Source organism: Eschrichtius robustus, chromosome 3 (assembly GCF_028021215.1).
Source record: "Eschrichtius robustus isolate mEscRob2 chromosome 3, mEscRob2.pri, whole genome shotgun sequence".
In the NCBI taxonomy this organism is placed as follows: domain Eukaryota; kingdom Metazoa; phylum Chordata; class Mammalia; order Artiodactyla; family Eschrichtiidae; genus Eschrichtius; species Eschrichtius robustus.
The window spans coordinates 89,112,482-89,184,570 of record NC_090826.1 but is presented as its reverse complement, the minus strand read 5'-3'; the positions used below and the strand labels follow the sequence as shown (position 1 = coordinate 89,184,570).

Below are 72,089 nucleotides of genomic sequence, written 5' to 3'. Positions count from 1 at the left end.
CAGAGTTTAGAAGGAAGTGAGAAAACAAACTATGGCATGATCCAAAAGACGAGTGTTCCAGGCAGAGGGAAGAGGATGTACGAAGATCCAAGGCAGAAACAAGCTTGACACAGTTTAAGGAGAGTGTGAATGACTGAAGTAGAGGGATCAGGAGAGTTAGAGATGAGGAAGCCAATGAGGAGCCAGATCATTTGGAGCCTTAACAGCATAATTAGGATTTTATTCCAAATGCACTGGAAGCAATTGGAAGGCTTTAAGAGAGAGTGTGATGTGAACCAGTTTACTCTGAGTTTTGACTGCTGTGAGGGAAATAGATTTTTCAGGGAAATAAATGCGGAAATAGGGCAACTATCTAAGAAGGTATTATTGCAGTAGTTCAGGTGGGAGAGGACAGTGGCTTGGACTAGAGTGATAGAGATGAAGGTGGTAATGAATGATCAGATTGAAGATATGGAGAAAAGAGCCAACAGAATGTGCTAATGGACCAGATTTATCATACGCGATATGGAGAAAAGTCAATGATGATTTCCAAGGTTGATGATGGAATTTCACTAAGTTGTGAGCTAAGGGAGAAGGAGGTTTAGGGGTATCAGGGAGGAGGAAGATTGGGAGTCAGTCAGGAAATTACTATGTTTTGGATATGTCAAATTTAAGGTGGTTGTTAAATATCCAAGTGAACATAGCAACTAGGTAGTTGTTTACTAGAGTCTGGAGCTCAGGAAAGAGGTTTGGACAATAGATATAATAGTTCTAAATTAGAGGGTCATTAGACTATAGATGGGATTTAAAGCCATAGTAATTGAGATTACTTAGGAAGTAAGGGTATCAAGAGAAGCTAAGGATGGAGTAGTACTGGACCACTTCAATAATTAGAAGTTGGATAGATAATGAGGAGCCATCAAAGACATGGAGAGGGAGTGTCCAGTGAGGCAGGAGGAAAACTAATAGTGTGGTATCTGGAATTTTAAGGGGAGAGAGTGTTTCTAAAAGAAGGGAGGTGCCAAAAAGCCAAGTAGGACAAGAATTGACCTTTGTATGTGGCAGCTTGGAGGTCACTGTTGACCGCAAGGAGAGCGCTATGTGGGAGGTGGATACCAAGGCCTCAATGGAGTGAGTTAAAAGACAATAAGAGGCGAGGAAGTAGAGATAGCAGAAATGGACTACTCTTTCAGGGAATTTTGCTGTGAAGAAAGCAGAGAAATGGAGACATTATTGTATGGGGAAGTGCTGGCAGGGAGGATTTTAAAATATATACATATATGTATACATTCCTTTTTAATACTGAAAGATACTAAAGCATGTGTGCATGCTGGATGATTGGAATATCTCAGTAGAGAGTAAAGATTCTCTATGTCTAATAACAAACAATGCTAAAGTTTAAAATTTTCAAATAATGAAAAATCTGTCAAAAATTTAATATTCAGAGAAAAGAGGTGGGTTTTTTTTCCATCTTTTGTGGGGCAGAAGCCTGAAAATTTGAGAAACTACTTGAGCACTTGGACTGTTGATGAAAAGAAGGAGGGGGATTATAAATAACACATTGATACATTTGGCTAAATGATTTACTGATTTTCTGAACCACTCTTTGAATAGGTAATGTTATCATTTTCATTTTATATTAAGAAAAGTAAGCTGAGAAATACTAAGTAATTTGTCTAACATTAGCAAGAGGGAGAGCCAAGATTCCAAATTAAGCCTGGTTTACTCCAGAGTCTTAATTCTTAACAATTAGAGGCAGATGTCCCAAAAAAGTCCTGGTTTGATATACTCATCAGTGACCCACATCTATTTAAGAAGAGCCTCCATTAATGTAAAAAACAAAAAACAAAAACTCTTTGGATGGAGTTTTGGTTCTGTTAATGGCAGAGTAGCTTGTATAAGATAAACATTTTTGCAAATAACACTTATACACTCTGGACAAACTATAAGAAACAACATAATGAAGGTATTGTCAAGTAACCAAAAACAGTCAGAAGTTGAGGATTTAACCCTTAAAAGAAGGGAACCAAACTGAGTGATATATATACCTGTATGGCTTTCTTCCTGGGGTCATTCCCTAGTCCATAAAATGTAGGGTGATAGAACTCAAGCAGAAAGTTGTAATTTTATTGGCCTAAAGAGTTATAGCAGGAAATTAGGACTGCCAGAGCAAATAGAGTTGAAGAGAAACTACAGAACCACAAAAGACCCAGAATAGCTAAAGCAATCTTGAGCAAGAAGAATAAAGCTGGAGACATCACACTCTCTGATTTCCAACTATATTACAAAGGTAAAGTAATCAAAACAGTATGACACTGACAGAAAACAGACACATAGACCAATAGCACAGAGTAGAAAGCCCAGAAATAGTTGCATGCCTATAGGGCCAACTAATCTTTGACAAAGGTGCCAAGAATACACAATGGGGAAATAATAGTCTCTTCAACAAATGGTGCTGGGAAGACTGGAGCTCCACATGCAAAAGAATGAAACTGAATCCTTTTCTTAGACCACATACAAAAAATCAACTCAAAATTGGATTAAAGACTTAAACATAAGACTAGAAACCATAAAATTCCAAGAAGGAAACACAGGGGGAAAATTCCATGTCATTAGTCTTGGCTATAACTTTTTTGATATTACACCAAAACACAGGTAAAAAAAACAAGAATAAATAAGTAGAACTACATTAAACTGAAAAGTTTCTGTGCACAAAAAGAACAAAATGAAAAGATGGAAATGGCAGAAAATATTTGCAAAACATATATCTGATAAGGAGTTAATATCTAAATTATACAGAGAACTCATACAACTCAAGAGCAAAATAAATAACCCAATTAAAAATGAACAAAGGACTTGAATAGATATTTTTCAATAGAAGACATACAAATGGCCAAAAAATACATAAAAGGTGATCAGGGAAGCATAAATCAAATGAGGTTATCACTCCACACCTGTCAGGATGGCTATTAGCAAAAAGTCAAAAGATAACAAGTGCTAGCAAGGATGTGAAGAAAAGGGAACCCTTATGCATTGTTGGTGGGAAAGTAAATTGCTACAGTCATATAGAAATTGTATAGAGGTCCCTCAAAAAATTAAAAATAGAACTACCACGTGACTCAGAAATCCCAATTCTGAGTATATATCCAAAGAAAATAAAAAGACTAAAGAGATATATGCACTCCCATGTTCATTGCAACATTATTCATAATAGATATGGAAACATATCTATTATCTTTCCGTAAAAGATATGGAAACAACTTAATTGTCTGTCAATGGATGAATAGATAGAGTAACTTTGGTATATGCATACAGCAGAATATTATTCAGCCTTTAAAAAGAAGGAAATCTTGCCATTTGTGACAACACAGATGAGCCTGAAGGACATTATGCTAGGTGAAATAAGCCACACACAGAAAGACAAATATTTCATGATCTTACTTACATATGGAGTCTAAAATAGTCAAAGTAACAGTAGAAGGTGGTTATCAGGGCATAGAGGTGGGGGAAGTGGGGAGATGTTGGTCAAAGGGAACAAACATAATATAAATAAGTTCTGGAGACCTAATGTAAATTATGGTGTCTATGGTTAATGTACTGTATGCTTGAAATCTGTTAAGAGAATAGATCTTAAGTATTCTCACCACACACACACTCACACACACACAAAAAAGGGAACTATATGAGGTGATGAATATGTTAATGAGCTTGATTGTGGTAATCATTTTACAATGCATATGTACATTAAGACATCACATTGTACACCTTAAATATATACAATTTTTATTTGACAGTCATACTTCAATAAAGCTGAAAAAAGAAAATGAAAAGAAAAATAAAAGAATCGAGGGGAAATGCCAGAAATAAGGGAGTCATAGAGAGGGGAGCCTCAAAATCTACTTATAAAGTCAACTCAAAACATTGGCTAAATTCTGACTGTACAAACATAGGCAATACTCTAATAATAGCAAGAAGGCTGAGACAGCTGAAGAGATATTTTAATTGTTGCCCTTCTAAGCAACATTTGGTGGTCAAATTCCACCAAATTACAAGATCTTGGTAACCATTTTGAGCTCTCTATTGAAACCCCAGAAGGGCCATGTCTTAGGAATAAGACTACACTTCCAGACAAAGGGATTCACTGAAAACTAAAGGCAAAACTGAAATAGATTCTCTCCAAAAAAGTGTACAATAAATCTTCTATGAGTTCAAACAATTAACTGCCTGTTAGAACAAACAAAACACTCTTTAGAGGAAGATAATAGAATCCAGAATGTTTACACTGTATTATTCACAGTGTCCAATAAACAAGCAAAATTAGTAGACATACCAAAAAAATCAAGAAAGATAAAACTCAATAGAAATGAACCAAATGTTGAAATTAGAAGAAAAACTGTTTAAAATAACTATAATAAATGTATTAGAGTCTACAGGAAAAGATGGACATAGTGGATGAAGAAATGGGGAATTTCAGGAGGGATTTAGAAACTGCATAAAGAGCATAATGGAAATCCTAAAGATAAGAAACACACCTAAAATCAGAAATTTTGGAAAGTATTAATAATAGATTGAATACAATAGAAGAAAGATCAGTGAATTTGAATAAAGGACAATAGAAGTCATGTAAGCTGATGCACACCGAGAAAACAAAATTGAAACAAAAAGAGAACAGGTACTAAAGGACTTGTTGGAAGTAACAAGTAGTAAAATATATGTGTAATAGGAAATACAGAAGGACTGGAGAGAGGATGTGGGGTAGACAAAACATGAAGAAATATAAGCTGAACATTTTCCAGATTTTCTCAGAGTAACCCACATATCCAATAATGTCTGCAAACCTCAAGCAGAATAAAAACAAAGAAAACTGCATCTAAGCATGTCAAAGCCAAATTGCTGAAAACTAAAAGTTAAAAACAAAAACAAACTTAAAAGTAGCCAGGAGAATAAATGCATATTAAATATAAGTAAATAACAGTAAGAAAATTGATGCAGACCTTGAAGGATAGAAGTCAATTGAATAACATCTTTAAAATGCTAAAGGAAAAAAAAAATAAATTGTCAATTAAGAATTCTATATTCAGGAAGTTATTCCAAATAGCAAAAATGAAAACAATAGATTCAACATAATTCCTATCAAAATTCCAACAGGTTTCTTTTACAGAAATGTAAAAGTTGATTGCCAAATTCATATAGAATTGCAAGGGGCCCTGAAGAGCCAAAATAATCTTGAAAAAAAGAACAAAGTCAGATGCTTCACATTTTCCAATTTCAAAACTTACTACAAAGCTACAGTAATTGTAACAGAATGATACTGGCATAAGGATACACTCATAGACAAATAGAATAGAATTGAGAGTCCATAAATACACCAATACATCTATGGTCAATTGGTTTTTGACAAGGGTGCCAGGTCTGTTCAATAGAGAAACAATAGTCTCTTCAACAAATGGTATTGGGAGGGAGACCTTCAAGATGATGGAAGAGTAAGAGGTGGAGATCACCTTCCTCCCCACAAATACCTCAGAAATACATCTACATGTGGAACAACTCCTACAGAACACCTACTGAATGCTGGCAGAAGACCTCAGACTTCCCAAAAGGGAAGAAACTCCCCAGGTACCTGGGTAGGGCAAAAGAAAAAAGAAAAAAACAGAGACAAAAGAATAGGAACGGGACCTGCACCAGTGGGAGGGAGCTGTGAAGGAGGAAAGGTTTCCACACACTAGGAGCCCCTTCGCGGGCGGAGACTGCGGGTGGCAGAGGGGGGGAGCTTCAGAGCCACGGAGGAGAGCGCAGCCACAGGGGTGCGGAGGGCAAAGCGGAGAGACTCCCGCACAGAGGATCGGCGCCGAGCAGCACTCACCAGCCCGAGAGGCTTGTCTGCTCACCCGCCGGAGCGGGCGGGGCTGGGAGCTGAGGCTCGGGCTTCGGTCGGATCCCAGGGAGAGGACTGGGGTTGGCGGCGTGAACACAGCCTGAAGGGGCTAGTGCGCCACAGCTAGCCGGGAGGGAGTCCGGGGAAAAGGTCTGGAGCTGCCGAAGAGGGAAGAGACCATTGTTTAGGGGTGTGCAAAGAGAGGGGATTCAGAACACTGCCTAAACGAGCTCCAGAGACAGGCACAAGCCGCGGCTATCAGCATGAACACCAGAGACGGGCATGAAAGGCTAAGGCTGCTGCTGCAGCCACCAAGAAGCCCGTGTGCAAGCACAGGTCACTATCCACACCTCCCCTCCCGGGAGCCTGTGCAGCCCGCCACTGCCAGGGTCCTGTGATCCAGGGACAACTTCCCCGGGAGAACGCACGGCACGCCTCAGGCTGCTGCAACGTCATACTGGCCTCTGCCGCCTCAGGCTCGCCCCGCATTCTGTACCCCTCCCTCCCCCCGGCCTGAGTGAGCCACAGCCCCACAATCAGCTGCTACTTTAACCCTGTCCTGTCTGAGCAAAGAACAGATGCCCTCAGGCGACCTGCACGCAGAGGCGGGGCCAAATCCAAAGCTGAACCCCAGGAGCTGTGCGAACAAAGAAGAGAAAGGGAACCATCTCCCAGCAGCCTCAGGAGCAGCGGATTAAAGCTCCACAATCAACTTGATGTGCCTGCATCTGTGGAATACCTGAATAGACAACGAATCATCCCAAATTGAGAAGGTGGACTTTGGGAGCAGTGATATATAATTTTTTTTCCTTTTTCTCTTTTTTTGAGTGTGTATGTGTATGCTTCTTTGTCTGATTTTGTCTGTATAGCTCTGCTTTTACCATTTGTCCTAGGGTTCTGTCTGTCTGGGTTTTTTTTGTTTGTTTTTTTCTTACTTTTCTATTTTTTTATTATTAATAATTATATTTTATTTTTTATTTTAACAACTATTTTATTTGATTTTATTTTTTTCTTTCTTTCTTTTTTTCCCCTTTTCTTCTGAGCCATGTGGCTGACAGGGTCTTGGTGCTCCGGCCAGGTGTCAGGCCTGTGCCTTTGAGGTGGGAGAGGTGAGTTCAGGACAGTGATCCACCAGAGACCTCCCTGCTCCATGTAATATCAAACAGCAAAAGCTCTCCCAGAGATCTCCATCTCAATGGTGAGACCCAGCTCCACTCAATGACCAGGCAGCTACAGTGCTGGACACCCTATGCCAAACAACTAGCAACACAGGAACACAACCCCACCCATTAGCAGAGAGGCTGCCTAAAATCATAATAAGGTCACAGACACACCAAAACACACCAACGGATGCGGTCCTGCCCACCAGAAAGACAAGATCCAGCCTCATCCACCAGAACACAGGCACCAGTCCCCTCCACCAGGAAGCCTACACAACCCACTGAACCAACCTTAGCCACTTGGGGCAGACACCAAAAACAATGGGAACTACGAACCTGCACCTGAGAAAAGGAGACCACAAACACAGTAAGTTAAGCAAAATGAGAGGACAGAGAAATACACAGCAGATGAAGGAGCAAGGTTAAAACCCACCAGACCAAACAAATGAGGAGGAAGTAGGCAGTCTACCTGAAAAAGAATTCAGAGTAATGATAGTAAACATGATCCAAAATCTTGGAAATAGAAGGGAGAAAATACAAGAAACGTTTAACAAGGACCTAGAAGAACTAAAGAGCAAACAAACAATGATGAACAACACAATAAATGAAATTTAAAATTCTCCACAAGGGATCAATAGCAGAATAACTGAGGCAGAAGAACGGATAAGTGACCTGGAAGATAAAATAGTGGAAATAACTACTGCAGAGCAGAATAAAGAAAAAAGAATGAAAAGAATTGAGGACAGTCTCAGAGACCTCTGGGACAACATTAAATGCACCAACATTCGAATTGTATGGGTCCGAGAAGAAGAAGAGAAAAAGAAAGGGACTGAGAAAATATTTGAAGAGACTACAGTTGAAAACTTCCCTAGTATGGGAAAGGAAATAGTTAATCAAGCCCAGAAAGCACAGAGAGTCCCATACAGGATAAAGCCAAAGAGAAACATGCCAAGACATATATTAATCAAACTATCAAAAATTAAATACAAAGAAAAAATATTAAAAGCAGCAAGGGAAAAACAACAAATAACATACAAGGTAATCCCCAGAAAGTTAACAGCTGATCTTTCAGCAGAAACTCTGCAAGCCAGAAGAGAGTGGCAGGACATATTTTAAGTGATGAAAGGGAAAAATCTACAACCAAGATACTCTACCCAACAAGGATCTCATTGAGATTCGAAAGAAAATTAAAATCTTTACAGACAATCAAAAGCTGAGAGAATTCAGCACCACAAAACCAACTTTACAACAAATGCTAAAGGAACTTCGCTAGGCAGGAAACACAAGAGAAGGAGAAGACCTACAACAACAAACCCAAAACAATTAAGAACATGGTAATAGGAACACACATATCGATAACTACCTTAAATGTAAATGGATTAAATGCTCCCACCAAAAGACATAAACTGGCAGAATGGATACAAAAACAAGACCCATATATATGCTGTCTACAAGAGACCCACTTCAGACCAAGGGACACATACAGACTGAAAGTGAGAGGATGGAAAAAGGTATTCCATGCAAATGGAAATCGGATAAAAGCTGGAGTAGCAATACTCATATCAGACAAAATAGACTTTAAAATAAAGACTATTACAAGAGACAAAGAAGGACACTACATAATGATCAAGGGATCAATCCAAGAAGATGATATAACAATTGTAAATATTTATGCACCCAACACAGGAGCACCTGAATACATAAGGCAAATGCTCACAGCCATAAAATGGGAAATCGACAGTAACATAATCATAGTAGGGGACTTTAACAACCCATCTTCACCAATGGACAGATCATCCAAAATGAAAATAAATAAGGAAACACAAGCTTTAAATGATACATTAGACAAGATGGACTTAATTGATATTTATAGGACATTCCAGCCAAACACAACAAAATCTTTCTTCTCAAGTGCTCATGGAATATTCTCCAGGATAGACCATAACTTAGGTCACAAATCAAGCCTCAGTAAATTTAAGAAAATTGAAATGGTATCAAGTATCTTTTCCGACCACAATGCTATAAGACTAGATATCGATTACAGAAAAAAATCTGTAAAAAACACAAACACATGGAGGCTAAACAATACACTACTTAATAACCAAGAGATCACTGAAGAACTCAAAGAGGAAATCAAAATATACCTAGAAATAAATGACAATGAAAACATGACGACCCAAAACCTATGGGATGCAGCAAAAGCAGTTCTAAGAGAGAAGTTTATAGCAATACAATCCTACCTCAAGAAACAAGAAACATCTCAAATAAACAACCTAACCTTACACCTAAAGCAATTAGAGAAAGAAGAACAAAAAAATCCCAAAGTTAGCAGAAAGAAAGGAATCATAAAGAGCAGGTCAGAAATAAATGAAAAAGAAATGAAGGAAACAATAGCAAAGATCAATAAAACTAAAAGCTGGTTCTTTGAGAAGATAAACAAAGTTGATAAACCATTAGCCAGACTCATCAAGAAAAAAAGGGAGAAGACTCAAATCAATAGAATTAGAAATGAAAAAGGAGAAGTAACAACTGACACTGCAGAAATACAAAGGATCATGAGAGATTACTACAAGCAACTATATGCCAATAAAATGGACAACCTGGAAGATACGGACAAATTCTTAGAAAAACACAACCTTCCGAGACTGAACCAGGAAGAAATAGAAAATATAAACAGACCAAACACAAGCACTGAAATTGAGACTGTGATTAAAAATCTTCCAACAAACAAAAGCCCAGGACCAGATGGCCTCACAGGCGAATTCTACCAAACATTTACAGAAGACTTAACACTGATCCTTCTCAAACTCTTCCAAAATATAGCAGAGGGAGGAACACTCCCCAACTCATTCTATGAGGCTACCATCACCCTGATACCAAATCAGGCAAAGATGTCACAAAGAACGAAAACTACAGGCCAATATCACTGATGAACATAGATGCAGAAATCCTCAACAAAATACTAGCAAACAGATCCAACAGCACATTAAAAGGATCATACACCACGATCAAGTGGGGTTTATCTCAGGAATGCAAGGATTCTTCAATATACACAAATCAGTCAATGTAATACACCATATTAACAAATTGAAGGAGAAAAACCATATGATCATCTCAATAGATGCAGAAAGAGCTTTTGACAAAATTCAACACCCATTTATGATAAAAAACCCTCCAGAAAGTAGGCATAGAGGGAGCTTACCTCAACATAATAAAGGCCATATACGACAAACCTACAGCCAACATCGTTCTCAATGGTGAAAAACTGAAACCATTTCCACTAAGATCAGGAACAAGAAAAAGTTGCCCACTCTCACCACTATTGTTCAACATAGTTTTGGAAGTTTTAGCCACAGCAATCAGAGAAGAAAAAGAAATAAAAGGAATCCAAATCAGAAAAGAAGTAAAGCTGTCACTGCTTGCTGATGACATGATACTATACATAGAGAATCCTAAAGATGCCACCAGAAAACTACTAGAGCTAATCAATGAATCTGGTAAAGTTGCAGGATACAAAATTAATGCACAGAAATCTCTTGCATTCCTATACACTAATAATGAAAAATCTGAAAGAGAAATTAAGGAAACACTCCCATTTACTACTGCAACATAAAGAATAAAATACCTAGGATTAAACTTACCTAGGGAGACAAAAGACCTGTATGCAGAAAACTATAAGACACTGATGAAAGAAATGAACGATGATACAAACAGATGGAGAGATATACCATGTTCTCGGATTGGAGGAATCAATATTGTGAAGATGACTATACTACCCAAAGCAATCTACAGATTCAGTGCAATCCATATCAAATTACTAATGGCAGTTTTTACAGAACTAGAACAAAAAAATCTTAAAATTTGTATGGAGCCACAAAAGACCCCAAATAGCCAAAGCAGTCTTGAGGGAAAAAAAACGGAGCTGGAGGAATCAGACTCCCTGACTTCAGACTACAAAGCTACAGTAATCAAGGCAACATGGTACTGGCCCAAAAACAGACATATAGATCAATGGAACAGGATAGAAAGCCCAGGGATAAACCCATGCACCTATGGTCAACTAATCTGTGACAAAGGAGGCAAGGATATACAATGGAGAGAAGACACCCTCTTCAATAAGTCGTGCTGGGAAAACTAGACAGCTACATGTAAAAGAATGAAATTAGAACACTCCCTAACACCATACAAAAAAGTAAACTCAAAATGGATTAAAGACCTACATGTAAGGCCAGACACTATAAAACTCTTAGAGGAAAACATAGGCAGAACAATCTATGACATAAATCACAGCAAGATCCTTTTTGACCCACCTCCTAGAGAAATGAAAATAAAAAGAAAAATAAACAAATGGGACCTAATGAAACTTAAAAGCTTTTGCACAGCAAAGGAAACCATAAACAAGACGAAAAGACAACCCTCAGAATGGGAGAAAATATTTGCAAATGAAGCAACTGACAAAGGGTTAATCTGCAAAATTTACAAGCAGCTCATTCAACTCAATATCAAAAAAAGAAAAACCCCATCCAAAAATGGGCAGAAGACCTAAATAGACATTTCTCCAAAGAAGATATACAGATTGCCAAGAAACACATGAAAGAATGCTCAACATCACTAATCATTAGAGAAATGCAAATCAAAAGTACAATGAGGTAACACCTCACAACTGTCAGAAGGGCCATCATCAAAAAAATCCACAAACAGTAAATGGTGGAGAGGGTGTGGAGAAAAGGGAACCCTCTTGCACTATTGGTGGGAATGTAAATTGATACAGCCACTACGGAGAACAGTATGGAGGTTCCTTAAAAAACTAAAAATAGAACTACCATATGACACAGCAATCCCACTACTGGGCCTATACCCTGAGAAAACCATAATTCAAAAAGAATCATGTACCACGATGTTCATTGCAGCTCTATTTACAATAGCCAGGACATGGAAGCAACCTAAGTGTCCATCGACAGATGAATGGATAAAGAAGATGTGGCACATATATACAATGGACTATTACTCAGCCATAAAAAGAAAGGAAATTGAGTTATTTGTAGTGAGGTAGATGGACCTATTGTCTGTCATACAGAGTGAAGTAAGTCAGAAAGAGAAAAACAAATACCGTATGCCAACACATATATGTGGAATCTAAAACAAAAATGGTTCTGATGAACCTAGTGGCAGGACCGGAATAAAGACTCAGACGTAGAGAATGGAATTGAGGACACGGGAAGGGGAAAGGGAAGCTGGGACGAAGTGAGAAAGTAACATTGGCATATATACACTACCAAGTGTAAAATAGATAGCTAGTGGGAAGCAGCCGCATAGCACAGGGAGATCAGCTCGGTGCTTTGTGACCACCTAGAGGGGTGGGATAGGGAGAATGGGAGAGACATGCAAGAGGGAGGAGATATGGGGATATATGTATATGCATAGCTGATTCACTTTGTTATAAAGCAGAAAGTAGCACACCATTGTAAAGCAATTATACTCCAAAAAAGATGTTAAAAAAACCCCAGAAAAACAAAAAAAAAAACCCAAATGGTGCTGAGGCAACTGAATTACCATATGTAAAAGAATGTATTTGAACCCCTGCCTCACACCACACACAAAAATTAACTGAAAATATATCAATGACTAAGTATAAGAAGTAAAACTATAAAACTCTTAGAAGGAAATATAGAAGCAAACCTTCATGAACTTTTTTTCTTATTTACAACAACAACAACAAAATAGATAAATTGCACTTAATCAAAGTAAAAAAAAAACTTTTGTGTATCAAAGGTCACGGTCAAGAAAGTGAAAAGACAACCTATATAGTGGGAGAAAATACTTTCACATCATATATGTGATGGGGTTTAATATCCAGAATATACAAAACCTCCTACAATGCAACCAAAAAAGACAATGCAATTTTTAAATGAGCAAAGAACCTGAAAAGACATAGCCAAAAAAGATATACAAGTGGCTAATAAACACATGAAAAGATGTTCAACATCATTAGTCATTAGGGAAATGCAAATGAAAACCATGGTGAGATAGCACATCACACCTACTAAGACAGTTATAATTTTTTTTTAAAGGGAAATAACACATGATGAGAATGTAGAGACACTGAACCCCTCGTACATTGCTAGTGGGAATGCAAAATGGTGCAGCTGCTTTGAAAAATAGCTTAACCTTTCCTCAGAAAGCTAAATGTAGGCTGTTATCCAGCAATTCCATTCTTACCTCAAAGAATTGAAAACAGGGACTCAGACAGATAATTGTACACCAAAACTAATTGTAGCATTACTCATAATAACCAAAAGGTGGAAACAACCCGTGTCTATCAGCAGATGAATGGATAAACAAAGTGTAATTATATACGTACAGTGGGATATTGTTCAGCTGTAAAAAGGAATGAAATTCTGATATATGCCTCAACATGGATGAACCTTGAAAACTATCTATAATAGGCAAATTCGTAGGGATAGAAAGTAGATTAGAGGTTACCTGGGGCTAGAAGAGTAGAAGTTATTGCATAATCATTGGCTACAGAGTTTTTTGGGGTGATGAAAAAGTTTTGGAAATAGATGGCATTGATAGTTGCACATTAGGAATGCAATTAATATCATTGAACTGTACACTTAAGATGGTTAAAATGTCAAGTTTTATGTTATATACATCTTATCACAATAAAAAAATTTAAATTGTATAAAAAAGAAAGCAAATAAAGACATTTTAAATAATCGAAAACAGATTAAAAATGTTGTCAGCACCTCTGCCTTGCAAGAAATGTCAAAGCTTTTCATCCTGAAAGGAAACAATATAAAAATGGAAATCTTGATTGAAAGGAAGGAAGGGAAAGAACAAGATATTGTAAATATGTGGGTAAATATAAAGGTCTATCTTTCTCTTCTTAATTTCTTTAAAAGTAAATTGACTAAAAGCAAAAACAGTAACAATGCATTTTGGGTTTTAAACATACAGTATAAAATGTATGATAATAATAGCACAAGCCAGAGCAAGGGATATAAGTGAAACTGTGCTGTTGTAAGGGTCTTACATTGTATATCTAATAGTATAATATTAATTCTAGACAGATTGTAACAAGTTAAGTGTGCATATTATAATCCCTAGAGAAAGCACTAAATATAATAATATAAAGAGGTAGTTAAAAACATAAATAGAAGAGATAGAATGAAATTCTAAACAATACTCAACTGAAGGGAAGATAGGGGAAAAAAATCTCACAAAACAAAGCAGACAAATAGAAAACAAAGCGTGAGATGATAGATTTAAACACAACCATATCAATAATTACATCAATTGTAATGAACTAATATAATTAAAAAGCAGAGATTGAAGACTATGTAAACAAGCATGACCCAGTTATACAGTTTAGAAAGGATGCACTTTAAATATAAAGACACAGTTTGAAAATAAAAGGGTAGAAAAGTATGCAATAAAAACGTTAAGTATGATATAGTCATACCAGTCGGCTATTAACATCAAAGAAAGGAGTCTTCAAGACAGGAAAAATCATCAGGGATGAAGTTATTTGATGATAAAATGTTCAATTCATCAAAAGATGTAATGATCCTAAATGCTTATGTTCCTAATAACAGTCTCAAAATACATGAAGCAAAAATTGACAGAACTAAATGGAGAAACAGATAAATAGATTTGTTTCTACATGTTGCTAGATTTGATTTGCTAAACATTTTTCTGTCTATGGATACATGAATTGGAAGACTCAGTATTGTTAAATGTTAGTCCCCCCCCCAAATTGACATATAGATCCAAGGCAATCCCATTTAAATTCTAAGCAATCTTTTTTGGTTTTTGTAAAGACATATGCTAAATCTAAAATTTATGCAAGAATTTAAAGGACCTAGAATATAATCTTTAAAAAGTTGAATAAAATTGCAGCTGTTACACAAACTGACTCTAAAACCTATCAACTTATTAAAAAGCTACAATAATCAAAGTAGTAAGGTATTGACAGAAGTAGAGAGAAATAGACCATTAGGACTGTATAAAGAGACTAAACATAAACATTTTTTAAAGTTAAATGATTTTTTACAAAGCATCAAGATAATTCAATGGAAAAAGGAGTCTTTCAACAAATGATGCTGTAACACAGGATATTTGTGTAGAAAAAAAAAATGACTCTCAACTGCCACATCATGTGATACATAAATATTAATTTGAAATGGATGATGGGACTAAACTAAAAAACTAAAACTATAAAGCTTCTAGGAAAAAAATTAGGAAAACATCATGATTTTCCGGTACCTAGAGATTTCCTAGAACTCCAAAAGCACTAACCATAATGTAAAAGGTATATAGTGTAGTTTGTAAATATCAAGAACTTCTGTTCTCAATGAAACACTGATAATAAAACAAAAATGTAAGCCACAGACTAGGAGAAAATATTTGCAATATGTATATCTGACAAAGGACTTGTATCTAGGTCATATAAAGAACTCCCATACTACATCATCATCATCATCACCACCATCATCATCACCGAACAACCTGGTTTTTAAAATGGACAGAAGATTTGAAAAAAAAAAACAGTTCATAAAGGAGATTATATATGAACGCGGTCACGAGACATATAAAAGCCTCTTTTGACATCACTAGTCTTCAAGGAACTACAAATAAAAACCACCATGATATGCCACTCCCTATCTACCAGAATGGTTAAAATTTAAAAGACCAACAATACTAGGTGTTGACAAGGATGTGGAGCAAGAGGAGCTCTCCTACTTTGGTGGTGACTGTATGAAATGGTATGACCACTTTAAAGACAGTTTGACAGTTTCTTATAAAGTTAAATGTACACCAATCCTATGACCCAGCAATTGCACTCTTAGTTTTTTAACCCAAGAGAAATGAAAACACACTTGGTGGTGTTGGTTCTGAGCTCTTTAAAAGACATTTTCATAAACAAACTTTCTAAAAGGTATGGCATACTAGCCATCTCCACTTCCTTACCTCTCATTTACTCCTCCAATCACTGTTATCAAGCATCATGCTCTGGACTCCCCTGAAATCACTTTGGCATCTCAAGTGCTTGAAAGTTCATAGTAATTAAAGAGGTTTCCTTGGTTTGAGATCAGCTGGAGTGAATAGTGTTTAATGGGTTTGATTATTCTGAACCTGCTCTGTCATATCCTGGATTAGGGTAGCTACATTATGGTATCTTTTTGTTGATCATGTTGACTCTATACACAGCCAGCTCTGTAATTTAATTAGGCAATGGGACCTTAGATCTCTCCTCTAGGCTGTCTTATATCCCCCACTCCCGACCCACCGCCCCCCAGTTTAGGCCATCATTACTTCCTTTATATTTTTGTAAGAATTCTTACCTAATGGCTCTCCCTCCTCTCTCATAATATACGTCTACTCTTCACAGGGCTGAGTGAGTAAGATTCCTAAAGCACATCTCAGTTCAAATAACTTTGTGTTTCCTTTTGCCTGCAGGATAACATCCATACACTTAGGGTTGATGTTCAAGGCCCACCGCGATCTGGTCCTGATTTAGCATGTCCTGGTCATTTTAAATACTTGATTCCAATTCAGCTGATCAGGGTAAAATTGCAAATAGAAATACCTCATATTTACTGAGTGTTTAATCTGTGCCATTCACAGATCATCCTTAGCATGGTAGTCACAAGATTTGACCTAAAGTAATTTTTGTCCTAACCTGACTCTTGCTTTGTCATTCTGTCATCTCACCTTAACCACCAGCTCCATTACTTTACTTTCCTCATCCATTTCAGTCCCTCTGATTATGGCATCCTGATTTTTTGGCTTCTCTAGTTGCCTCTGCCATCATTTCCTTTGAGTTCTGTATTCTTATCACCATGACATTTGCCCAACTTTCCTGTTTGTTAACTAACCCTTTTTCTTGTCCTCTGGATGCCCTTCTTAGAATTACCACTACAGGAAGACTTGTTGGCACTGACCCCAGCAACTTGGGCTCTATTCTATTCTTTGGCTTTGATATCAGAGGGGTGGACCCTGGGCATTCTGAACCTAGCCTTCCTGGTTTATTATAAAATCATGCTGTAGATTTCCTAGAATGTTAGGTTTAAAAGGAATCCTAAAGTCTATAACAGTACAACCGCTAACTGAGTTAAAAACCCTATGTTCTTTCTCTAATTTTGCTCATTCCTTTGAAGAGTGCTTCAAATATTTGATGGCAGATTTCATATCCCTAAGTCTCCTGTTTCTAATCTAAATATCCCAGTTTCTTTAGTCATTGTCTCCAGCTTTACTGATTTCCTCGAAATTAGCTTCATTTTTATTACTGCCCCTTTTACAATAAATGGTGGAAATAATTTTTTTTTTAATGTCCCAATTATGTTCTGACCAGTTGGGGCTAGAATAGGGCTTTATGTTATTTACTATTAACTTTTACATAACTTTCCCCCCCCATGATGATGATTGGGATCTTTTTAAATCCTTGTTCTGGAATCAGTGTGTTAGTTACTTCCTGCTTCAGCTTCAGCCTCATCTCAGATCCGAACATGGAGCTGGGGTCAGAGTGCCATGCTTCTTCCCACAAGGGCAGCAGATTTTACTAATTTCTCTGCAGCAATGTACAGATATACAACATATTGCCGTGGGTAAGTCCAGATATGTTATGAGTGTTGGAGAGTTCTGCACAATTCTCTTCTGCTAATTGTAACTCCCACTCATCTCCCATTCACTGAAACCATCTGAATGCCAGTGAGGGAGATATTATCAGATGGAAAACTTTGAATCCATGTTGATTTACTTCTTAGCGTTAGTAACTAATTCCTCTTCACACACAACTGATTGAAACACATCCGTGTGCTTATCACAGATGAGATTCCTCCACATATGAGACTTCCTCTAGGTACTGATCAATAGTACGCCTAGTAAACATTGCGTAGCCATTTAACCAGTTATTCTAACTGTTCCACATCCTCTCCAAACAATTAAAAAAACTTTATCAAACTCTTGCCAAAATTTTGATTTCATCACATCTATTGCATTCCTCTTATTTAGAGGCTTCATGAAAAATAAAAACTAATTTAGTTTGGCTTAACTTTCTTTCCCCTTTCAAGTTCTGATTATACTGCTCCATTTTTATTTTTAAAAGCTTTAGAATCTTAACAGGGTTCATGTCAAGCTCCCCTTTCTATGCTGTTTGGCAATCTACTTCCATTCATCAGGATTAGTCAAGAATTAGCGGATTTCCTTTTCTTTGTAATTGGGATGTGATTCTCCTCTCTAATGGAATCATTCCCCATCCCCAGAACACACCCTCCCTTTTCTCTCCTCCACCACGCCCCCCCCCACCCCCGAACCCCTACCCCGCTGGCTCTCCTAGCCTTTGCTTAGGGTCTGAAATATCCTGTTCTATTATGTAACTGTGTCTGTATGTCTTGGCTCCTCCGCTACAACCAGAGGTTTCTGAAGGTGGGAGCCCTTTATTATACTTCATAGTGTCTAGTGAAGAGCAAAGCACCTAACAGTCCAGTAAAGACATACTTTCTGAATGGATGAATGAGGACACATTAATTTTTCTTACCTTTTTTCCACCGTGAATACTCCTGCAACAAATATTCCAGCATATATGCCTTCTTGTGAATGGATGCTTTTATATCTATACTAGAGAGTCCCAAGAGCGAAGTTATTTGTATTAAAAAAATAGTTGTTGCTAGATTCCTTTTCCCAAAGACTTTATCTGCATTTCTCCCAGCCATGTACGGGAGCATTGCTTTTCTCACATCTCTTTTAGCAATAAGTATTTTGTGTTGGATTTTAATCTTTGATGAGTCCATTATTACACATTTGCAATATCTTTACTATTAAGTTTGCACATATTTTCATATGTTTTTTGATCTTTTCGATTTTCACTTCTGTGAATTTGTTCTTCATGTGAATTTTCATACTCTTTGCCCATTTTCCTGTTTGGGTGCTTGTCTCTTTTTATCAGTTTATAAACTTTTTGTGTATTATTGTTATTTATTCTCTGCTCAAACTTAGCATTGCAAAAACACTTTCCAAACAAATTGTTTGTCGGGCAGTGTTGGTGGTATAGTGGTGAGCATAGCTACTTCCAAATAAATTGTCTTTAAGCTTATTATATACTTTTCAATACTTTATGTCTTTCAATAAGACTTTATAGTTTTCTTTATAAACTATATTGACAAATTTATCCCTAATTATTTTGTAGTGTTTGTCAATATTGAGAAAATTTTTTCTCATTTCTATTTCTAGGCCCTTATTATTAAAATAAAGTTATTGATATTTGAATATTTATCTTGTATCCACCTATTTTACCATTACTGCTTGTTATTGTTGTGGTTGTTACTCAGATTTATTGGGTGTTCATACCATCAGCAAAAGCAGAAAACTTGATCTCATCTTTTTGAGACTAGTTATTTTATGTTCTTGTTTTGCATTATCTAGAACTTCTAAGACAATATTTAATAATAATGGTGGCATGAACAAAAATTTGGAATTTCTTGGAAATTAAGACTGATTCTTCTAGATAATTTTTGGATCAAACAGAAATCAAAAGTGAAAAGATAACCAACTTATTTAGAGAGGAGTAAAAAAGAGACATTCTACCAAAACCTATAGAACCTAGAAAACACTGTAGTCAGAGAAAAACATATATATATTCTTAAATGACTTCATTATTAAAGAAAAGAAACATTAAAAAATCAAAGGGGAGAAAAGAATTTAATATCCATTTTAAGAATTTAGGAAAGAAACTAAGATGGAATTAATTTTAAAATTTTAATATAGTGACTCTGTCCCTCCTGTCTCCCTCTTATAAGGACCTTTCCGATTACATTGGACTCACTTCAGAAATCCAGGATAATCTCCCCACCTCAAGATTTAATCCTATCTGCAAAATGACTTTTTACCATATAGAGTACCATATTCATAGTTTCCAGGGATTAGGGCATGAACACTTTTTTGGGGGGGGAGGTTCATTATTGGGCCTATCACACAAAAATTTGGGCTAACCTTCTCTTTTCCAAAATGATCAGTTTCAGCTAAACACACATTAATTAGATTTTCGTTACTCTCTGTATCTTATTGCCTTTTTGTTTGTTTGGTGTGATAGCCCCAGTTTGGTGTCAGGCTGGGTCTTTTGGGACAGCTCTAATTCTTTCTTACTCGCACTAGTACAGAACACTATAAAGCACTCATTTTGCCTTTTAAAATTATTCCATTTTTTCCCCATTTTCCTTCTTGCTGACTTTTAACCTCTTTCTTTCAAAGTTTCCAAATTCAAAAAGTATAAATACACATAATGATCAAACATGTGCTATACTTTAAGTCCAAAGCGATTTCCTCAAGAGTTTGCTCATGATGGCAGATGGCCGCTTAAACATAGTAACCTATATGTTTCTTTTAAATTCAACAGAAAGGAGATAAGTGTCCAGTGAACAATCTTGGATATTTAGCATAAGGAATCTGGGGTTCTTATGCTCTTCAGAAAACATACCACAAAAACTTATCTGAACAATATTATCAGCCCTTCTTCCTTCCCATAACAAACTGAAGACCTAAGATATATTTCTTTTTTAAGATTACTTGCCATCTGTCCTTCAAAGATGACTAAGCCTATAGAAGTCTATTTCATGTGTATGAACTAAAAGTAACAGTATAGAGAATAACAGTGCCGATTCTGGAATCAGACAAACCGTGGTCAACCATAGCTCCATCGATTACTGAACTTAGGAAAATTACTTAAGTATTCTAGTTTAGTTTTTCTATTGGCCAGATAACATTACGTAGCTGGATTAATGTGAGTATTAAATAATTCATGCAAAGCACTTAATCCAGGATAAGCATGCAGTAAATTCTTGATAAAATTACTTATCAGTTCTTTTTACAAGGTCTCCTTAAAAATGTGCCAGACACATCACACATGGATTTGTTCCCCAGCTTTGATCAGCCTGAAAAACAGAGTCACCCTAACCCTGGAAGCAATGGGACCACAGCTGAAAGAAAACTTTCAAGGTCCTTATTCCCCTATGCATGTCATTAACGTTGACCTCATTTGTTGACGAAAAAGAAACAAGTTGCTTTATGCTATCATTATCCTAAGATCCTGAGGATATACTTCTTCAAAAGGAAATAGGAAAAAGATCCAGTCCCCTAGAATTTCTCTGTTATTACTATTAGTCATGTTTCTCTTTTCTCTTCCTGATAAAGCTATAAAAACTCTTTTTAAAAGACTCCTAAAGTTTCTTTACTTTGTTCAGACAGTTTGAAAAATTAAGACTAGTGCTACTCAGATAAATCCTAGAGGAGCCCATGTCCCCTTTGCATGGCAGAAAGAAGGGCCAAAAAGCAGACTTTGTTTAGCAAGGGTGAAACTGGAAGAGATGTAAAGTAGAATACTTTTTTTTATATCAAAGATGTAAACAAAATTGCAGAGCTACCTGGTTGAAAATTTCTGAAGAAATAAAATGAATTAGTAAATTCAGTTGCTCAAACACAGTAATTTAAAATAATAAAGTGGCAGTTTTTCTCCTTTTCCAGGATTTCCTTACATCTTTCTTTATCTGCTTAAGTATTATCAGATTCCCACAGTAGAAAATTATGCAAGACTGGAAAAGAGTGAACAAATGATTCTTGGGGCATAAAGTAACAAAATTTGTATGAGGCACCTGAGGTCGGCTGGATAGCTGGTGAAATATTGAGGTTTAAACCTCAATATTTCACTTCAATGTGGCCAAGCAATTCTGGCTGCGTCCTTCCCCAAGCCCTGTGAGAGTGTGGAGTGATGGTGTGCAGGCTCTTTATGTCACCTTCCCTCCCTCCAAGGCCTTATTTAGAAATTCCAGAGGTGGTTTAGTGGTGAAAGGTTGTTCAAGTACTTTCCTCTCCTTTTTATTCTCTTCAGAGCAAACACTCAAATACTCAGAGAGCCAAAGCAGCTGTCTCACTCTATGTCTGGATCGCAGAGCCCTAAATATTTATAGGTCTTTGAGAATTCCAAGTCTCAAGTTCAGGTGGGGTGCTATTTTTACTTGGCTGCCGTTTGAAGACTTACTTGCAGTGGTTAATACACTAGAAGATAACTTTTTTGACTATAACTCTAATACTTTCTAATTTGGAAAACTAATTAGAATTAGTCATTCTAATTTAGTCATTAGAATGACTAAAAAAATTTAGTCATTCTAATTTGGAAAAATATTCATACCAAATATTTTATTTGGTATAAGTAAAATAAAAATACCCGTAATACCACTGTCAATGTAACACTGTGATCTCCTTTCCTCTCTCTATGTGTATATGCATATAGACACACAATATTCAGATTTTTATGATGTTTTCACATTTTACATACAATTCTTATTCTGTTTTTATTAATCTATTATTTTATTATTTCTTTACTGGAACATAGGCATTTTCCCATGCCAATAAATATTTTTTGAAAATGTTATTTTAGTAGCTAAATAATATTCTGTTTTATCCACATATAACATAAGAAAAATGGTTCTCCCATTTCTCACTACTGTGGCAGCCCTGGCACTAAATAATGGAAAGGAAGTTACCACTAAAGGCAGAAAGCTGGGAGGGGAGTCTCTGGGAATAGTCAGGGGACAAAGGTATAGATAGAAAATACCAGATGAACATGAGGTGTCAACCTCCTAGAGCACTGCCCTGATCCTGTTGGTTCCTTTCAATGGCTCTTACTCCTGAACAAAGCCCAAACTTCCAAGTCAGCATTTAAGGCCTCCCACAATTTGCTACAACTCACTTTTCCAACTTCAGTTCTTACTGTACTTGTTTACGTTTTCCCATGTTTCTGCCAAATGGGCTGGTTGCCTCTTCTTTACACAGAAGGCAAAGGTCTTTGCTCCCTCCATACCCATGCTCACTCTTTCCCCTTCACTTTGAAAGTCTCTGCCCTTCCTTATAGTGACTTGTCTACATCTTATCCATTGTTTCAAGATGCAGCTTGAATAGCACCTCCTTCATGGAGCCATGCCTGAGTCCTTCTATCTCTCCTGGCCAGAGTCAGTGTTTTTCTCCTCTCAGTTTTATCTTTACCTATGCATCAATCTTTACTTGTATTATGACTATTTGGGCACACATCTTATTACTCCTTTTAGATTACGCATCAAAATTTTTGAACATTTTCATGTCACAGTATTGTCTTGAACATTGTAATTTTTATTGGCACACACTAAGGAATTAATAGCATCCACTGTTATACTGCTCACATCACTTTGTGTCCTTATTTGAGTAAAACTCACCTGACTGGTCTTTCTTACATTCATCAGAGAAATGTTTTTTGATGGTAACTGATCTCCAAAGATGGTCCCCAATATTTCCTCTTCACTCTATAAATTCCCACACACATCAAGACGTGGAGCTACCTCCTACCCCCAACCCTCAGAATCTGGGCTGGCCTTGTGAATTGGCTTTGACAAAGAGAATGCAGTGGAAATAATAGTCTTGGACTTCCAAACCCAGGACATGTTGTGAGGAACCCATACTACAAAGCAAAGAGCCAAGGTTGTCTTTGACAGCCACAGCTGAGCTCCCAGTTGACAGCCAGCAGTAATTATTGGCCATGTGGGTGGATCACATTGAACATTCCAGGCTACTCAGACCCCTAGACAACTGACCCAAACCCATGAAGAAGAAGAACACAAACCCATGCAGCCAACCCTAGTCAGCCCAAGAATCATTAAACATAATAAAATGGTTGTCATTTTAAGCCACAGAATTTTGGGGTGGTGTGTTACACAACATATAAACCTAACACTGATACACAAGTTAAACCATGTGAATTGCTGATATTGGACAGGTTTTGACTGACAACCTCATATAGTTCAACCTAATATGAATAATGCCTTGATATTGTTCTATTGCTCTTAGCTCTTATTCTAAGCAAGTTATAACGCTCTTGTCTCAGAACCCACTCAGCAAAGAGAGGTTGAAAGTGATCACCATAACAGTAAATAAAAATAAATGAATATTATGTATTGACCAAAAATTAAACAATCCAACAGAGAAGTGTGCTGTATATACTAGTGGCCCATACACAACACTAAAGAGAAAAACCCCCAAGTTCAGCTTTTCCAAACTTCAGTTCTTTATATACCACCTTCATGATTTAGGGCATGTCTTCATACTCACTATAAGTTTATCTACATTATTTTTACTCAGAAAAATCATTTTAGTGAAACATTATATCCCTCCCATCAACGGACCTATTTAAAGAGACTCAAAGTGATAGAATGTTACTGGCCCTCTTGGAAGCTTATATGTTAAGATAGACACATTTACATACCCACAGGCTCTGATTAGATCATCAGACACACAAGTAGCACAACATGTGTCTTAAAACACAAAAGATCAGAGTTCTTTCTTAGCAACATTGTGAAAAACCCAAGGCTTTCATCTCCTATTTCTCTTTTTCAGTATACTTACCACTCTCCAAACCACAACCTGAGGCATCCATTTCTTCCTAGTACCCCAAATCGCTGGTCTACACAATGACATTTGATCTAGAACCCTCCTCGGTGGACAGCACTTAAGCTCCAAAGATTTCTTGTCTTCTTTTCCAACCACTTTTATCCTGTTCACCAACTCTGTGGGTCTTGTTCTCCAATAGAGAGAGTTAATATAAAGAATTCATCTAGACTACTTTGTTCATGCTTATGCTTTCAAGGTACCACGTATACACAAACTATTTTAATTTTTGGTTTACTTCTTTGTATTCTGGCCTTTCCATTAAATATTTGAGGTAACTTATGGAAAGTGTTTAATAAAGTAATAAAATATGAATGTAAGGAAAAGGCACAAGAGCCAGAAGAAAATGCAAACTGGTACAGATGTAACCAAGGGGAAAATAGCACTCAAACAAACAAAATGGTCCATAAAATACCACACATATGCTATAGTTTATATATAAATTTGGCTAAGAATCTCCTGGTTGATCAAAGAATTAAGAAAACAGGTCTTTTATATTAATCTCCTTAATCATGATTTAGAAGAAAACTAGTTTCTTCAGGTAAATGTTGTTTCCTGCATTGTATTCTAAAATTAATCTCTTATATGGATCCTTATAATGTGGAGCAGAGAAGTGTAAAATATAAAATATAAAAACATTCCTACAACAAATAGAGAAATAGTTTCTAGAGAGTGTTTCTAGCAGTAGTCTTTGATTAAAAGTGAGTTCAGACTTCTACTTCTAGCCAAGGTAAGGGGTTGGATTTACCATTACAACTGAAACAGTGACAAAGCCAGAGAAAATATATGAAACAATGTTTTTCAGTCATTAGATAGGAGGTTGCAAAGGACAGTGATATCGGGGAGAGTGGAAACAAATGAGGTAAGTCTTCTGATTGCCCAGATTTACTGCCTGGAGAGAGTTTCCAGGCTATAACTTGAAGAGAGGGGGAACCCAGGCAGAGTCTGGTGACTTCCTGAAACTGAGAATGGTTTAGAAGTTGAGAGAGGCTAGGGTTGGTAAAGTGTGCAGGACAGAGTTCCAGAGAGGAGAGAGCTACACAGAGAGAGCTCTGGAAATCTTCAGAAAATCTCCAAGTCTTCCTCAAGCTGGGCTATGACAGTTTCCTTTGAAAGAAAACTACCCACATCTGGGGAAAGAACCACCCAATAAGAGCAAGGGGAAAAATTCTTGGGTTTCCACAGGACAAAGCATAGTTTGTGCTCCCTTCAACAAGAGTGGGAAAAACTCATAAATCATGGGATATCAGGTAGAATACTCAAGAGAGTATTGATTCAGTAATAAAAGAAAATTAGCCCTGGATTAAAGGTGGCTCCAGTCTCACAAAACAACACTTAAAAAATAAAAACCTCAAAAGGGTCAACATTTCTCCAAGTAACTTAGCTATGACCTAGAAGAAAAGCTCAGGAATATTTATAAGAATATGAAAATATCCAGCACCAAGCAAGGTAAAATTCACAATGTCTTACATCTAATAAAAAATTAAAGGTCACAAAAAAGCAGGAATGTATGACTCATATTAAGGAGATGGGTCAATCAATAGAAACAGACCCAGAAATGACACATATGATAGAATTAGCAACAAGAACATTAGAAGTTATTATAATGATATCTAACACATTCAAGAAGGTGAAGAAAACTTGAGCATGGTGAGTAAAGGCCCAACTAGAACCACTAGCCATGAAAACTACTACTGGGATTTTTTTTAAAAAACACACATTGAGTAATAACAGATTAAACAATGTAGAAGAAAAGATTAGTAAACTTGAAAACATAGCAAGTGAAACTATTCAAAATGAAACACAAATAGAAAAAAGACTAGAACAAATAAGCAGAGCATCAGTGAGCTATGGGGCAATGCCAAGCACCCTTTTGTATCTGTATTGGAGTTTACAAAAGGGAAGAGGTGGGTGGTACAGAAAAAAAATTTTTGAAGAAATAATGGTTGAAATTTTTCCAAATTTAATGAAAACTATAAAGTCACATATCTAAGAATCTTAACAAACCACAAACACACACACACACACACACACACACATCATAAAGAAAACTATATGAAGGCACATCATAATCAAGTTTCTTAAAGCCAGTGTTAAAAATATCCTAGAAACAACAAGAGATAAAAAAGATGTTACATTAAAAGAACAAAGATAAGCAGATTTAGAAGAAGATGAAACATTTCTAAAGAACAAAAGCAAAAACAAAAACAAAACCCTGTCAACCTAGAATTCTATACCAATAAAGTTCTCTGACAATTTTTCTGATTAACTTCTACATTGGAGGAAACTACTGTCCTGAAATCTCATGTGAGGCAACAGGGTGATACCTGTCTCTGAGCACATTGTAATTTAATGGAACATAATTATTGTATGTTTATAAAATAGCATAACCATTTGAATGTATAAATTTGTTAATTAAATTATTCATTTTTTTAAACTATCTTTCAAAATGAAAACTCAATAAAAAAAAAAAAAAACACCGAGACTTTCTCAGCAAAGAATTCATTACCAGCAAACATGTATGTACTATGAGAAATGTTAAAGGAAGTTTCTAAACAGAAGGAAAATGATGGCAGAGGAAAATCTGAATCTACAGAAAAGAATGATGAGTACTAGAAACAGTAAATACGTGGTTAAACATAAAAATTTTTCTTAATTTTCAAATATCTTTAAAAGATAATTGACTTTTTAAAGTGAAAAACAACAGCAATGTGTTGTGGGGTTTATTACACCTGTAAAATAAAAATATCTTAGCACGAAAGCTGTAAGGGGGAGACAAGAAAATATACTATTATAAAGTTCTCATATGTGAAGTGGTGTAATAGTTAAAGATGTACTATAAATCCTAAAGCAACTACTAAAAACAAAAAAGTAGAGTAATAACTAATAAGCCAATAAAAAGGGTAAAGTGTAATTACTAAAAATATAACAATCAATCCAAAAGAAGGCAGAAAAAAAAGGAAATATGGAGTAAAGAACAGATAGGATTATCTTACACCATACACAAAACTCAACTCAAAGTAGATTAAGACTTAACATAAGACCTAAAACTGTAAAATTCCCAGAAGAATACATAGGGGAAACCAACAAAGGACAGGTATCCAGAATATATATGTATACACATATGTATCTCCAGCTCAAATGATCCTAAACACAAAGAGTTGTTAAATGTATGAAAAGATGTTCAACCTCACTAGTAATCAGGAAAATGCAAATTTAAACCATTATGGGAAATCATTTTATACCCATAAGAAAGGCAAATTTTTAAGTCAGACAATGCCCAATTTTGGTAAGCCATTTAGTAATGTGAACTCTTATTCACTGCTGGTGGGAGTATAAATTATTTCAATCACTTCAGAAAATAGTTTGGCTTTCTTTATAAACCTGAAAGTGTACATTTCCTACAACCTAGCAATTTCATTAGACTGTATACAATTTATAGGAATTATTGCACCCTAAGTTAACTCTTACACATGTTAGTCAGGAACATGTAAAACAGTGTTTATAGATGCTTTGATCAGTATTGTAAAAATGGAAACAGCCCAAATATCCATCAACAGTAGAATGTATAAATAAGCTGTAGCAAAATCTTATAATGAATATACAAAGCTAAATACAATATGGATGAATTATTCAAAAACATAATTTTGTGTGAATAAAGTCATAGACAAATATACCGTTTGATTATTTTTATGTAAAATTCAAAAGCTGGCAAACAAAATAATGTTCTACTTAGGATTTCCTATATAGGTATAAAATCTCCAAAGAAAGGGAATGGTTAATGTATAATTCAAGATGTCACTTATGCCTCAGTAAGAGAGCTGCAATCAGTGAGTAGCATCTAAGAGGCTCTGAAGAATAGTAATGCTCTATCTCTTGGCCTTAGTGGTACATACAGGTGTTCACTTGCTGCCCTCTAATATGTGCGTGTTCATCTGCATTCACTCTTTCTGTGTATACTATATTAAAACAAATTTTTAATTGCAGATTCCAAGGTCACAAAACCAGATATTTCAGTTCAATAGGTTAGGATGGCCCCAAGAAATGTGAATGTTTGCCAAGTTCCCATGATGATTCTGATAAAAGTAATCTGAGGACCATACTTCAAGTATCTGCTTATTATTTCTATGGGTTTGAACTCTTTGGTCTTGGAAATTGACATTTCACAAAGAGCTGCAACACGAATAAAGGAGGCAATTTATAATAAATAAACACACAACTCTTTCAATTCCAGAAATTATCACTTTACTATACAAAAAAACCTAAACATTTACAAAAGAAAATCAAAAGAAGTTGCATTTTTAGACCACATTGGGAAAGTTACACAAGAGTCTGATGAACAAACAACATCATAAAACGTCTCCGTACCATATCAGTACCATCCAGAGAAATCCAATCAACCATTATACCATAGGTTGAAGTGTTTAGTACCTGAAAGTCAACCCAGTGCCCTCTTGGTTTATCGTTTGCCTATAACAATATAAAACCCTAACATCTTTACAAAACATGGAACTGTTGTCTATGAACTTTATAGGAATAAAATTTTGTTAAAGGAAATAAAATATTAAAAAGATGACATAGTTCAGCTGCCAATCAATATTAAGATGCATTAAGTTATAACAGTCAATCCAAGCAACATTTTAATAATTATAGAAATGTGACTATAGTGTGCTGATATTCCAAGCAATCTTGTTATGGCATAGTTTTATTTTACATATATACAAATCATGTTATTGCATATACACATCAAGAAACTACTCCAGTCGTCACATCTCAAAGGTAGTGCCTATTTTTTAGGCAGAAATTTTCCTTTGGCTTCTTGCTCACAACAAGGGGCATAGGCAGCCATTTCTTTCCAAGAGTTCACTACATTCATGGAAGTCTGGACTCCTAGCTTGTTGTTTTCCTCGTGGAATGATGAGCAGTACTGAGGATTTGAACTGATAAATAGTGTCTCTGATTGAACATTTCAAACATTAGCTACACTCTTGATTTCTGTGCTTCTACAAGACTGTATGACCCTTTCATGTTGGCTTTTCTAGCAAAGTAAATAATCATTCCAATGGCAGGTATTATTAAGGAGGATGCACAATAGAGCACGAGAAGTTCAGGAGAAAAATAGTGCTTGTTACTTTCTCTTCCTGGAAAATAACAAAATGGATGCAATTAATGTCTAGTATAAAAAGAAATTGTTTAATAATAATAGTTACATGTTTTATTTTAACAGTACAACTCGTTCTCTAAAGAGAAGTGAATCAAAGTAGTGATAAGAACCAACAGGACCCAAAATGCATATTTCTTTGAATTTTTCAAATAATCAGTTAGCAGTTGCTATGGTCATGATGAGTCTAAAGATGACAGTTGTTGATTTCCACAAACTTGGATTCAAATAGATTCAGGTTCAATAGCAGAATGGAAGGAAGGGCGCAACTTTTTAGGGCTCATTTAGAAGAGCAAGAATAGGAGAAGAGGGTTTGCTTTGGGAAATAGAAACATATACTAAAGAACTAGGACTCTGATCATTATGAATTAAAATAACTAAACAGTTCTCCAAGAAAAGCCTTGTAACACCTAGAGTGTAACCATTATAGTCAAACACCACATATAAGATAGTAAGGGAAAGAATTCTTATCGATGGCTTTTTAAGAGATATATAGAAAACTTTATATTTTGTATTTCTGAAGTAGGGCATCTTAATATATATTATTCCTCTTCAGCATTTATATCACTTCTTGATAATATGAAGTTTTTTGGATAGCATTATGTTTTAGCTTAAATGTGACTTACTCAGAGAGACATTCTCTGACCTGCATCTCCTCCAGCCTAAATAAGAAACCCTAATATACTTTTTTTCCTACTATAGTTTTATAACCCACTACACTTTCCCTCCATAGCTCTAATCACAGCTTATAGTTAAACATTTGTTTGTTTGATTATCTATTAATTTTGGCTTCCTCCTTCAGACTGTGAATTACGTAAGCACATGTATCTAGTTTCTTTTTGATCCACCACTGAATAGCCAGTACCTGGCTCCTTGCTTGGAGTAGCTTGCACCCAATAAATATCTTTTGAATAGTAATATATTTTTTTCTTTCTACATCCTGTCATTTTGTCATTTTGTTGTAAATTGGGTACATAAGGTAATAGTATACAAAAACTTTAAAATTAGTACTCTTTCTACTTACAAAAATCATCTGACAGCTACAATACTATTTAATATCTTAACCTTATAAGAACATCTATAGAAGATAGCATGGTATTTACTGAAGTTTCATCTCTATTTATATTTACTTTTGCACAGCACTGTATGACCTCACAAATATTGTTTCTTCAAGTGACGTATATATTGTCTCAGTCCTGGAAGAAATGAGTGATTTGACCTTGATAATCATTGCTTTACTTCTAGGAGTTTCTAATCACTGGAGATCAACCAAGAAGAAAAGAATCACTGGAGTGGGGCTTCCCTGATGGCGCAGTGGTTGAGAATCTGTCTGCCAATGCAGGGGACATGGGTTCGAGCCCTGGGCTGGGAAGATCCCACATGCCGCGGAGCAACTAGGCCCGTGAGCCACAACTACTGAGCCTGCGCGTCTGGAGCCTGTGCGCCGCAACAAGAGAGGCCACGATAGTGAGAGGCCCGCGCACCGCGATGAAGAGTGGCCCCCGCTCGCCGCAACTAGAGAAAGCCCTCGCGCAGAAACGAAGACCCAACGCAGCCATAAATAAATAAATAAATAAAATTTAAAAAGAATCACTGGAGTCAGATGACGGGAAGTCCATTTTTTTGAATATTGAGGTCAAAAACACTTCACCATAAACATAATGAAAATTGCCTTATTTTTCTACTTTCCCTTGCTAGAGTAGAGCTAGTCAGAGTACAAGGGTAATATTTTAATAGAATTTCCATTATCATAATTATGGTTAGGCATCAATATTGATAACCTGCTGAGCAATGGTATCTCTGCTTCTATTGTTTTCTTTTCAATTTAATAAATACTATCTTTTGCCTTTGGTTTTCCCCTCAGATATCTGCAGTAAAGTACAAATTCGCTGCTGAGTTGGTTACCAGGGCAACCTTCAAATACAGTTTTCTATTAGCTGTATCAACACTGAAAATCCTAAAGACTCCCAACCATTTCTATCACTGGAATACATTCAAGCAGATGTATTTGTAAAAAAAAAAAAAAAAACAAACCAAAATTAATTTTAAAACTCAGCTAACTACAAAAGATGACTAGTTGAAAATTCCCAGGAAAAATGTCAAATTTTTGTTTCCATTCATTTGTAGTTATTTTAAACCATATTTAGTTTGGGGGTTCTAACTGAGTGCCTAATGTGCTTTAATTGGTTCATTTAAATAATGAGTGAAAAATGGCAAATATGTAAGTTACTAACTTAATAAAGCAATTAGAAAAGACAGCAATGTATGAGAGATAAAAACTGGAGAAGAAGCTTTGGTATGTCTTTAAAAGAGAATCGTTAACTACAAAAAGAAATATAAAAATGTTAGGAGTCCAAGTTCCTGGGACTAGGCTTAATTAAATGTGTTCTGGAGGCATTGAGGATTAAATAGGAATAAATGAATTTCAACCTACTCATAACCAAGCTCTCAATCCATCCAGAAACATCCCCAACCTCATTGGAAGCACTGATTACATACACCCCTGTGTCACGTTGAGTAACATGATACAAGGTAAATGTTCCATTCTTTGAACACATAGTAACTTCATTGGCCAGATCAACTCTTTTCAGGATAATCACTGCAGGTGGATGACTAAAAGTTTTACATGTAATCGTGATATTTTCCCCCTTCTTTAACATTTCTACATGGATGTATTGATATTGTCATGTTCTGAGGAGGTACCATGAAGACAAGAAAACATACAGTAAGGTCTTGTAATCTTGAGAGATTTGGTCAGATGAGTAAAATTTTTACGCATTTTTTGACCCACGTTTAAACTTTCTTTACACTGATGAGTAGTTGCTAACTCTGAGAGCCCAGTGCCAGAGGCTCTTAAGAATTGGCATTTGATTGCAAGAATGTTCACTTCAATTTTGGCTTCCAACACAGTGGGAGCTCATTAGCACTCAAGGAGTGGGAGACAGAGTAGTAAAGGCTGACTTATTCTGCTTCCACTGATAAGATCAACAGATCCTACTGTGTGTTCACACGAGGAGTTAGGAGGTTAAGAGGCTTCTGAAGTTTCTCTGCTGGGGCCACTGCCCCTCCCTCCCTCTCTCCATCAGAATAGGGTAAAATGGACAAGGAGCTTGGATTTTCTAAGGAGACAGTTCTGTAGTCTAGAGTTTCCTTTATGTTGTCCAGCATTAAGATCACCATACTCAATTATTATCCTGAGGAGAGTCAATCCAGAAAATATGTAGTTACTGCGTGTTCAGAGAGTGGCACTCTCTTCTGGTAGGAAGGAAAAGGGTCTGGATAGAACCTTTCTTTTTCCACGTGCCAATTCTACTTCTCTAGTTTCCTTATAACGCCCAGGGAAAGGTTTTGAAAATACATTTCAACACTTTGGAAATGCAGGACCTCAGAGACCAGTGATGAATCGTCAACGTTTAAAAAAGCAAACGGGAACTCTGCACTGACCAATGATTGATTGATGTCAACTTCCTGGCTGAACTCCATAGGATAGAGCAGCTGTGCGTGATTATTTTAGGAAACACTAAGAAATAACCATAATCATCATGGAATTCAGTTCCATTTTGCCCACTCATTCACCTAATCCTTGAAATTCGTTACAATTCACCAAGCCTCTGACCGATTATAAAAAATAATAAAAAACAAAAACAAACAACAAACCTTTAACATCAAGTGTTATGCTTCTTAATTGCAAGCCAACTTCATTTTTAGATTCACATTCGTATACTCCCGCATCCTCCAACTGGGCCCTGTGGATGGTATATGCACCATCTGTAGACTTCAGCACTATGTAGCCTGACTCTGCTTTTTTCTTCAGGATTATCAAAGTTTGGGGAACATTTCCACATGTACAGGAGATAATGACAGTGTCTCCTTCCTTGACACTCTCAGAAGGAAAAGCTGTAAGTCGTATATCTTTTGGAGCAACTGTGGAAAGAATTTAAAGATATCTCTGACTGAATGAAATATAAACCAATCCCATATTAATTTAATGACAGTAACAATAGCTGTCAAGATGGTATTTGTGCTTACTGTTTGCATTAAATATTTAGAGGGGTAATTAAAGAAGTCAAGCATTTACTGGATTGTTGTAAATCATCACATTTTTAATAAAAGAAGACAACTCTTATGCTTCTTTCATGTCCCTTAATATAATTCTTTACCCAGCCTAGCCAACGAATAAGTGTTTTAAAAACAGCTGTAGATTTCAAATGTGAAAAAGAACTTTTTTTTTTTTGTCACACTGCTGTGCAAATATTTCTTTAAGTATAAAGGCCTTTACAGGCTTCTGAGTTCTGAGCTGGACAATCCCAGATCAAGAAATTAAGCTGTGCTTACAATCCTTAACAACACCAATTATCCTGGGCTAAGTACTTGACATACAACATCTCTGTTAATATGCAACCTGTGGAGGGAGGTACCACATCACCATTTTATAAGTGAGATCCCCATTAAGTTCATCTGTTTTGTGACTTGATTTGATACTCTTTCCCCAACCAGAGCTACATCCTAAGGGCTTTCTTTAAGGTAGTGCATTGCCCTGCCAAGGTTCTTCCTTTAAAATACAAATTATTATTGTAATGATGTAACAAGAAAGTCACTAATATCTTAGTGGAAACAATACCAAGGGGTAAGAGAGGAACTGACAGCTCTAGTGAAGAAGAGAACCTTGAACCCCCAAAGGGAAGGTATGAGGGAAATCCAAATCACTTCATGATTTTGCCCAAAACTGCCTACAGCTTCATCCTGTCAACTAGGGATTGTTTTGTTCTCAGTCTTGCCTCTCCATTCTGGCAAGAATGGGTCTGGATCTGTTAACTTCATCCACCCTAGTGATTCTATGCCATTAAACTGATAAACCAGAGGGCATGGTCACTGCTACTCAATCTCAGAGTTTATAAAATGTTTAAGTGCCTTCTTAGGCTTCTAAGCACATACTAGCAGGCATCTTGTGAGATTACCACTCAGAGTTTAATCCAGCTAGATAAGGTAGCTTTAGTCCTAAGTAATTTCAAAATACATACATACATCTTCCTATCCTTATTTCAATGCCATAATCAACACCTTGTAAGTGTAACTGGAACTCTTGGCACAGTTCCTGGATTCCACCTGCAGTTGAAAGAATTTTAGGATAAGTGACTTGGAATGGCTCATGTGGAAGTGCTATTCCAGGAGCTTTCCATGCAGAGGAAACACCATGAGCTCTTCAAAACGCTCAATGCATTCTGTTTCAGTAAAAATTTTGTTTGTTTCAAAAAGGACTTTGTTCAAAACCAGTAACACAACCAAAATAAGACAAGCAATCATAACTCATTGAATCACTTAGCTCACCTTGGATAATTAATTCGACTTCTTTTCTGCTTATTCCAACCTGGTTAATGCCTTCACAGACATAAATACCAGAATCTTCCATTTTTGTAGACGTTAAGGTAAGAGTGGTGTTCTCAGAAAGAGGCTGTAGATCCCCATTACTTAGCAGCCTGCTCCACAGGATTTTCGGAGCTGGAAGGCCATCGCTAGAGCATGTCATATTCACAGATCTACCTTCCTCCAGGATGGAGGAGGGGCTGACCAAGATGGTTGTATCCCCGGGAGCAACTGAAAAGGTAGGGACACTTGTTAGCTTGACTCTTTATACGCCGAGTTCCAAAGAGTTTTGATAATGTTGCGAAACTGGGCTATGGATTCGCGGATCAGAACAATTTATAAATCTTGATAACTTTCCAAAAGAGGTTTCTGTCCCCATTTACTTTAGCAGATACAGAACGATAGAGAGTAGAATATGGACACATCCTGGATATTTTCCAATGGAAATAAATTCTATAGAAACTCTCTTACTATCAAAGAATGGATGATCAATGATAGTATATATTGACATTTATGGTACATTAAACATGACCATGAACTATGTGAATCACCAATGAAAAGGTGGACTCTATTCTTCTACCTCTTGAATCTAGGCTGTCCTTTTTACTAACCTTGACCAATATATCCTGGAAGAAGTAACACAGTAGGACTTCCAAGCCCAGGGCCCAAGAGGCCCCTTTCATGATCACCCTCTTGAAATACTGCACTCTGGTGACTAAACCTAGGCTACCTTCCTTGAGAGACATCACATGGAGAAAGAAAGGCCAAGAAACACCAGAGAAGGCCCAGACATGTGAGTGAGGCCACCTGGGACCATCCCCCACTGACCTGCCAACTGACTGACAAGGCATGAATGAGCTCATCTAGTACCACATTGAACAAACTGCCCATCTGACCTCTTCCCAAATTGCCAGCTTAGAATCATAAGCCAATAAACAGTTGTTTTAAGCACTGGGGGTGGTTTGTTATAATAATCATTATATTGTTGTTCCTTTTCAATTATTTTTTTCCACAATGGTTTTAACTATCAACCTCATGTTAACTCTTGCCTGGCAACCATGATTTAAAAAAATTCATATTAAATTGTGGATACATCATGCATGTACTTACCATTAACATATAGCATCTGTGTACTCTGCCTTTGTTTGGGTTCAAATTCCATTTCATCAATAGGTAACTTAGCCAGACAAACAAGAACTTTTCCAGTATCTTCAGTGGTGGGGATGAAGGTCATTTCCAAACTCTTGGTCTCTAGGGATTTCTTACTTACATCTTCCAAAAAGATTTTATTCTTCATAATACTCTCCCCTTTAAGTAATTCAATTTCCAGCCGGTCAAAAGGATACACATCAGGAACCTTACAGCTTACAGTGACTGGGTTTCCACTCACTAACAGACCACTCATCTCAATTTCTGGATCTCTAAGGAAGGCTGCAAATGTCAAGCAAAAATGATGTTTATATGTGACAGTCAAGGAAAAACAGAACTAATCTCTATTAAATGCAAAAGTCTCAAAATGCAGATTTTGATTCACCTGGGATAGGATGATCACTAATATATAAATAACAACATTAAGTATAAATGTTTATGGCATTAAATATAAATAACGCTGGAAACAAAAAATACCTAGCACATCAAATCATCAGGTAATAAATATACTTCTTATTCTTCTCTAGTGATGCAATCTTGCTGACAGCTATGCCCTGGTCTTTTCAATGGACATGGCAGCTTCCACCATCCTATTTAGTAACTATATATTTTAAACATCTTAAATATTTTCCAGGATGTATTGGTTATTTACTATGTGCTAGCCCCTTAACATTCATTATCTCAGTCTTCAAAACGGCATAATCTAATGGGTATTAACTTATTTTACAGCTAGACAAACTTATAGAGAATGTATTTTACAGCTAGGGAAACATAGAGGCTAAGAGTCTGCCATTTGGCATCATATCCAGTAAGTTACTGAGCTGAGATCAGAATCTCTATTTCCTTGAGCTCAGAGCCCAGGCTTGGTTTCACAGAGCCACTCAGCCTCTCATCTCAAATAAGACCCAAGGGCACTTGTCAGTTTAGACATTTTCATTTGCAACGGCCAAGTTTAGGCAGAAAGTCTTAAATGTTCCTTGGATCATACTTGTAGTTAAGAAAAAACTATGAGATTTAGATTCTGAATAACATTTATAACACATCTTATGCAAATCAATAGAAGTGAGATCAGAGTGGTTATCAAGAGCAAGAGCCATGCTAAACTTTTTTTCTCCTTAAGCAAAATGTTGTTAAAGTGATACATTCTCTAATGTTTCTGTACGATGGGAAGGCTTCACTGCTGGGAATGTGCCTACATCAGCAGGTCCTGGACTCTTGGTAATATGATAACGCAATAAATTTACCCTTCCTCTGAGAGATTCAAATCCCTTTAAGGACATACTCTAACTCATGCTGAACAAACTCCTGAGGGGTAACACAAGTTTGGGCAGGATTTCTGGAGAAAAATCTCTACAATTGTTCTCTTGAATTCCACTGAATCAAAACAAGGCAGAATAACCTTCTCAAAAGTGTAACTTTAGGATCACTTTGCATATTTTCTCCCTCGTTCATTATAAACCGAGGAACTCCAGCAATGTCAATTCATAGAGATTTGAGGCTGTAAAGGATTTTTGTTAAGGTGACAAGAACAGCAAGAAAAAGTGTAGTGTACGTATGGGGTGTAAATCAATATTCAAATCTAGTGCAGTCTCCTGGTTCTACTTTTTATCTGCCACTGACCATCCCCAGTGACCAATCTAACTCCCTGGCTTTCTCTTGCTCCCCATTGCCTCATTTCTCCCATCCTGCCAATCGGCTTTCAAATGTGCCTTCAAAACAGTATGCTTGGGCCTCACCCCCAATTCAAATAATTGAGCAGCAGTCATCCCACCCTGTTACCTGAGTGGATACTGACTCCACTCCTTGCACACGACCACCTCTGTACACCCCACATACACCCAGAGGGGCATGGGAAGCAGGGAGCATGCAGTGTGTTCAAGTCCATGATGAGAGAGTATCGACAAGACACAACCTAAGCATTGTGGATGCTGGGTTCATATGTAATATCTACTTAAGATTTAGGCCAATTAAGTTACATCAAAAATTCTGGTTCAGAGATTTAGGAACCATTCACAATGCTAAATTCCTCTTCTAAACACAAGGATCTTGTCGTGTATCACAGATTCGCATTCTGTTTCTTCCAGTGGAACTGGGAACAACAACAACAAAACAGTAAACAATTCTGAAAACCACTTACAGTAGAGCTCCACATGGATTCCCTTTTCCAGTTTCTTATGCCCACATGTCACGGTGCACAGATAAAAATGTTCGTTCTCAAATCTCACAGGGCTCAGGGTCAACGTGGACTTGGACCCCTCACTCCTCACCTTCCCGTTCAGAGGGCTGTCTATCTGGGTTCTCCAAGAGAAAGACGGGGACTCGCAACCCATGACATCACAGGTCAACACAACTGAGTCGCCAATCTGAGCAGCAATCTGGGATCCAGGAGACATCTCTACAGTAAACATTTTCTCTGGGGGATAAAAGAACAAGATGAAAAGAAGATAAGATTCTTTTCTTCTTTCACCACAGCTCAATATATGGTCTATTTTCTTCCTGGCCTCTTTTCAGCTAACATCTATGCCAGGAATAAATTACTCCTTTCCACCTTGGGACCTTCAGAAATGAAACCACATCTTTTAAGAACAAATGCACAAGACGCTGTTGATTCATTCATTCAACAGAATGAATAAGGATAAAAATTTGTCAAGACAGAGGTTGGCATCTTTTCCACCGAAAAAATTCATTCTCCACTCAAATGTAGTTTATCAAATCCCTGTAACAGTGGAACAACAGCTCAGAAATATAAGAGGTTCCAGTGTGTCAAGCATTGTGTAAACCACTTTACATATATTATCTCATTTAATCCTCACACCTTCATGAACTGGTACTATTAATTCTGTCTCCCTCTCCTCCTCCTCTTTCTTCTTGAGGAAAACTGAGAAATAACCTCACCCAGCTTACAAGTGGCAAAATTAGGACTTGAAGCCAGGTGGGTCTGATTCAAGATCCCAGCTTTTCAATTGCTTGAACAACTAAATCAAATCATCCTCATGTGGAGATAAAACAAAATCTAAGAAAAGTACTGAAAAAAAGCTATACAAATATGTCTTCTGATTAGAAGCAATACCCATAACAGACCAGCACTTAGAGCTTCTGTATCAACAGAATAAAGCTGTACCATTGAAAGTCACACAGAATCACACTGAAAGCGAAGTCAAAATCTAAGCATTAAAGTGGTATGCAGGCCACCTCTTAAATTTGTTTGAAACAATATAAAAATACTTTACTATTGACTCAGGGGCTGAAAACTGAGATGCCAGGGCAAACTCCTAAGTCTCAGATATCCAGAAAAGCTCTTTGGCTGCCAGTGCCATCCCTGCTAGTTGTTTCTGACTAGATTGTGAAGAGTTTTATGTGACTATTTTAAGAAATGTGAATTTTAATTTACATGCAATTAGGGTTTGGTTGAAGTCATATAAAATGTGCACCTTTCTTGTTTAAGGTAGATAACTCTGGTAGCAGTGCATAGGATTATGTTGGGGGACAGAATGATAGCAGGGTGACCATTTAAAGACCATTAGCTATAGTTGAAAAACCATGGAGTTTGGGGTTTAAATGGGTCTCTGTTAAATGCCACTAATGAGCTATGTGACTCTAGGCAAATTGTCAACTATTCTGTGCCTGTGTTTTTATTCTCCTCATAAGGTTGTGGTGAAGAAAAAAGACATAACATTTATAAAGTGGAAAGAGAATTCCTGGCAAATATTAGATGTACAAGCAATAAAGGTCATTATAAATCTCTGGGAGACACTATTCTCTCTTCTGTAAAATGGATATAAAATACGTACTCGTTAGTTATTTCTTGAAGATTAGAGGAAACATATGTAAAGTGCCTGGAATATAGCTGGTGGTCAGTGGATGTTATTTATTGATAAGAACATCTTTCAAGAGTCCAAGTGAGAGATGATAAACTAAGGCAATGACAAGAGGGTTGAAGAAAAGAGGTCAGATTCTAGGGATCATATTGAGGTAGAACTGACGGGTTTTGGTGGTATGGAATAGGAACATGAATTTCAGAGTAAACAGCATATAATACATAGTTCAAATCTTGGGAGTCCAGAGTTAGAAGGGAGGAGGACCAGACGTGGGAATCTGAGAATACTAATATTCAAGGGGCAGAAGGAAGAGAGAAAGCCAAGGGATGAGGCAGTGAAAGAATGATGAGAAATGGAAAGGAACCAGAAAAGCAGGGCCATGGAAGTTCTGGCAGGGAAGATTTCCAAGAAGCATGAGTAAGATGAATATATAATTGTATTAAAGTGCATGACGATCAGATGGATCATCAATAAAAGTTAACAAAGTAATTTTGGCCTTGAAGCTATTTCACTGTTGCTTAAATCCGAATGACGGCTGCTTTATCAGTCCTTTTTTCACATTCTGCTTACCTTGAACAATTAATTTCACCTCTTTTCTGTCTTTCCCAACCAGGTTAACTCCTTCACACACATAAATTCCAGAATCTTCCATCCTCATAGCAATTAAAGTGAGAGTTGCATTCTCAGAAAGGAGCTGTAGATTCCCATTGTCTAATTTCTTGCTCCAGAAAATCTGTGGAGCTGGTAGACCTTCACTGGTACATGTCATCGTCACGGAGTCACCTTCTTGCAGGCTTGTGGAGGGATTCACAGATATAATTGTGTCCTTGGGTGAGACTGAGAAGGCAGGGCACAATAGTAGTCATTGCTAAGCATCATCTTGATCCAATAGGGCTACTGTATTTCTCTCATACACTTTATTTACATGCTTTCACAAATTTGACAAACTTTCTCTGCCAAACTAGTGTAAAGAATTGCTGAGTTGGGCTTCCCTGGTGGCGCAGTGGTTGAGAGTCTGCCTGCCAATGCAGGGGACACGGATTCGAGCCCTGGTCTGAGAAGATCCCACATGCCACGGAGCAACTAGGGCCGCGAGCCACAACTACTGAGCCTGCGCGTCTGGAGCCCGTGCTCCGCAACAAGAGAGGCCGCGATAGTGAGAGGCCCGCGCACCGCGATGAAGGGTGGCCCCCGCTCGCCGCAGCTAGAGAAAGCCCTCGCACAGAAACGAAGACCCAACACGGTCAAAAATAAATAAATAAATTTAAAAATTAATTAATTAATTAATTTAAAAAAAGAATTGCTGAGTCATAAAAATTAGTCAATCCAGTTTCTGACTAATTTGATGGAGTTACTTTTTTTGATGTTTGGTGTTTTCAGATGGCCTTAGATACTCAGAAGTGAAGAAAACCCTTAGAATAATGTGGTTCAATCTCCCAGGTAAGGTAGAAGTTCCGGCTCAGCTTCCTTGCCAAAGTTTCATTCACGTCAGCTTCAACACTTATGGTGCAAGGAAATCCACTGCCTTATAGTAAATACAGTCCATTTGCTTTTGGACAGCTCTAATTATTAGAACATTTTCCCTTTATTGAGCTGAACTCTTCCTCTTTGTAACTAACTTTTATACACTGGTCATAGTTCAGTCCTCTACTGCTAAAGAATATATCAAATCCCACTTCTACATGACTGTCTTTCAAATACTTAGTTATAGCTCTCGTTTCCAAGTTTTATATTCTCTAGGAAAAATATCTATTTTGACTATTCTTCTCAAAACATTGATAAAACCTTTCCATCTCATTCTCTTTCAGCTAAACATGTTATAGAAGGCAATACTTCTTTTAAGTATGGTGTCAAAGCAGACCAGAGCATTTTAGTCTAGAACAAAGCACAGTGAGTCCACTCCTACCAATTTTGGGATTTCAAGACTGTCTCAGCTCCCCCAGCCGTCTCAGGGAGCATGGAGACAATCAAACCTCATCTCCTCTCTCTCGCCCCACACATATGTGTCCAGGTGAGCATACATATATTCACTCACACACAGAATAAGTGCCCACCTTGTAAAATCTCTATATCTTGATATTTCAAGGCATGGTATAAGAGTTTATGAAACATGATTAAAAAACATTTTATCACTTGAGCCTATTTCCTACTACCCAATCAGGTAGTAGTAGTCCTCTTTGATAGACTGTGAAATTAAGTGGCCCAAATTCACACAGTTAGTGGAGCCAGAACTTAAGCTCAACTCTTCTCAACACAAATTTGGTGCGCTTTTTATTAAATCATGCTATTGACAAAAATTATGCTCTCAATGAATCAAAATGGTGTAAAAACTACAAACACGTTTCTTCTTGACTTTAGCTGCTAAGTTTACTGCTGTATAGATCCAAGACTAAATTCCCATAGACTTTACACAAGTACTTACTGTAGACTTGCAGTTTTTTTGTAGTCTCCCTTACTTGGGGTTGAGAATCAATTTCATTAATGTGTAATGTAGCTTGACAAACAAGAGCTTTCCCAATATCCTCATCAATAGGAGTGAAGGTTACTTCCAAACTCTTCGTTTCCTGGGACTTCATTTCTGAAACCTCCAGAAAGTTCTGTGTCTTCACGGAACGGTTGCCCTTCAGTAATTCTATCTCCAGCCTTTCAAATGGGTAAACATCAGGGACCAAACACGTGACTGTGACTGGCTTCCCAACCTCCAGGGGGCCACTCAAATGAATCTCTGGGTCCTTAGGGAAAGCTGCAACATTCAAACAAATACATGCAAATGGACTTTTTGTTCATGTTGTATGAGGTCCCTTACTGATTTAAATCAATGTAAACTAAATCTAATATGTGTGCGAATACAGTCTTAATACAGCAGAATTAATTGTTTAAATAGCCTTTCATGGTTTGGGGTAGGTTCAAGAACTGGAATCTCCTGTTAGAGAGTTCAGTTCTGACGCTGCATGTACTAAGTGTTGCATGTTATCAGAGTAAAAGGAGGGAGAAGAAATTCATGTTTATTGAATACTTATGTGTGCCCATCACTGTGCTATTCATTTAACACCAATGACTTTATTTTATCCTCACAACAACCCTAAGAAATAGATACCACAATTCATAGATATGAAAACATAAACTTAGCACATGTGCATAACTTTCCTAAGGTCACACAGCTAGTAATGGTAAAGCTGGGATTTAAACTCAGGATTTTTATTATTCTGTACTGCTATTGAAGATTTTTTTTATGTTATATCACATTCTCTTATTTTAGTGAGGGCAGATATATTTCATTTTATGGATAAGGAACCTGAGGCTTAGAATGTCATTGCAAAGAATAGTTATTGGGCAAGATATGCTAAGAAATGAAAAGAACAACTCTAAATAATTGGCTTCTGAAAAATGGTGCCTCTGACAGGCATTCATCCACCAGAAAGGTACACCTGTGCAGTCTTTAAATTCTGGAAGGCATATTTGCCTACCAAAATGCCTAACTCGAAGTCTAACTAATACTCCACTTGAACTTTTTAGTGTCAAGGGACACACTAGTTCAGTCAGCTATTGCTTTCCTTGCAAGGCTACTTTTCATTGCAAACCGCCAGGATGGTAATACATTGGCTCGATTCAAGACTGTGAAATAAGAATACAAAGTTTCCAACTCTAAAGAATATTACAATCAAATGTGGAATGGAGACAGGACTGTTAAACATAATGAAAGACAGACATTCTTGAAAAAAAAACAGAAAACTTCAGCCAAGATAATTAAAGCCAGAAGGGCCTTCATTTCTCTTTTTAAATCTTCAACTATTTGGTACTTGAGAGGAAAGGCAAAGGAACTGGAAATGTTTTGCTATGTGAAGAAACAGTATTTTTCATTTTTCCACCAATAGTCCTGTCCCTCATATTCTGAAAGAAATGCACTTATAATCCACATAGTTTGCTGTCAGGTAATACAAGAACTCACTACTTTCCCCTGTATTTACATAAGGGGGCCTTTCAAGGAGCTCAGGAGGCTGCACAGACATAAACTCTGCATGTACAACCAGCATAATTGAAAGCAGCCGGCCAGGCACGGTTTCTTGGGAAGCACTAGCAACATACTGGTTTCTTGAAGAATCAGTTAAGGTTACTGGACAAAGTTGGCTCCACTACAGCAGAAGAGAAGCAACATAAGTAGAAAAGATAATGAAATGAGGTCTTCCTGAAGAGATGACTATCAAGGATTCCAGTATTTTGGAAAGAGCAGTAACCAGAATGCAAGTGATTTATTTCAGGTTATTGTTTCACTCCTTTTGCTAACTTTCTTTGCTGGATTGAGAATGGATTGGGATACATTTTGGTAGGCTGGTAAACGAGGGGTATTCATTCACATTCACAAGGCAAATCTAGTTCATTATACAAATATCTTTGAGGTTGAGCGATTGGGCATTAAGACTTAATGGCATCAAACAAAAACAAAAACAAAACATCCTAAATTTATCTCTGCCAAAGTCAAATGAGTGAAATGTTTGCAGATATTTTTCCTCTAGCTAAAGGGGAAAATTTTGTACAGAAGTCCATTACTAAATTATAGATCACCTTCTTAATCTTTAAATTAATTTTAAGCACCAAATTGCATAAGAATAAATAAATGGGAAACCCCTGAAGTATGGAATTCATAAATCATTTAGACACATGGACAAGTAAACATATAAGCATATAATTGAATAGAAATTTTTTTAAATAAAATAAACAGAACCTTAGAGATCTTCACTTTATGGTTAAGAAAACTGAAGCCCAGAGAAGTTGAGTCTAACCCATGGTCACCATGTTTGTAGCAGAGTTGGAAATAGAAGCTAGGATTTAGGCCTCTGGTCTAGTGCTAGGTTCAGCTGTCTCTAGCTTTCTCGGTACACTAGGTCCTCTAGCCAAGAATCTGGACATGAATATACTTTTTTCTTTCTTTTCTTTTAAAAACTTATTTTAAAGCAAAATGGAGAGAAAATCAAATATTCCTTTAAGTACTCACAGTAGATCTCCACTGGGATTCCTTTTTCCAGTTTCTGAGACTCACAAATCACTGTGCACAGGTAATAGTGTTCATTCCCCAGACTAACAGGATCCATGGTCAGCGTGGATTTGGTCCCCTCATTTCTCACCTTCCCGTTCAGCGGACTGTCTATCTGAGTTCTCCAGGAGAACGATGGTGACTTGCAGCCTGTTGTGCTACAAGTCAGTGAGATGGAGTCACCAATCTGAGCAATAATTTTGGATTCAGGGAAGATGTCGATTTTAAAAGCTTGAGCTGTGAAGGCAAAAAGGAAAAAAACAAACACTGGTTTGTTGAGTATTCTAGTCCTTCTTCTCTGTTCTAGTATAACACCCAAAATACAATCTGGCTGATCTCTTTCCTAAACTGCTTCCAACTAATGCAAGGCAACATTGGAGTCACTTTCAAAAGAAGGTGTTGAAATCATCTTTGCTTAGGAGAACTCTCACTCTGACCTTGATGCCCATTTATCAGAGTTGTTTTGTCACTAGCTAAGTTTGCTCTCATTATCAAGTGCAGGAAACCAAAGAGACAGACCTTCCTAGAGATAGAATCCAATTACTCATTTGACATTGGAAAAAGGTATCCAAAAAACATCAACTTTGCAGCTCTAACTATGACAATATAATGGTGTCTAACAATACTCAATAGCACATTAAAAGTTAGGTTAAATTAAGTTTTCCCACTCTTTAAAAATCCTAGTGCCTTTCTTTATGACCATAACAAAACTGACTGAAGCCAAAATCAGGGCTAAAATGGAATGCTAGCATTTGGAACAAATCAAGGAGAAGAACTTACAAACTGCAAACACCATCCAAAGTATATTTGAGGCTCCAAAGATCACAACCATCTTCCTAGGCATTTTAAGTTGCTGTTGTTATGAGAAAATAATGGTTCCAAAACCCTTCTTTCTGTCCCCACTGCAAGTGCCTGGGAAGTCTTGAGCTCCTAAAGCCAGTGAGGTTCAGTGAGGAATGAAATAGAAAGTCTGCTCTTTATAAAGAGTCTTGTTGCAGAGACACAGAGGCGGAGGGAAATCCCTTCAAGGGGAAACCCGGAGCAGAGCCAGAAAAAAAGTTTAACTGACACCCAGCCAAGTCCAGTATTAACCCCTTCCGTTGCTCTCAGTACTGAAACTACTATCTCTGCCCTAGAAAAAGAAAACACTTCCAAGGCTATAAAATTAAAACTTTTCCTGATTTTTCATTCCAAAAGGATATCTTTGCATGAAATATATAAAGTAATGCTTATGGCAGAATGAGGCTTTCTGACTCCAATGGGGAAAAGAGAGAGAGAAAAATAGTAAATTACACTCTAGTTTTTGAAGTGGCTAAACAAGCACTGTCATGTGAACTGATTTTTCTCCATTAGGAAGATATATTTGCAATTCTAAAACAGGGACTAAATGTCCTCTTGCAAAAAAAAGGAAAAGATCCTTTCTTTTGATGAGTCATTTTTTAAAAGAGAGACAGCATAGTTTCTTAGCTTTATACTTTTTATTCACAACATAGTTTTTTTGACAACAAACATCCAGCTTCTGAAATGATTTTCTTGAGTAGAGAATAAAGGGACACTACCAGAACAAGAGAAAGAATTTTCCTCTTCTGTTTTAGAAAAGTTACCAATTCTTTGGTTCAGTTGCTGGATAATTGGGAAGTCTTTTGCAGACTTAAATGTAAATGTATGGAATTCATCTGAAGTGGTAACTCTCTTAGACTGTGAGACTTAACCACAAACACAGTTAAAACATGAAAAATAATTTATCTTTTATGGGAGGTGATGACCAAAATTTTATGCTCTTTTTCCTCGCCAGTGAAATGACTCTTTAAAAGGTATTTTTAAATGACTGTTTTTGCCTTGCACACACATACTTAAGTCTTTGCAAAATGCTTGCCCATCAAAAAGAAACCGGAATAGCCACTTCCTTGTATTAGACTTGTGCAGGTCTTCCTCCCGCACTGGATCATCAGTTCGTATCATGGTCTCAGACCAGTTCTTGTTCAGCATTGTATCTACCTCTGCCTTCCCAATATCTAATGCATGGTTTTACACTTGGTGGGTACCAAAAAAGTGCAATCATAAATATTATAAATTAAAATTTGGAAGAGAAACTTCCAAAATGCTAACAATAATATGTAAATACTGCAGGAGAAAAATGTTGGATTCTACCAAAAAAAAAAAAAAAAAAAAAAAATACCAAAGCTCACGGACTCCCAGGGATGTGTACAATAAACAGCCCTGTGCTATGTGACTGAGGAAGGCCATAACTGAGGTTTGGAACTGATAACTGTTCCTACACAGCTGGAGAGGTTCTGGACCTCCTCTTGGATGCTGATGAGGCTCCCACTCAAGGATAAGGAGAGAAAAATGTCGAAGAAGCTACTGGCTGTGATGGTATATAAGTGTGACTTCATCTGCCAAATAGCTAAGGATCAGAAAAGGGACTTCAGGCAAAATTAGCTGATGAACAAGTAATCTAGAGGCCTTTTACAATGTTCATGTCATGGAAGAAGATTATCAGAACCATATATGTTGACTGCTTAACTCAGAAGAAATCAAAAGGGAATTATGGAGTTTTATTGTACTTCTCTGGGGCGTAAAAACACAAGTGAACCATAGGATCCAAACTGGGATCGCTGAGAACAAGTCATAGCAAATAACTTCAGTTTCAAGCTTGGATATGATTCCAAGCTTGGAACATTGGAGAAATATCTAATCTATTGAATTAGTTCATAGTGGTTTCGGCAGAAGTCCCTCATGACATACTTGAGTTGGATGCCATTTGAGGTCCTACCAGCTCCTCCCAGGTTGAGTTGACTGCATTCTCTTCTGTGACCTCTTCACTAGAGCATACTAGCAGTGAAGCACTTGTCATGCTGCATTTACCTGTTAACATGTCAATCATTCCTAACTTACAAATTCAGGGGTTTTCATTTTCCATCATAGCATCTAGCCCAGAATAAAATATTCTTAAAATTTGTGGAATGAACGAGTGAACAGAATTTCAAGTATAAGGTTAACAGATTGGGACTAACCTATCTGGATATAGTGTTACTGTGTTTTTTCTTTGAAATTGTTCAGTTCAACATATTTATCAGTAACATAGGAGAGATGATTATCTAATTTATTCGTAATGCAAGATTGAGAAAGACAGTTAACCTTAGAGATGACAGAATCAAGATAAGGATGATCTCAAAAGATGTAATAATGGTCCAGATAATGAAGTGAAATTTAATGGGAATGCATTAAAGTCCAGCACTGAAATATAAAACATCAAAGTCTTGAGTAAAATACGGAAGAGTTTTGACTTGATGGTAATCCATAGGAAGACGCTCTAATGGTTTTAGTGAATCACAAAGTGAACACAAGGCAACATTGTCATGAGAAACCAACATAGATGTTGATAAGCTCAAGGTGCACTCATAGCATTCAACCTTCTCATCACCTGAGGCCATAGTCTCCAAGACCATATTGGGAGCAGAGGTGTCTGATTCAAGGTTCTAGTCCTTAATGAGAGAGACTGACAAAATAGAGGGTGTCCAGAAGAAAGTGATAAGGCTGGTAGATGGCTTTAAAATCCCTGGCCTGGTAGGAGCTGTTGAAAGAATAGGATGTTTAGTTTGGATAAGAGACACCTATGAAGTCATTTGATAAATAATGACTGATGTGTGAAGGAAGGAATATACCTGCTGCTCTGTGTTATATCAGAGGCTAAATGTAGGGCTTATTGGTAGGTAGTTACTAGATTTTTAGCTGTACGAAGGCCAGGAGTATGTGTGTCCTGTGCACCACTAGAGCCTCAGCACTTAACATAGTGACCAGTAGATAATAGGGGTTCAGTAAATCAATACTGAATGAATAAATAACAATTCGAAAGAGAGCTTGACTCAGATCCCATTAGTCCTGAATTCAAATCCACTACTCCACCTAGGAATTGCACAACTTTGCGCAAGTATAGGTAACCTCTCTACGCTTGTTTACACATGCTCAAATAGGGATAATAGTATCATTTCAAGTGATTCACATGATTTTTATGACTATCAAATCAAAAGTGATCATCTGAAATCTCTTTAAATAAAAATAACGAAGTGCTCATTGGTTCAAGATGGTGGAGTAGAAGGACGTGCGCTCACTTCCTCTTGCAAGAGAACTGGAACCACAACTAACTGCTGAACAATCATCGACAGGAAGACACTGGAACTCACCAAAAAGCATACCCCACATCCAAAGACAAAGGAGAAGCCACAATGAGATGGTAGGAGGGGCTCAATCACAATAAAATCAAATCCCAAAACTGCTGGGCAGGTGACTCACAAGCTGGAGAACACATACCACAGAGCCCACCCACTGGAGTGAAGGTTCTGAGCCCCACGTAAGGCTTCCCAACCTGGGGGTCTGGCAACAACAGGAGGAGGAATTCCTAGAGAATCAGACTTTGAAGGCTAGAGGGAGTTGATTGCAAGAATTCTACAGGACTGGGGGAAACAGAATCTCCACTCTTGGAGGGCACACACAAAGTAGTGTGTGCATCAGGACCCAGGAGAAGGAGCAGTGACCCCATATGAGACTGAACCAGACCTACCAGCTAGTGTTGGAAGGTCTCCTGCAGAGGTGGAGGGTGGCTGTGGCTCACCAAGGGGACAAAAACACTGGCAGCAGAAGTTTGGGGAAGTATTCCTTGGCATGAGGCCTCCCAGAGTCCGCCATTAGCCCCACCAAAGAGCCAGGTAGGCTCCAGTGCTGAGTTGCATCAGGCCAAACAACCAACAGGGAGGGAAGACAGCCCCACCCATCAGCAGACAATCTGATTAAAGATTTACTGAGCTCTGCCCACCAGAGCAACACCCAGCTCTACCCACCACCAGTCCCTCCCATCAGGAAGCTTGCACAAGCCTCTTAGATAGCCTCATCCACCAGAGGGCAGACAGCAGAAGCAAAAAGAACTACAATTCTGCAGCCTGGGGAATGAAAACCACATTCACAGAAAGACAGACAAAATGAAAAGGCAGAGGACTATGTACCAGATGAAGGAACAAGATAAAACCCCAGAAAAACAACAAAATGAAGTGGAGATAGGCAACCTTCCAGAAAAAGAATTCACAATAATGTTAGTGAAGATGATCCAGGACCTCAGAAAAAGAATGGAGGCAAAGATCAAGAAGACGCAAGAAAAGTTTAACAAAGACCTAGAAGAATTAAAGAACAAACACCTAGAAGAATTAAAGAACAAACAGAGATGAACAACACAATAACTGAAATGAAAAAGTACACTAGAAGGAATCAATAACAGAATAACTGAGGCAGAAGAAAAGATAAGTGACCTGGAAGACAGGATGGTGGAATTCACAGACTTGGAACAAAATAAAGAAAAAAGAATGAAAAGAAATGACAGCCTAAGAGACATCTGAGACAACATTAAACACAATAACATTCGCATTAGAGGGGTCCCAGAAGGGGGAGAGAGAGAGAAAGGACCTGAGAAAATATTTGAAGAGATTATAGTCAAAAACTTCCCTAACATGGGAAAGGAAAGAGCCACCCAAGTCCAGTAAGTGCAGAGAGTCCCGGGCAGGATAAACCCAAGGAGAAACACGCCAAGACACATAGTAATCAAACTGACAAATATTAAAGAAAAAGAAAAATTATTGAAAGCAACGAGGGAAAAACGACAAATAACATACAAGGGAACTCCCATAAGGTTAAGAGCTGATTTCTCAGCAGAAATTCTACAAGCCAGAAGGGATGGCACTATATATTTAAAGTGATGAAAGGGAAGAACCTACAACCAAGATTACTCTACCCAGCAAGGATCTCATTCAGATTCAACAGAGAAATCAACAGCTAAATACAAGCAAAAGCTAAGAGAATTCAGCACCACCAAACCAGCTCTACAACAAATGCTAATGGAACTTCTCTAAGTAGGAAACACAAGACAAGAAAAGGACCTACAAAAACAAACCCAAAACGATTAAGAAAATGCTAATAGGAACATATATATCAATAATTATCTTAAACGTGAATGGATTAAATGCTCCAACCAAAAGACACAAGCTCAATGAATGGATACAAAAACAAGACCCATATATATGCTGTGTACAAGAGACCCATTTCAGACCTAGGGACACATACAGACTGAAAGCGAGGGGATGGAAAAAGATATTCCATGCAAATGGAAATCAAAAGACAGCTGAAGTAACAATACTCATATCAGATAAAATAGACTTTAAAATAAAGAATGTTACAAGAGACAAGGAAGGACACTACATAATGATAAAGGAATCAATCCAAGAAGATCTAACAATTATAAATATATATGCACCCAACATAGGAGCACCTCAATAAATAAGGCAATTGTTAACAGCTATAAAAGAGGAAATCAACAGTAATACAATAATAGTGGGGGACTTCAACACCTCACTTACACCAATAGACAGATCATCCAGACAGAAAATTAATAAGGACACACAAGCTTTAAATGACACAATAGACCAGATAGATTTAATTGATATATATAGGACATTCCATCCGAAAACAGCAGATTACACTTTCTTCTCAAGTGAACACGGAACATTCTCCAGGATAGATCACATCTTAGGTCACAGATCAAGCCTCGCTAAATTTAAGAAAATTGAAATCACATCAAACATCTTTTCCGACAAAAATGCTATGAGATTAGAAATCAGTTACGGGGGGGGGGGGGAATGTAAAAGACACAAACACATGGAGGCTAAACAATACGTTACTAAATAACCAAGAAAACACTGAGGAAATCAAAAAATAACTAGAGGAAAATTACAACAAAAACATGATGATCCAAAACCTTAGATGCAGCAAAAGCCGTTCTGAGAGGGAAGTTTATAGCAATACAATCCTACCTCAAGAAACAAGAAAACTCTCAAGTAAACAATCTACTTTACACTTAAAGGAACTAGAGAAAGAAGAACAAACAAAACCCGAAGTTAGCAGAAGGAAAGAAATCATAAAGATCAGAGCAGAAATAAATGAAATAGAAACAAAGAAAACAATAGCAAAGATCAATAAAACTAAAAGCTGGTTCTTGGAGAAGATAAACAAAATTGATAAACCATTAGCCAGACTCATCAAGAAAAAGAGGGAGTGGACTCATATCAATGAAATTAGAAATGAAAAAGGAGAAGTTACAACAGACACCGTAGAAATACAAAGCATCCTAGGAGACTACTACAAGCAACTCTATGCCAATAAAATGGACAACCTGGAAGAAATGGACAAATTCTTAGAAAGGTATAACCTTCCAAAACTGAACCAGGAAGAAATAGAAAATATAAACAGACCAATCACAAGTAATGTAAGTGAAACTGTGATTAAAAATCTTCCAACAAACAAAAGTCCAGGACCAGATGGCTTCACAGGTGAATTCTATCAAACATTTAGAGAAGAGCTAACACCCATCCTTCTCAAACTCTTCCAAAAAAGTGCAGAGGAAGGAACACTCCCAAATTCATTCTATGAGGCCACCATCACCCTGATACCAAAACCAGACAGAGACACTACAAAAAAAGAAAATTACAGACCAATATCACTGACGAATATAGATGCAAAAATCCTCAACAAAATACCAGCAAACAGAATCCAACAACGCATTAAAAGGGTAATACACCATGATTAAGTGGGATTTATCCCAGGGATGCAAGGATTCTTCAATATATGCAAATCAATCAATGCAAATCAATATATGCAATAATCAACCATATTAACAAATTAAGGAATAAAAACCATATGATCATCTCAATAGACACAGTAAAATGTTTTGACAAAATTCAACACCCATTTAGGATAAAAACTCTCAGAAAGTGAGCATAGAGGGAAACTACCTCAACAAAATTAACGCCATATCTGACAAAGCCACAGCAAATATCTTTCTCAATGGTGAAAAACAGAAAGCATTTCCTCTAAGATCAGGAACAAGAAAAGGATGTCCACTCTCGCCACTATTATTCAACATAGTTTTGGAAGTCCTAGCCATGGCAATCAGAGAAGAAAAAAAAATAACAGGAATACAAATTGGAAAAGAAGAAGTAAAACTGTCACTGTTTGCAGATGACATGATACTATACATCGAAAATTCTAAAGATGCCACCAAAAAACTACCAGAGCTAACCAATAAATTTGGTAAAGTTGCAGGATACAAAATTAATGCACAGAAATCTCTTGCATTCCCATACACTAACAATGAAAGATCAGAAAGGGAAATTAAGGAAACAATCCCATTCACCATTGCAACAAAAAGAATAAAATACCTAGGAATAAACCTACCGAAGGAGGTGAAAGACCTGTACTCAGAAAACTGTAAGACGCTGATACAAGAAACCAAAGATGACCCAAACAGTTGGAGAGATATACCATGTTCTTGGCTTGGAAGAAACAATATTGTGAAAATGACTATACTACCCAAAGCAATCTACAGATCCAATGCAATCCCTATCAAATTACCAGTGGCATTTTTTACAGAACTAGAATAAAAAAATCTTAAAATTTGTATGGAGACACAAAAGACCCCAAATAGCCAAAGCAGTCTTGAGGGGAAAAATGGAGCTGGAGGAATCAGACTCCTTGACTTCAGATTATACTACAAAGCTACAGTAATCAAGACAATATGGTACTGGTACAGAAACAGAATATAGATCAATGGAACAGGATAGAAACCCCAGAGATAAACCCATGCACCTATGGTCAACTAAACATGACAAAGGAGGCAAGGATATATAATGGGGGAAAGACAGCCTCTTCAATAAGTGGTGCTGGGAAAACTGGACAGCTACATGTAAAAGAATGAAATTAGAACACTCCCTAACACCATACACAAAAATAAACTCAAAATGCATTAAAGACCTAAATGTAATACCCGACAATAAAAAACTCTTCAAGGAAAACATAGGAAGAACACTCTTTGACGTAAACCACAGCAAGATCTTTTTTGACCCACCTCCTACAGTAATGGAAATAAAAACAAAAATAAACAAATGAGACCTAATGAAACTTCAAAGCTTTTGCACAGCAAAGGAAACTATAACCAAAATGAAAAGACAACCCTCAGAATGGGAGAAAATATTTGCAAATGAATCAGCAGACAAAGGATTAATCTCCAAAATATATAAACAGGTCACGTAGCTCAATATTAAAAAAACAAACAACCCAATCAAAAAATGGGCAGAAGACCTAAATAGACATCTTTCCAAAGAAGACATACATACAGATGGCCAAGAGGCACACGAAAAGCTGCTTAACATCACTAATTATTAGAGAAATGCAAATGAAAACTACAATGAGGTATCATCTCACACTAGTTAGAAGGGGCATCATCAGAAAAATCTACAAACAACAAATGCTGGAGAGGGTGTGGAGAAAAGGGAACCCTCTTGCACTGTTGGTGGGAATGTAAATTGATACAGCCACTATGGAGAACAGTATGGAGGTTCCTTAAAAAACTAAAGTTAGAATTACCATATGACCCAGCAATCCTACTACTGGGCATATAACCAGAGAAAACCATAATTCAAAAAGACACATGCACCCAATATTCATTGCAGCACTATTTACAATAGCCAGGTCATGGAAGCAACCTAAATGCCCATCAACAGACGAATGGATAAAGAAGTTGTGGTACGTATATACAATGGAATATTACTCAGCCATGAAAAGGAATGAAATTAGGTCATACGTAGAGACGTGGATGGACCTAGAGACTGTCATACAGAGTGAAGTTAGTCAGAAAGAGGAAAACACGTATCGTATATTAACGCATATATGTGGAATCTAGAAAAATGGTATAGATGAACCGGTTTGCAAGGCAGAAATAGACACAGATGTAGAGAACAAACGTATGGACACAAAGGGGGGAAAGTGAGGGGGGGGGTGGGATGAATTGGGCGATTGGGATTGACATGTATACACTAATATGCATAAAATAGATAACTAATAAGAACCTGCTGTATAAAAAATAAATTAATTAATTAAACAAAACAGAAAACAGAAAAACAAACTTATGGTTACCAAAGGGGAAAGGGAGGGAGGGATAAATTAGGAGCTTGAGATTAACATACACATACTACTATATATATAATAGATAAACAACAAGGTCCTACTGTATAGCACAGGGAACTATATTCAATATCTTATAATAAACTATAATGGAAAAAGTCTGAAAAAGAAATAGAAAAGTGATTCAGTCATGTGTATATATATATATATATATTTATATATATATATATATATATATATATATATATATATATATATACACATGACTGAATCATCTTTCTGTACACCAGAAACTAACAACAAAAAAAGAAAAAAAAGAAGAGAAATGCAAATATTATTTACCTTATAGATAGTTTTTAAAATACTGATTACATGTTGAAATGATCATATTCAGGATATGGGTTAAAAAATGTAAAATAAAAAAATAGCAAAGTGCTGTGTAAATGGCATGTATTAATATTAAGATACAACACTATTAAGTTCACTGTGAAGAAGGACATTCTGGTTATTAAATCTTTTAAACGATAGAATGGGTTCCCTTAGGAATTCACCAACTCCTACTCACTGCAAGTTGTCAAGCAAGGTTGGGTGACACCTCCTAAAAATGTGGTAGACGTCAAGTTTTGCTTTATATGAGATATCCAACTGGATGACCATTAAGGTGTCCTTCAAAGTTAAGATTTTTTTATTGTGGGCGGTGTTATCCATCCTTTCTAGCCTAACTTCACCAATCCCCTCATTGTCCATTTCAAAATTCTAAGCATCTTCTGTTGCTCCTCTGGATGGACTCTCAGAAGTTTCAGGCATACTTCTTTCAGCCGGTTTAATACCAACCGCATTGGTAGCAACTCCAACTCTTTAAGACTTCCAAGTAATGAATTTGTTATGGGCTTCCCTGGAGCTAAAGTTCCTATCTTTTTCTAACACATCTGAGGCAAGTGACATTCCTGGTAGTAACAGTGGCTTTTAATGGCAGCCATTCTCACCAAGGTGAGAGGAGGAGCAATTCCTTTTTTGGAGGGCATATCAGAATGGAGAAGGGAATGTGAAAGACCCCTTTGGTAGATTCTACAATGTCAATTCCTCCCCACTTTGAAAATTGCTCTGGATAGGTTAAAAAAATCTTGTCTGTAACTGCATTAGGCCCTGTGTAATAGAAATCTTTCACAGTGACTTAACAAATGTGAGATCTAAGGGTATGCAGTTCAAGGCTGTTTCAGCTACTTGAGAAAAACATTGAGAAACAAGATTGAGTCTAGTTTCTGGGTTTGTCATCTATAGCGTGTCACTAACCCTCATGATCATAGAACGGCTGCTTCTTCTCCAAACATTACATCTGTATTTCAGGCAAGAAAACCAGAGAAAACAAAGGGCAAACAAACAAAGCCATTGGAGATTATCCTGTTTCAAAGAGTTTTCCAAGAAGTCCCAAGGAATGACTTCCACTTATATTTCATTGAAAAGGTGGAAGAGTGAATTTTTTTTTCATCTTTTTCTTTTTTACTTTTTTTTTTTTGCTGCTTCTTTGAGATTTAATACATATATTTTAAATAAATGAAAAAAATTCAAAGCCAGAAACAAGAAATGATGATTCAAAAATATAATACTTAACCCCAAAAGTAAGTAAATTAGTTTATTTGCAAGTGTAAAACCAACCCCTTTATCTTTTAAAAATTATTTTTTATTGGAGTACAGTTGCTTTACAATGTTGTGTTAGTTTCTAATGTACAGCAAAATGAATCGGCTATACCTATACATATATGCCCTCTTTTTTGGATTTCCTTCCCATTTAGGTCACCACAGTTCATTAAGTAGAGTTCCCTGTGCTATACAGTAGGTTCTCATTAGTTATCTACTTTATACATAGTATCAATAGTGTATATGTGTCACTCTCAAGGGAGATTGAATATTTTAACTGAATACATTGTTGCCCCAAATAAACCAGGATTCTGTGTATAAGAAAAGAGAATGGATGATAATTAAGCAATTAGCAATGGCAGTCACAGTTTCCTAATATATGTGTGTATATATATATATATATATATATATATATATATATATATAATTATTTTCAGATTCTTTTTCATTGTAGGTTATTACAAGATACTGAATATAGTTCCCTGTGCTATATATTGGGTCCTGTTGTTTATCTGTTTTATGTATAGTAGTGTGTATATGTTAATTCCAAATTCCTAATTTATCCCTCCCCCAGCTTCCTGTTTGGTAACCATAAGTTTGTTTTCTATGTCTGTGAGTTTATTTCTGTTTTGTAAATAAGTTCATTTGTATCATTATTTTAGATTCCGCATGTTAAGTGATATATGATATTTGTCTTTCTCTGTCTGACTGACTTCACTTAGTATGGTAATCTCTAGGTCCATCCATGTTTCTGCAAATGGCATTATTTTGGTCTTTTTTTATGGCTGAGTAGAATTCCATTGTATATATGTACCACATCTTCTTTATCCATTCATCTGTCAATGGACATTTAGTTTGCTTCCATGTCTTAGCTATTGTAAATAGTGCTGCTGTGAATGCTGGGGTGCATGTATCTTTTAAAATTAGGGTTTAAAGTTAGAGTTTTAGAGTTTTCACCCTTGACTCATAATTGGAAGTTTGTACCTTTTGATTCCCCTTCACCCATTTCACCCACACTTTACCCCCTCAGATTCACTCTTAGGGACCTAAGACTCTAATGCCAAAAGAGGCATTCTCTTTGCCTCTTGTTGGAACTTAGAAGAAAAATTAGTAGAGCCCCTGAGCACCAAAACACACTTCCTATCCATTCTTGGAGTTGCCTCCAGTCAGCCTGAAGTGGGATTTCCTTGGAAACCAGCCCCATAAGACAGTCCCACCAACTTCCCGGCCCCAAATGATTCCCACTCCATTTTTCATTTGCAACATGAGCAACACCAAGGAACTGAGGAGATGAAAATATTCAGGTCCTCTTCTGTTCCAAAATGATTACGAAACATCTGTTTACATTGTGAGGGCCTACTTGGAGAGGACATTTCATGAGCTTGTGGTAGATAAAGACAAATAAATACATGAGAAAGAAAAAAAAAAGCAAATGCCATGGGAGAAAATCACTCTAAACCAAAATGTGTTAGCTCTATTAATAAATTGCTTATTTAATTTGGGAATGATCTTATGATTTACAATGACCAGAGTTTTGTATAGAAAAGAACAAAAAATTTTTTTCTGCCATTTGACTAGATCATAGACATTTTCCCCCCAAAGCACAATACCTTTGGAAATCTCCCTTCAAACATGATAATTGTTTAAATTTATGTGCTAAATTAAAGTTCCAATATTCATAAACAACACATAAGTTTTTTTTGTAACCTAGACCCATTTTAAGAATTGTAGCTCAGCATTGCACTGAACAGTTCAGGAAGACATTTTGACATTTGTAGGATACCATGAAGAAAAAAGAAGTAGTCAGGAGTAAGGACACCTGGGTTTTGCCTCTATAAATAAAAGTGTAATCTAGGGCTTGAGTCTTTACTTCCAGGGTCCAAGTTTTTTCATCTGCAAAACAGAAGGGGGCAGGATAGATGGTTTGCAAAGTTCTTCCCTTTTGTCATTATGATTTCTGGGTTAAAAATGAGTAGCAAAAGAACTATAGATAAATTGGCCAAATATCTGCTTGTCCAGGTGTTATGACTCTAAGCAAACCAGCACAGGTCCTCTTGCAAGGCAGATATTTCTTTGCAGAAACCTCATGGAAATCCAATTGCATGTCTTTTTAAAAAAACATGCTATGGCTTTTTTATGCCTTAAACAGACTCCCTGCTGTTGGGTGAGGCTCTGGGCTCTTGTATCTACTCTGTATGTCCCAATGTTTCTATTTGGGCCCCTGGACATGAACATGTCTATTTCCCCTCCACAGCTAAGGCTGGTGACAAAATGAATATTTATGAGTGCCTCCTATGTGCTAAGCACTGTTCTGGGTGCTCAGGAATACAGTGGTGACAAAGCAGATAATATCCCTGCTTGCTTTTATGGAGTTTACATTCTAGTAGAACTAAGCAAAGAAATATGAAGAGAGATAAACTAGCAGAGGGAAGGTAAATTAGAAAAGACAGGGAAACAAAGCAAACCCCAGATGGAAGTACAAAGTGTTTGAATAAGAGAATGGTCAGTTTCTTTCAGAAATCTCTCCTCCCATTTCCCCTTTTGTCTATTAAAAAAAAAAAAAAAAAGTTGTTAGTGGCCTCCGATATAGAATATGGTGTGAAATGAATATCTTAAGAAATCACATACCTCAAAGAATCACTGATTTTGCCATGCGGCCAGGTTTAGCTTCAGCAGTGCAGAGTCTGTATGGTGTAATATTGGATTAACCAAAGTTGGGAGTTTGCCAGGTAAGGACAGTAGAGGGAAATAGGGGCATAGGAGGTGAAGGTGAATCTGGGACATGGTGTATGGTAACAATAAGAATCAAAGAACTGTTAAATTTGGACTGTAGGACAGTAAGTGAATTGAAAAAAAAAAAAAAAAAACAATAGGAGGTAGTGGTCAGAAAATGGGAATCTTGATATCAAAATTATGATTAGGAATATATAGCCAAGGATATATTGTACAGCACAGGGAATATAGCCAATATTTTATAGTAACTTTACAAGGAGTATAATCTATAAAAATTTTGAATCACTATGTTGTACACCGAAAACTAATTTAATATTGTAAGTCAAGTATACCACAATAAAAATAATAAATAAATAAATCAAAACAAACAAAATCCTAGAGCAGAATCATTAACATTTGCTAACCTTGCTCCAAATAAATAGACAGACTTCTGAGGGTATAAACAAATACTACTGAAAGAAACACCATATCCTGATGAGCTGAAACACCCCAATTAATCTTGCCATCTCATCCAATTTAAACATCATATGTTCAAAGGTTAATTGAATTATAGAAAGATTTTATAAAGATATCTCACGTTCATAAAGTGCTTTATAATTTTGTTAATTCTTCAATATGTTTTATCTCAAGTGAGCCACGTAACAATTCTAAGTACTCAGCTTGAGTATTTTTTTCTTTTGTTTCTTTTTTCTTCTTTCTTTTTTTTTTTTTTTAATGTCTGAAACATTTACATTAACATATTTCCATCCGTATTGCCATACAAATACAAACATAAGGTTTTTAGAAATTTCATGCAATGTCTGAAACATTTATATTAACATATTTCCATCCGTATTTCCATACGAATACAAACATAAGGTTTTTAGAAATTTCCTGTAATGTCTGAAACATTTACATTAACATATTTCCATCCCTATTGCCATACAAATACAAACATAAGGTTTTTAGAAATTTCATGCAATGTCTGAAACATTTATATTAACATATTTCCATCCATATTTCCATACAAATACAAACATAAGGTTTTTAGAAATTTCCTGTAATGTCTGAAACATTTACATTAACATATTTCCATCCGTATTGCCATACAAATACAAATATAAGGTTTTTAGAAATTTCCTGTAATGTCTGAAACATTTATATTAACATATTTCCATCCATATTTCCATACAAATACAAACATAAGGTTTTTAGAAATTTCCTGTAATGTCTGAAACATTTATATTAACATATTTCCATACAAATAACCCAATGAAAGTTTAGTATTAGTTGTTTTGTTTGTTGTTTTATACTGCAGGTTCTTATTAGGCATCAATTCTATACACATCAGTGTATACGTGTCAATCCCAATCGCCCAATTCAGCACACCACCATCCCCACCTCACCGCAGTTTTCCCCCCCTTGGTGTCCATATGTCCATTGTCTACATCTGTGTCTCAACTTCCGCCCTGCAAACCGGCTCATCTGTACCATTTTTCTAGGTTCCACATACATGCATTAATATACGATATTTGTTTTTCTCTTTCTGACTTACTTCACTCCGTATGACAGTCTCTAGATCCATCCACGTCTCAACCAATGACTCAATTTCGTTCCTTTTTATGGCTGAGTAATATTCCATTGTATATATGTACCACCTCTTCTTTATCCATTCGTCTGCTGATGGGCATTTAGGTTGCTTCCATGACCTGGCTATTGTAAATAGTGCTGCAATGAACATTCGGGTGCATGTGTCTTTTTGAATTACGGTTTTCTCTGGGTATATGCCCAGTAGTGGGATTGCTGGGTCATATGGTAATTCTATTTTTAGTTTTTTTAAGGAACCTCCATATTGTTCTCCATAGTGGCTGTATCAATTTACATTCCCACCAACAGTGCAAGAGGGTTCCCTTTTCTCCACACCCTCTCCAGCATTTGTTGTTTGTAGATTTTCTGATGATGCCCATTCTAACAGGAGTGAGGTGATACCTCATTGTAGTTTTGATTTCCATTTCTCTAATAATTAGTGATGTTGAGCAGCTTTTCATGTGCTTCGTGGCCGTCTGTATGTCTTCTTTGGAGAAATGTCTATTTAGGTCTTCTGCCCATTTTTGGATTGGGGTGTTTGTTTCTTTGATATTGAGCTGAATGAGCTGTTTATATATTTTGGAGATTAATCCTTTGTCCGTTGATTCATTTGCAAATATTTTCTCCCATTCTGAGGGTTGTCTTTTCGTCTTGTTTATGGTTTCCTTTGCTGTGCAAAAGCTTTGAAGTTTCATTAGGTCCCACTTGTTTATTTTTGTTTTTATTTCCATTACTGTAGGAGGTGGGTCAAAAAAGATCTTGCTGTGATTTATGTCAAAGAGTGTTCTTCCTATGTTTTCCTCTAAGAGTTTTATAGTGTCCAGTCTTACATTTAGGTCTCGAATCCATTTTGAGTTTATTTTTGTGTATGGTGTTAGGGAGTATTCTAATTTCATTCTTTTACATGTAGCTGTCCAGTTTTCCCAGCACCACTTATTGAAGAGACTGTCTTTTCTCCATTGTATATCTTTGCCTCCTTTGTCATAGATTAGTTGACCATAGGTGCGTGGGTTAATCTCTGGGCTTTCTATCTTGTTCCATTGATCTATGTTTCTGTTTTTGTGCCAGTACCATATTGTCTTGATTACTGTAGCTTTGTAGTAGAGTCTGAAGTCAGGGAGTCTGATTCCTCCAGCTCCATTTTTTTGCCTCAAGACTGCTTTGGCTATTCGGGGTCTTTTGTGTCTCCATACAAACTTTAAGATGATTTGTTCTAGCTCCGTAAAAAATGCCATTGGTAATTTGATAGGGATTGCATTGAACCTGTAGATTGCTTTGGGTAGTATACTCATTTTCACAATGTTGATTCTTCCAAGCCAAGAACATGGTATATCTCTCCATCTGTTGGTATCATCTTTAATTTCTTTCATCAGTGTCTTATAGTTTTCTGCATACAGGTCTTTTGTCTCCCTAGGAAGGTTTATTCCTAGGTATTTTATTCTTTTTGTTGCAATGGTAAATGGGAGTGTTTCCATAATTTCTCTTTCAGATTTTTCATCATTAGTGTATAGGAATGCAAGAGATTTCTGTGCATTAATTTTGTATCCTGAAACTTTACCATATTCATTCATTAGCTCTAGCAGTTTTCTGGTGGCAGGGTTAGGATACTCTATGTATAGTATCATGTCATCCGCAAACAGTGACAGTTTCACTTCTTCTTTTCCAATTTGTATTCCTTTTATTTCTTTTTCTTCTCTGATTGCCATGGCTAGGACTTCCAGAACTATGTTGAATAATAGTGGTGAGAGTGGACATCCTTGTCTCGTTCCTGATCTTAGAGGAAATGCTTTCAGTTTTTCACCATTGAGAATGATGTTTGCTGTGGGTTTGTCATATATGGCCTTTGTTATGTTGAGGTAGGTTCCCTCTATGCCCACTTTCTGGAGAGTTTTTATCAGAAATGGGTGTTGAATTTTGTCAAAAGCTTTTTCTGCATCTATTGAGATGATCATATGGTTTTTCTTCTTCAATTTGTTAATATGGTGTATCACATTGATTGATTTGCGTATATTGAAGAATCCTTGCATCCCTGGGATAAATCCCACTTGATCGTGGTGTATGATCCTTTTAATGTGTTGTTGGATTCTGTTTGCTAGTATTTTGTTGAGGATTTTTGCATCTATATTCATCAGTGATATTGGTCTGTAATTTTCTTTTTTTGTAGTGTCTTTGTCTGGTTTTGGTATCAGGGTGATGGTGGCCTCATAGAATGAGTTTGGGAGTGTTCCTTCCTCTGCACTTTTTTGGAAGAGTTTGAGAAGGATGGGTGTTAGCTCTTCTCTAAATGTTTGATAGAATTCACCTGTGAAGCCATCTGGTCCTGGACTTTTGTTTGTTGGAAGATTTTTAATCACAGTTTCAATTTCATTACTTGTGATTGGTCTGTTCATATTTTCTGTTTCTTCCTGATTCAGTCTTGGAAGTTTATACCTTTCTAAGAATTTGTCCATTTCTTCCAGGTTGTCCATTTTATTGGCATAAAGTTGCTTGTAGTAGTCTCTTAGGATGCTTTGTATTTCTGCGGTGTCTGTTGTAACTTCTCCTTTTTCATTTCTGATTTTATTGATTTGAGTCCTCTCCCTCTTTTTCTTGATGAGTGTGGCTAATGGCTTATCAATTTTGTTTATCTTCTCAAAGAACCAACTTTTAGTTTTATTGATCTTTGCTATTGTTTTCTTTGTTTCTATTTCATTTATTTCTGCTCTGATCTTTATGATTTCTTTCCTCCTGCTAACTTTGGGTTTTGTTTGTTCTTCTTTCTCTAGTTTCTTTAGGTGTAAGGTTAGATTGTTTACTTGAGATTTTTCTTGTTTCCTTAGGTAGGCTTGTATAGCTATAAACTTCCCTCTTAGAACCGCTTTTGCTGCATCCCATAGGTTTTGGGTCGTCGTGTTTTCATTGTCATTTGTCTCTAGGTATTTTTTGATTTCCTCTTTGATTTCTTCAGTGATCTCTTGGTTATTTAGTAACGTATTGTTTAGCCTCCATGTGTTTGTCTTTTTTACGTTTTTTTCCCTGTAATTCATTTCTAATCTCATCGCGTTGTGGTCAGAAAAGATGCTTGATATGATTTCAATTTTCTTAAATTTACTGAGGCTTGATTTGTGACCCAAGATGTGATCTATCCTGGAGAATGTTCCGTGCGCACTTGAGAAGAACGTGTAATCTGCTCTTTTTGGATGGAATGTCCTATATATATCAATTAAATCTATCTGGTCTATTGTGTCATTTAAAGCTTCTGTTTCCTTATTTATTTTCATTTTGGATGATCTGTCCATTGGTGTAAGTGAAGTGTTAAAGTCCCCCACTATTATTGTGTTACTGTCGATTTCCTCTTTTATAGCTGTTAGCAGTTGCCTTATGTATTGAGGTGCTCCTATGTTGGGTGCATATATATTTATAATTGTTATATCTTCTTCTTGGATTGATCCCTGGATCATTATGTAGTGTCCTTCCTTGTCTCTTGTAACATTCTTTATTTTAAAGTCCATTTTATCTGATATGAGTATAGCTACTCCAGCTTTCTTTTGATTTCCATTTGCATGGAATATCTTTTTCCATCCCCTCACTTTCAGTCTGTATGTGTCCCTAGGTCTAAAGTGGGTCTCTTGTAGACAGCATATATATGGGTCTTGCTTTTGTATCCATTCAGCCAGTCTATGTCTTTTGGTTGGGGCATTTAAACCATTCACGTTTAAGGTAATTATCGATATGTATGTTCGTATGACCATTATCTTAATTGTTTTGGGTTTGTTTTTGTAGGTCCTTTTCTTCTCTTGTGTTTCCCACTTAGAGAAGTTCCTTTAGCATTTGTTGTAGAGCTGGTTTGGTGGTGCTGAATTCTCTTAGCTTTTGCTTGTCTGTAAAGCTTTTGATTTCTCCATCAAATCTAAATGAGATCCTTGCCGGGTAGAGTAATCTTGGTTGTAGGTTCTTCCCTTTCATCACTTTAAGTATATCATGCCACTCCCTTCTGGCTTGCAGAGTTTCTGCTGAGAAATCAGGTGTTAACCTTATGGGAGTTCCCTTGTATGTTATTTGTCGTTTTTCCCTTGCTGCTTTCAATAATTTTTCTTTGTCTTTAATTTTTGCCACTTTGATTACTATGTGTCTCGGCGTGTTTCTCCTTGGGTTTATTCTGTATGGGACTCTCTGCGCTTCCTGGACTTGGGTGGCTATTTCCTTTCCCATGTTAGGGAAGTTTTCGACTATAATCTCTTCAAATATTTTCTCTGTTCCTTTCTCTCTCTCTTCTCCTTCTGGGACCCCTATAATGCGAATGTTGTTGCGTTTAATGTTGTCCCAGAGGTCTCTTAGGCTGTCTTCATTTCTTTTCATTCTTTTTTCTTTAGTCTGTTCCGCAGCAGTGAATTCCACCATTCTGTCTTCCAGGTCACTTATCCGTTCTTCTGCCTCAGTCATTCTGCTATTGATTCCTTCTAGTGTAGTTTTCATTTCAGTTATTGTATTGGTCATCTCTGTTTGTTTGTTCTTTAATTCTTCTAGGTCTTTGTTAATCATTTCTTGCATCTTCTCAATCTTTGCCTCCATTCTTATTCCGAGGTCCTGGATCATCTTCACTATCATTATTCTGAATTCTTTTTCTGGAAGGTTGCCTATCTCCACTTCATTTAGTTGTTTTTCTGGGGTTTTTTCTTGTTCCTTCATCTGGTACATAGCCCTCTGCCTTTTCATCTTCTCTATCTTTCTGTAACTGTGGTTTTTGGTCCACAGGCTGCAGGATTGTAGTTTTCCTTGCTTCTGTTGTCTGCCCTCTGGTTGTTGAGGCTATCTAAGAGGCTTGATGGGAGGCTCTGGTGGTGGGTAGAGCTGACTGTTGCTGTGGTGGTCAGAGCTCAGTAAAACCTTAATCCACTTGACTGTTGATGGGTGGGGCTGGGTTCCCTCCCTGTTGGTTGTTTTGCCTGAGGCAACCCAACACTGGAGCCTACCCGTGCTCTTTGGTGGGGTTAATGGCAGACTCTGGGAGGGCTCACGCCAAGGAGAACTTCCCAGAACCTCTGCTGCCAGTGTCCTTATCCCCACGGTGAAACAGAGCCACCACTCGCCTCTGCAGGAGACCCCCCCAACACCAGCAGGTAGGTCTGGTTCAGTCTCCCCCAGGGTCACTGCTCCTTCCCCTGGGTCCCGATGCACACATTACTTTGTGTGTGCCCTCCAAGAGTGGGGTCTCTGTATCCCCCAGTCCTGTCAAAGTCCTGCACTCAATTCCCACTAGGCTTCAAAGTCTGATTCTCTAGGAATTCCTCCTCCCGTAGCCGGACCCCCAGGTTGGGAAGCCTGACGTGGGGCTCAGAACCTTCACTCCAGTGGGTGGACTTCTGTGGTATAAGTGCTTGCCAGTCTGTGAGCCACCCACCCAGCAGTTATGGGATTTGATTTTACTCTGATTGCGCCCCTCCTACCGTCTCACTGTGGCTTCTCGTCTGTCCTTGGACGTGGGGTATCCTCCTTGGTGAAGTCCAGGGTCTTCCTGTCAATGATTGTCCAGCAGCCAGTTGCGATTCTGGTGCTCTCGCAAGAGGGAGTGAGAGCACGTCCTTCTACTCCGCCATCTTGGTTAATCCTCCAGGTTGAGTATTTTTATCTCCATTAAATGAGGAGGAAGAAACTGAGGGTCAGAGAGGTTAACTGATCTCCTCAAAAACACACAGCTAGGTAATAGGAAAACTAGGACTAGAAGTGAAGTTTTCTGATTCCATGTTTAGTGCCCTTTCTGCACTAGCACAGTGCCTACTTTTGAAACAACCTCAGTTCAGCTCAACTGCAGACCTTTTTTGGTCTTCCTGTACCAGTGGCTGTCCAGGAAAACCTTATGGATAACTTAGGCATCACCTTTTCCTGGGATGTGATATTGTCAGATGCAAACTATTTTTATCCTTTTTGCTTCTGATGTCACAGAACAAACTTTCCATTTCCAAATCACACTTAAAATTCACTGCCCTGATAAGCAAATATATTTGTAAGAAGTAATGTTGTGAAGTAAATCAACTGAATTCAAAAATTCCCTCTGTATGTTTTTGTTGGCTCAGAACATAAGCTCTGGAAATTCCAAGACTGCCATATAAAAAATTAGAAAAGCTTGCCTGTGATTTGCCACATTAGCTAAAATAGGACTTAAGGAGAATATCCTGTTTTTGAAGACTTTGTGCCAGGATAAATAGGGTAAATACTACGTGATTAAAATATTTAAAAATGAAATTATAGCAAGAATTTCAATGTTCTTATGGAGATTAAAAATATTTTCTATAAATGTTCTAGGTAAGCTTTTAAGAAGCCCAGAGGGAAATAAATATACAGGGAGAAATGCTGAATGTAAAAATGAAAGTAGACAGCTTTGACCTAAAAGATTTCCCACTTGAAGGATTCAGGCACTTAAGAATCTATGGGCTCTGTTATTTCCTACAAATCGGGACGGAGGCCATGTTTGCCTCAGATGACAATAATCTTCTTAAGCCAGATGGCACTGGGAAACCTGACATCTTCCATGCCTCTCAGGATATCGCAGGAGCAGCAATGGATTTGGCAATTTTATTCTCTTCTCAGGGATGTTCTTAAATTTTTTCAGGGAATTGCTGTAACACCCTTTCTTTTCAGATTAGCAAACTGGACACAACTTAGAGGTAATTGTGCTGTGTAACTTACCTTCAAAGCAGTCAATCCAGAAAGACCACTGTGAAGGTCTATTGGACAAAAGTTTCAAGACCATAAATGAGATGTTTGTGTTGGAAGAGATCTGAAAATCATCTAGTCCTGTGGTTCTCAACCACAGAGCAGTGATCAGGTGTAAGAGCTGCTCTTTGGAAAGTATTTATTTTTAAAAAATAGATTAGATTGCAGATAATTCCTATGACGGTCATCAGGCTTACTCACTTGCATTCTGAAATGCTTTCCTGATTGGGAGTAAAGAGGTGGAGTTAAACAGCAAGTTTCCTGTGAATTGCTCATAACCCACAGTCTATCTTATCTGCTACATGGTGAGTAAGAAAACAGACATTCTGTTAATTATTATAGTTGTTGCAATTAGGGAAAAAAAAAGACTGCAATCTTTTTATTTTTAAAGTTATTTATTTATTTATTTATTTTGGCTGCGTTGGGTCTCCGTCTCAGTTGCTGCATGCGGGCTTTCTCTAGTTGCAGCGAGCGGGGGTTACTCTTCGTTGCGGTGTGTGGGCTTCTCATTGAGGTGGCTTCTCTTGTTGCAGAGCACGGGCTCTAGGCACTCGGGCTTCAGTAGTTGCAGCGCATGGGCTCAGTAGTTGCGGCGCATGGGCCTAGTTGCTCCGCGGCATGTGGGATCTTCCCGGACCAGGGATCGAACCCGTGTCCCCTGCATTGACAGGCGGATTCTTAACCATTGCACCACCAGGGAGGTCCCAAGGCTGCAATCTTATTTGTCTTGCATCCTTGCAAAATATTCATGGGTTTCACCCAAATCTGGGTTTGTGAAAACGAAAATCATCCATCCTATACTGTGGTGGAGAAAAATTTGAGTCCCTCTGATGAAGCCCAACCCCATCCGATGTAAATGCAGCAAACAGTGACCACTGCAATCACAGGGAGCAGCAGCTTGGCTGGGGCTGGAACTCAAATCCTGAGTGAGCTCTTTCCACTAATCTCTGGTGACACCAGAACATCTGCCTTTAGGGTTGGTTATACATTACAAATAAAATAATTTTGAGTAATTCCATTGAATATCAGCAAGGAAAAGGAATGCATGACTATTTTGAGGAAAAGGACATAAAAATCATTCTTTAAAGATCAGATATATGAAGAAAGTAAAAGAGATGATAATAAATTTACAGAATGTAGCATTTGATTTATTGTAGAAAAAAAGAGTAACATCTAAAATATTTCAAAAATAATATCTTGTAGGCATAATATATTCTTCCTCTGTGGCCCTTAACAAGTCTGTTGTCTTATTCATTTTGACATTATCCTTGGGAGGAAGGCCCACTTTACAGAATGTAAACAGTAAAGAGAGTGTTTCGTGGTTTTCCAGGATTATGTATTTGGAGGCAGGATGGTACTGCAAATCCTGATTCCACCACTTTTTCTTTCTGAGCAACCCAAGGGAAGTTACTTTGCCTCTCTAGGCAAAGGTTTCCCCATCTATAAAATAGGATTAAAAATAACACCCATCTAATAAGATTGTCTCAAGGGTTACATAAGATCATGCAAATAGAGTTAGCAACACATTTCATGGTAAGCAGAAAATACTCAATAAATATCAGCTACTCCAGAGAGAAAGGGAGAGCATATGTGAACTGTGATTTGTGATCTGCTTCTATTGGCTTCTTTGGTAAACTGATGAGACACCATCCAAAATACACCAATCTTTTAAAATAATTTTTGGCCAATTATGTAAACCAGATTGTCTACAGTTTTGGATCATGAAGAGAGGAAGAATGGGGAAATTGAGTGACCGTATGTGAATTTGCCCTATTCTCCATTTTCCGTGTTGCTGGTGCGTGTGTGTGTGTGTGTGTGTGTGTGTGTGTGTGTGTGTGGTGATTATTACTGGAAAACGGTATTCTGGAATGTGAACCAGAAGGTCACAGTATCATCTTGAAGTCTGCCCATCACATAGTGTAACCTGGGGATGAGATTGACATGGAGAGATTCAGAACACTGCCTCAACACTGGGCAAATGATGTTCTATAACAGTGTGGTCCCAAGTGTGGTCCCCAGACCAGCAGCAACAGCATCACCTGAAAACTTATTAGAAATAAAATTTTCAGAACTTGCCCCAGATACTGAATCAGCAACACTGGGGGTGGGGCCCAGCAATCTGTGTGATTGTGATGCTGCTAAAGTATAAAAACCACTGTTCTCCAAAGAGTCCTCCCCAAGGAAATCCCCTTTTCTTCCTAGGCTATTGAACAAAAGCGACCAGAAACATATTCCTATGGCCTAACCTACTTCTTAGCACAGAGCCTCCATATGTATCAATAGTTTTGTTCTGGAGAATATTAAATCACGGAAAGATGTGTCAAGATGAAATTAACATTATTTTATGTACTTGATTCAAAAAATTTAAAAATGAGGGAAATCTGAGGCATAATATTCTAACTTCCTATTGTAGTTTGCTTTTTCCTCTAGGTTTAATAGCTTAACAACTTTTGAACTGGACAAGATCTTGGCACTTGTCTAATCCAACTAAAGCCCAGAAGAGCCATCATGTGCCCAAGTACATGAGGTTGTTTACAGCAGAAAGCATAATTACAACCCAGGCCTTTGGCCTAAAATTAGCTCACTGCTTTTCCAGTGGACTAATACACTGTGCTACTTTTTGAAAGATAAAAATGCCATGGAAATTGAGGGAACTTAAGAGAATTTTTTTCAGAAATCCTAATCTGGCTTATCCCTAAACCCAGTTTCCTAATGCTTTTACAGGTTCTGTAAAAGACATCTGCTCAAGTGACTGGTGACATTGCTATTGTCCAAAAAGTCATAGAGGAAATTTTCCTAAAAATCATAGGGTTAGATGGTGGATGGCTGGATAAAAACCATTGGGTAGGGGATCAAAATCTCAGGTAAAGAATTACAGTTTTTAAAACCTCTTCCACTCCCCAAACACACACACTCCTGCATCCCAGGAAACTCTAAGAGAAGCCTCCTCCTCCCTCTCCCCAAGTTGAGATTCAATCATTGCTCCTGAAGTAAGTCTCTATGGTGAATTCCAGGATGCATTCTTCCTCCCAAGAGGATTCTTTGATTTAGCATGAAGTTCAAAGCCCCTGTAAAAGATAGAAATGTCCGTGTAAGAATGTCTGGAATGGCTGTATCAGGCTCTCTTGGGGACTGAGAACCTTGCATTGATAAGAGAGGTATTGCAGTGTGGTCACTGGGGTTGCCATGTGACAGTATCAGAAGAATGTAGTAGTTTTGTGTGGAATAACGTTAAAACAATACATACAAAATGACTAAGTCAGTTACAAAATATAATTGTTCTAACACTCAGATTATTATCGTTAAGTATTTATAAAATATTTTCGAGGACTCTATCATAAGATGGTTTTACTCTATTTTCTTTTCCCAGCAGATTTAAACCTGGTCTCCCTCCTCACAAGCCCATGGCGTCAGGCTTTCCATATGTTTCACATATGAGGGGTACCAATTAAAAGCACTGTTACCCTTTTCTTGACAGATCTTCAGGAGTCAATCATTTTCCTAGAAATTCACCTTAAGGCCTTCATTAGCAAGTTGTATGCATTTGATTTTGCCTGATTTTAATACAGAGGTTCTATTTCTAGTACACCAGGAAACAGTTAAATGAGATCAGCTGGAGTTGCCTTCAGCCAACAGGGAACTTGTATATCCCCCTTCACTAACCTTGCATTTGATTACACTATAATCACAAAGGAGGGAATGGTTAGATGGCCCACAGTAAATATAATACAACAAATCTAACCCACTTTCCAGTTTCAGGATAGGACAAGCTTGTGGAGACAATGTGACATGATGCTAAGAATGGAGAAGAACCTTGTAGTCAGAAGAGAAAGTTTCACTCTTTACTCACTGAGTAACGGTAGGCAGCTCAAAGTCTGATCTTTCCATCACCTGTTAAATGGAGATGGTAATGACAGTACGAGCTTTACATATAAGAAAAAGTGGCCACCAACACCCAAACTAGAGTGTTTTAAATATATTCTAGCCTTATCATCAGCAATTCTACTCCTGGAGTAGAATTATAGGGTCCAAAGAGATTCTTACACAGCTCCTTAAGGGTCATATACATGGACATTGACTTCAGCATCCTTTGGAGTGAGGTAACTAGAGGTAATCTGGGTGCACATCACTGAGAGAATGCGTAGAGGATGTTATTTGTCATTAAGTAAATGTATCATAGGGAAAATGTACACATTGTATGGTAGTTAGAAGCAAGGGACTAAATGTACACAGAGTACATGGATGAATCTTAAATATATGGTCCTGAGTAAAAGAAAATTTTCAAGTAAATAGAATTATAAAACATAAATTAAATGTAGACAAAAACATATGCATTTTGCAAGAACATGTACAAACCAAAAGGTACAGAATTAATACATTATAATGGCTACCTGTAGGGAGGTGGAATGAGAATGAGCAATAGGAATAAAATGGAAAAAAATAAAAAATA

The 72,089-nt window shown here is 37.2% G+C and overlaps 1 protein-coding gene across 1 annotated transcript; it reads right to left on the bottom strand.

Annotated features, from left to right (window-relative positions):
- Nucleotides 1–28,711: 28,711 nt before the first annotated feature.
- Nucleotides 28,712–45,951, bottom strand: VCAM1 (vascular cell adhesion molecule 1). The gene is made up of 9 exons (XM_068540403.1): nt 45,788–45,951; nt 44,969–45,244; nt 42,398–42,718; nt 40,546–40,812; nt 38,295–38,570; nt 36,119–36,439; nt 34,973–35,239; nt 33,302–33,568; nt 28,712–29,624 (listed from the first exon to the last, which is right to left on the bottom strand). The coding sequence occupies exons 1-9, from the start codon at nt 45,849–45,851 to the stop codon at nt 29,464–29,466; spliced, it is 2,220 nt and encodes a 739-aa protein (XP_068396504.1). The 5' UTR covers nt 45,852–45,951; the 3' UTR covers nt 28,712–29,463.
- Between the last annotated feature and the right edge of the window lie 26,138 nt (nt 45,952–72,089).

Bases quoted from the DNA above. Each gene is read 5' to 3' on its own strand.
- VCAM1 (XM_068540403.1), bottom strand. From the start codon at position 45,851: ATGCCTAGGAAGATGGTTGTGATCTTTGGAGCCTCAAATATACTTTGG. The intron at 45,245-45,787 runs GTAAGTTCTTCT...TTGCCTTCACAG, and splicing joins TTGGATGGTGTTTGCAGTTT to CTCAAGCTTTTAAAATCGAC. The intron at 33,569-34,972 runs GTGAGCTAAGTG...TTCTTTCCACAG, and splicing joins AGTCGAATTAATTATCCAAG to TTGCTCCAAAAGATATACGA.